The 72,089-nt window shown below is 41.1% G+C and overlaps 1 long non-coding RNA gene and 1 pseudogene across 1 annotated transcript; both read left to right on the plus strand.

The window, feature by feature from the left end:
• The first annotated feature begins 25,677 nt into the window (after positions 1-25,677).
• On the plus strand, positions 25,678-27,350 carry LOC103543270 (protocadherin-8-like; annotated as a pseudogene).
• A 342-nt stretch (positions 27,351-27,692) lies between these two features.
• On the plus strand, positions 27,693-56,071 carry LOC103543269 (uncharacterized). The gene is made up of 5 exons (XR_011528091.1): positions 27,693-27,823; positions 28,473-28,540; positions 28,638-28,769; positions 31,531-31,625; positions 54,697-56,071. It is a non-coding gene; the product is annotated as an uncharacterized lncRNA (long non-coding RNA).
• The last annotated feature ends 16,018 nt before the right edge of the window (positions 56,072-72,089 follow it).

A 72,089-nucleotide genomic window follows, 5' to 3' on the forward strand; every position in this document is an offset into this window, starting at 1 on the left:
ATTGATGCCAAAAGTGCTCCGTTTGTAAATAGAAAGTGAAGATTTATTGGAGTAAGGTAATGAAGTCATCAACCAGGGGCTAGAGCAAATATTCTTCTGGAAGCCTCAGTGACATTCTGCTCCATTTCATACTAGGTGAGACTGTAAATCTGCAAAGGTCAGAAAGTGGCTTCCCTTCAGGCTCCTACGAAATGTTTAAAGATGTCAGTTTCTGCCAATCTTAGTTACAATGTTGCACAGCAAACAGGGCTAAATTGTGATTTAATTCCTGGACGTGTATTCTTGATTTCTGTTGAGCAAAGGATTCAGTTCATGACCCCTGAGATTATCTATTCCTGTACTAACACCTGTTTTGTCCTTTGCTTGGCAAAATGATAGTCTCCTTTTGTCTAGGAGATAATTTTTATATGTATGAGAAGACAATTCTCTCTATTCCTTTGCCTCTGGGAACTTACATCGTTTTTCCTCCATTTTCTCTAATTCCATGTCATGCAGTGTAATACAAGCATGACAAATGTGATGTGGAGGCGCTGGGCTGATTAATATTATTTACTGTGATGCTTCTTCTGGTCAATTGCTGCAGAAATGAGAGGCATCAGACCTTACTTGGAAAGAGGCAATTGGAGCCTCTGGTTTCCATTATGTTCCACATTTCTGATTTCTGCTTTGCTAGTGTAAGAAGATTCTGTGATTGGGTTGACAATTCTGGTTAGTTCCACAAATATTTATCAAATGCATGTGCAGAGTTTTGTATTAAGTGTGTGTGTGGCAGGGGCTAGAGGGAGGGAAGGAGGATCACATTGTGGGAAAATAAGAATTGGCCTTTTTCTATAAAGGCCCTAAAATTTTGAAGGGGGAAGGTTGACATATGAACAGGAAGGAATGAAATGAGTTTTATAGTAGAAACATAAGCACAGTGCTCTGGCAACCAACAGAAGGTGAAAGCTTTAGAAAAGCCAATTTCTCTTGAGCTGTAAAAACCCTTACAAACTGGAACTCATTACTTCTAGCTTGATATATTCTCTGGAGCTGTGATATGAATAGATCCAACTCCATTTCACATGTATATTTCAAAATGGCCTCTGGTTTTGGATTTTTGTCACAATGTGTTTTATAGACCGTACTGGTACCAAAGGCAGGTAGTGTATAGTTAAATAGTTATAAAAATCAAAGCATTTAGTTTCAGAAACCCAATTTTTTCAACTATCCTTTGTCTGAATGGCTTTATCTTGCATGCTGTCTTGAACATCAATATTTTTGATTGTGGCTCAGGAAGTTTCGATCATCAATTCACTTCTCTTGTTGTTACACATTGTGTTTTTTTAATCATGGATGAGATTCAGGTAATATATGTACTCACTGTATATGTATGCAAAACTTTCTCTGTGTACATTTTTCTCAGAAGAGAGTCCATTCTTTTCATCAGATTCTAAAAAAGATCTATGAACCAGACAATGTAAAACTACTATATATTCTCCTTTCGTGATTATATCCACTCTCAGTATTTCAATACCAACTAAATGTTGACAACTCTAAAACCAGTATTTCTAACCTAAATCTCCCCTGAGTTTTATTTTTATATAAAAAAAATGTTTCTTGCCTATCTTTGCTTCCTTGGGCCAATAGCACAAGCCCACCAACAGCAATATTAAATTCATGATCTTTCATGCTAAATCATGCTTACACATTTTTCCGTCTTCACTGATGTCACCAATATTCACTCAGTCACCCAGGATAGAAAACTGAGAATCATTTGGCTAATTTTTACTTGTCCTCTAAGACAACTCAAAGAGCGCTTGCTTCTAGAAGCCTCTCTTGACCACTCAAGACAGGCTGATTGCTCTCTTTGGGCCCCCACAGCATCCTGTGCATATCTCCATCATTTTTCTGGTTCCCTCATTAGTCTGTAAGCTCCTTGAGGAAAGCGACCATTTCTTACCTGGTTTTGTAATTCAGCACCAAGCCCAGAGTCAAACACTTAGTAAATGCTTAGGAATCAATTAAGAGGAGAAATCAGGGATCTTCAAAGAATATACATACTTAGCTTCCCAAAATTCAGACATAGTGATTGTGGCTTGAAATATTCTGATTTCATGGTCCATGAAAGTGTAGGGGAAAGAAAGCTCTGTTCAATGTGATCTGCTAACATGAAATTATTTTTTAAAGTCAGACCTTAATGCTGATTCTATGTCACTCAGCAGGAAGGAGATGCTGTCTGTGTAGTAATGGCCTATATTCTATGCATTCTTTCTAAACTTGAAAGTCTTCCTACCAAGAGAAAAAAAGTTCTATTAACTTAAACATTCAGGTTTTAAAAATAATGTTTTAGAATCAAGTGATTAATAATTCATAGCATCCTGTGGCAAATTGTGCTAGCTACAAGTACAAAATTCCTGAGGCTTTATGAGTTCTGGTGGAAGCATAAAGAACAAGTAGACCAATACTCTGCCCATTGTGTTTAAGCCAGAAACACTTTTAAAATAAGGACTAATTGAAAAAGAGTTAGACAGTGCCCCTTAGTCCTTCACCTACCAAACATCATTTTAGTTATTGTAGCTAGGTTTTCTGTACTTTTAAAATGAATCAGAATTTTGTTTTACTTCCCCTCCTCATGGGTTAAGGGTGGCGGAATGCCTCCTTCGACTCCATGCCATGTAAGAGGGACTTAAGAGAAAGTGTGTTTGCCAGAAGGAGACTCTGACTTCTCATCCTGGATGACTATTGGCTGAGCTGTAGAAACCCATCCATCCCTGTGTCACCATGAGAAGAGAGCCGAGTGCAGAGAGAGGTCTAGGGAGAGGAAAGCCTGTGTCCTCTGGAGTCTGGAGCCACAGATTTGACCCTGACTCTACTTTGGAAAATCCTAAAGGTAAGAGGCTATGTGGAGATGCCTCTGAACACTAGATCAGTGGAAGAATGCTACAGGAGGAGTGTCGTATACATCTAGATTTTGGAAAAGACAGAGGTGCAAGCTTTCTCATGAGTTAATTGGACATTTGGTGAAGTAGCAAGTTCAGAGGAATCTTGAAAGGACTTTGCCTAAGAGGTCTGCTTGTTAGGGCAATGTGTCCTCAGTAAAGAGCCTGAGTGAGGTATGCCACTGGGGCGGCAGTGAGGTGAGTGGTCTAGGAATGGTGTTGGTACCATGTGTGTGTGTGTGTGTGTGTGTGTGTGTGTTTTGGGGTGGGTTCTTTTCCCCTGATCCCATTCTCAGCCCCCCCACCCTAATTTTTGAGGGCCAAAAAAAAATGTTAGCAATGGGGCAGGCAGGGGAATAAGGAAGACTTAGATAAGAACTGGAAAAGTAAAAAAATCTGCATTACTGAAATTATCGGGATATCTATTGCACTCAATGCTACTGATGCCCTCCTTGATCTCTTTTGTACCTAAGGTATCAATCTGCCAGGTGCTGTGAGTGATGGCTGCTAATAGCTCACAGCTGCTGTGTGCTGCTGAGACTTGCCTTTGGCCAAAAAGGAGCCACCTTGCCCTGGAAGCTATGAATCTCCCCTTAGCTAAACCTAAGACACCTAGTATTTTATAGGAATGGTCAAATTTCTCCTGCCGCAGGGATTGGATGTTAAAAATGTTAGAAGTATTTTGAGGGGATATCTATTCCTTGTGTTAGTAGACTAAAAAAATCTAGACAAAATGTATTCTATAAAAAGTCTATTTGAAGCATTGGAGAGCTACTAAAGCAACTATAACTCGAGGGGCCAAGATCTTGGAGAGAAAAGTGCAGAGAGGTAAATTTGATTTTCAGAGCAGCTTTTCCCTTCAAAGCATTGCCAATTCCAAAGAAGCAGCAAAGAGGCCGAGAAATTGAGCAGAAATTGATGGCTGAAAGATCAAGAAGCCAAATTGAGCTTCTGATGGTCTCACAGGCTAGGGGACAAAAACTGGAATTCAGAACCAGCTCAAGGAGGGAGACCTTTGCAAACTCTTCAGAGGTTTAACTAGACTCCTAGATGGCCCATGCCCTAGGAGTCAGGATGGGCCAGAAATAGACTAGCCCCACAAAGCAGAGCCTAGATTTAAATCAGCTTATTCTCTGATCATATTAAGACGCTTTTTCTCTATTCTGTCAGAAGCAAAAGTAAATGCTGTCTTGAAGAAGTTGGCATTATCCAGAGTCTCAAACTATTTCTTCAAATTTTCATTTATGATATCTAGAATTCAATAAAAAATTACTAGGCAATGCCAGGAGATAAGCATATGCTTCTGAAAACCAGGATAAAAAGCACGATCAAAACGACTTGGAGGAGGTCCAGATATGGAAGTTAGCTGACATAAATTTAATAAACATGATGAAAATAAAAGATGATTTGGAGAATTTAAGCAGATAATAACTTTTAAAAATAAATGGAAAGTCTAGAAGTGAAAAATAACAACTGAAATTAATGACTCAATAGATATGTTTAATAGCAGATTTAAAAACTGCTTAAGAGAGAATTAATGAAGTGAAAGATAAGCCAGAAGAAAATTTCAACATAAGAGAAATATGGGACCTAGTAAATAGATCAAATATATTTTGAACATATTTTCCATTCAGGGGTACATTTAGAACCCTTCAATGAAAGCAGAGAGAGATTGGAACAGAAGCCACATTTGAATGGATGATGGCCAAGAATTCTCCAAAAATAATGAAAGATACCAAGAGTCAGGGAGTACTACAAATCCCTAGTAGGATAAATATGAAAAATACCATACTTAGGCATGTCATAGTAAAACTGCTGCACATCAAAGAAAAAGAGAGAGTCTTAAAAGCAGACAGAAGCCAAAATAAAATTGTCATATAACTTTTCCAAAGAAACAATGGAAGCTATCAGACAATGAAATTATTTCTTCAGTTTTGAAAATTGCTTTCAATTACTTACTCAAAAGTTTGAAAAAATAAGTTATCCTAGAATTCTATCCCAGTAAAAATGTCTTTCAAAAAAATAAATCAAAATAAATAATTTTCAACAAAAAAACTGAGATGATTTTATCACTAGCTGACCTACATTATAGTAAATACTAGAGTGAGTTCTTCTGAAAGATGATTCCAGACAGAAGCAAAGAGATATAAGACAGAGTGAAAGCAATGTAAAGGGTAAAAAATGGGTAGCTCTAGATGAATAGTGGAAGTATAGAATAATAATAATAATATTGTTTTGTGAGGTTTAACTATCTATGGGATAGACATATGACGAATACAGAACAAAAGGTTGGAGAGAGAATAAATAAAGTTATATTGTTCTAAGATCCTTGCATTATGCTGTGGTAAAAGTCAAGCATGCATGCTTTATTCTAGGATAGCCCTTAAAAGGATAGTAAAAGTATAATAAACAAGATAATAAGAAGGAAAATGGAATAATAAAAATATTTCATTAAAACAAAATAAGGCAAGACATGAGAGCAAAAGGAACACGGAACATATGAGAAAAAGAAAAAATGTAAAGGCAGATGATAGATTTAAACCTTATATGTCTGTAAGTATGTTATATGAAAGACTAAATACTCCAATTAAAAGACAGATATTGTCAAACTGGATTTAAAAGAAAACATTTATGCCACTTACAGTAAACAACTTAAAAATGAAGATGCAAAAAAGTTGACAGTAAAAAATCACAAAGCTATTCCTCATTAACATTGAACAAAGAAAGCTGTTTTGCTAAACTAATAACAGGCCAAGTAGACAATAAGGCAAGAAGAATTACTGGAGGGATATTCCACGGTGATAGAATGGCTAATCTGCCAGAAGGTAACACTGACAAATTTCATGGGTATAACAACAAAGTTTCAATATTTCTAAAGTTAAAACTGATAGAAGCAAAACAAGAAAAAGGTAAATCCACAATAGTTTTAGGTAATTCTAATATACCTCTTTCAGTGACTCATAGAACAAGCGGAAGAAGATAATTAGTAGGATATAGAAGACTTGAACATGTTTAACACACTTGACTCAACAGACGCGCATAGAACACTGCATTGAACAACGGCAATACAACCTAAAATGTCTCAGCAAATTCCCAAATATTAAATTCACACAGAGTATGTTCTCTGACCACAACAGAATTAAGCTAAAACTCAACCATGAAAATATAAGTGGAAAATCCCCAAATATAAGGAAATTAAGCCGTATGCTTCTAAATAAACCATGGGTCAAAGAAAGAATCAAAATGGAAATTAGAAGTTATTTGGGCTTTAGAAGAAGAACTAATATCCTTGTGCTAAAATCGTAATTGCAGCAGTCAAGCATCTAGCCCAAGGAAACTGAATAGATTCTTTGCTTTTCATTCTCCTTCTGTCAAAATTTCAAGGAATTTTGTATCTGTGACATGGAAATACCGTAGTAAGTCTTTTTAAGTGTTAGTTTTGTAGTTTGGTGTATTAATCTTATAGGTCAAATGGTCAACTCAGCATGGCTTTCTGAAACAACAATGATAACAATATCAGAAACATTGACACTGTGCCCAGGTGTAAAAGTGATATTTTTGTCATCCAAAAGATCTGTCGAATGGCCTGAGTCCTTTCCTTTTCTCATTTATGTAAAATGCTACTCTTCCCTGGAAAAAATCTGGCAGATGTTTAGGAGCACAGCAAAACACTTCACACCATTATTTAACCAAGCATACTGTGCGAAGTAATTAAGATTCCTGCTATCTGTTTGCTCTAATATGAAGGAAAGGGATATGTAAACAAAATGAGACAAATTAGATGTTTTTGTGTTCAGAATAAGGGCAAAGATGGTCTTTTAGTGAAAACATTTTTGATGTGCAAACTTTCAAAAGGTTGTTTCTTCTTAGGGAATATTACATTATTAAATAATAATAATAATGTCCGTATATTATGAAATGGAAGACGATGCTCTAGGTTTCTCTTTCTATCCCTCTGATGAAGATCATAGGCTTCCAATGCCAAAGGCATTAAAGGATTGTCACATTAGAGATGTTTAGAAGCGCATGAGGCCAAAAGTTATGCTGGGGCATTAGGTTACTGTGCTTAGAGGCCTTAATCTTCCCTACCAGATTATCACAAATTAAGTGTCATAGATTAATCACCAGAGCTAAATTTAGGGAGTTAAGGAGCTTGTTGATTCCTCCCATCGCCCTCCCATAGCTTTAACCTCGAAGGCAAACCACCAGCCCATCAGCTGCAAAACACTGCTGGTTTCTATCGGAAATGCAAAATTCTGCCTTGATGTTAGGATGAAGGGGCTGCATTTGTAATATTGTGCTCGTAAAACAAACTTCATTCTTTCCCAAGTAATTGGCTTCCTGCTGACAGGAACTCTAAAGAGACATCTGACAAGAGTTTGAATTGGTGTGTTAGTACCTTTCTTATGTATCTCTCTCCATGAGCTGTTTATATTTCCTCCTGTTAGCGCACCCTTCACTTGGGAAAGATGAATTTGGATTTTCAACGTCTCCTTGTACAGTCTTATTAGTGATTTGTAGTTGTGTCGAGTTCTCAAACTGTAAAATTTGTGGTTAGGTTAGATCACATGAAATCATAAGGTTCTGGAAGTCTGGTAGCCCCAAATGGCCCCAGGTTTTTGACCTTTTCCTGTTCTGCGCTCCTTTGTTTGTTCTGAAAGACTCGCTTAGATTTTATAAGATGCAAAAGATAGTTCTATTTTCAGTGTCGTGCCCTTTAGCCTATAATGGAGCACAATTTGATTCTTCTTCCAGAGGACAGTTCGCACCTGCTTTAGATGATTGCTTTTGGGAGAAAAACATCCCAGATCCTAAAGTGCTGAAAGAGAAGTGGTTCTGGGACATATATTAATAGGTAACTAAATCAGAAAGAACATTTCTGAGAATGGCTGCCTGTTAAAACAATAACGGAGGTGCAGAAATTCTTTGGTGTCGGGATTGACTGGTGGAATCAGGGCTTAGGGATGCTTTTGCTGAAATACTGGGTGAGTGAGAATTCAGAAACAGGTTTTTGCATCTATACTTCTAATAACAATCCTTCCTTATTCCCACCCGCTGCTAAACCATAAGATGGAATTGCAGTAATGAAATGTGTTCCTATTAAACTCTACAGAGAGTAAAAACCAGGAAATTCCAAATATCTCCTGTCTTCTCTTTACCGTTTAGGAAAGTTTACATTTCAAATCTGTGACTGGACTACAGATCTTAAATATATAAAGTAAGGCAACAGTTTAAGAGACTGAAGTCCATAAAGGCAGGACTAAATCACATGAAAATCAGTTGGGATACTGCTAATTAAAGAGCACAGTGGTATAACAATGCAAAGACCTGGATTCCAAGCTTAGCTCTCCTATCCACATCCACTTGTGGTGTGACCTAATTCAAGCAAGTCACTTGATCTCGCTGGGCCTCAGTTTCTTCAAGTGTAACCTGAAGGGTTTGGACAAATGTTAAGGAGCCCATGAGTCCATGAATTATGCCTAGGGTACTTATCAGATTTGGATTAGTGTGCTGCAAGTAACTGACATATATGGGCAGGGTTGATATTCTAAATATTTACCAGCCCTTCAGCGTAAGTGCTCACTAACCAAAATGAAGGCTTGATGTAAACAACCAGTAGCACAGCACCTATGCATGCTAGCTAAATGTCAACGACACTTACACGAATGCAGCCCTGGCTATTTGTGTCAAATCACCAAAGCAGAAAAGACCTTAGGAATCACCCGTCTTTATTCCTGATTTTATAGGTTGTTGCATCCTCCGTTAGGAGCAGCTCATTGTGATATTGAAGAATTGCTGCAAGAAGATGACACAAACGCACAAGGGTTTAGGTACACAACTGGATAACTCAATAAATGTGGTTGAATGTTACAGTAATGGCGCTGCTGAATCATATTTCCCTCTATCTACACCCTCTATTATTTCTCTTCCACATTGACTCTGGCCTTGGCTGTGTGACTTGCTTTGGGAACAGGGCATTAACAAATGTGACCCAAGCAGAGGCATGACAAATACTTTCTCATCAGGGCCCCATCTCTTGCTGCTTTTGGAATACAGCCACTATGTGAAGAAGTCTCCTGACCTGCTGGCAACAGACGGCCCAGCTGACAGCCAGCAACATTCATCAGACGTGTGAATGATGCTTAGACTAACCAGCCCCATTGCAGCTGATGGATAACTATAGAAACATGAGTGACCCCAGGTCAGACTAGAAAAGGAACCTCCCAGCTGAGCTCAGCCCAAATTGCTGACCCACAGAATCAGAGCAAATAAAATGATAGATATTTAAGCCATTAAATATTGGATTGATATGTAGCAAAAGATACTTGATACAACAGGAAAAGGATCTTCAAGTTGGGGGAAGGGGAGGAAAGTTTCATGGGGTATTGGTAGGAGGGAAGAGAGTTGAGGTCTCTACCATTTTCTTCCTTGAAGCTGGGATCAAGGATTTGTGTCTAATCCCTATATACAGATCCTTGCTTCCTAGGTAGGACAAGAAGTTCCTTCTTACCTGTCTTTCTGATCAAGCACACTTGGTTTCAGGAAAAACATAGCTGATTTTTCCTAATTCCTCTTACTGAAGCATATGGGTAGATTTTCCCTCTTGTACTTCCCTTAGTCACAAATTTCCCTTTTGGAATGTAGCAAGGATCATTTGACCTGGCCTTTTTCTCATTGATTCAGTAGGTGGCTGCCAGCAAGAGGTTTTATACAATATTACGAGAATGAAAAAAGTTCTTGGTAAAGAGGTGAGAAGATAAAGTTTAAAAATGACTGAGAAGCAATGATAGCTTCCAAATGTTCATTTACAACCTGCAACCATCTTGCTTTCAGCACTACTTTGAGACAATAAAAAATCTACCTTTTTATTATCCTAAAGTTTCTGATATCCTCCCTCTGGCAGCCACAAGTCAAAGAGTTTATATAAAACAAAGCCCTTAGGACTTCTTCTTTTTGTCATAAATGACTCAAAAGCTGGAAAAACATTTGAGGCAACTATTTGCAGGTATTGAATGACAAATAGCACAATTCCCAAGAGAGGGGAACCTCTCTCCTCATGCTCATCCAGGTCTCTGTCCAAGGTTCCAACTGTGGCATGGGAAGCTGGAGTCCATGCAGAGCATGGTGGTCCAGTTGACTTGAAGAGGTAGAGATGAGAGTTTGGGCTACTCAAGTGGGTGGAAGCTGCATATCGGGGCACTGGGGAAGAGCGGGGCTGTGCTGGATGGAGAGACAGGGAGAGAGAAGTCTATCTAGGAGTTCCCATGAATCTGAGGACTGGGATGCATAGGGGCAGGGCCAAGGCTTACTATTTCAGGGCTGAGAGTAGAACAGAGATACCAGAGGTTGCACATTGCTGGAAGATGTTGGAGTTCTGACCCAGCCTGAGGAGAGCATTCTTGTTAACACCCCAGGCATTCATCTGAGACACCAGAAAGGTCATACTTTAGAAGCAAGGACCATGCCTTATAGTCAGGCCTACTCTAGACCCACTCTATTAGGGCTTACAAATCTAAGATTTGGCAAGATCCACTGGGGAGACAAGTTTGGAAGTTGAGCCCACTAAATTAGGGGGAATGAGAAACAAGTGGGGCTTTCCACGGCCTAAAACCCAGGCTTACAAGTTCAAATTTACTAGTCAGTAATTAATTTGCCTGTTAAAGACATCACAAGAAGAGAAAATTATAAACTAATATCCCTCATTAACACAGATGCAAAAAAATTTAGCAAATCAAATCCAGCAATAGCTAGAAAAAGGTATTACATCATGACCATGTGGGGTTGACCCTAGGAATATAAGACTGGTTCAAGATTCGAAAACTAATATATGTAATTCACCACCCCAACAAAATAAAGGAGAAAAGGCATATGATAACATGAATAGATATAGAAAAAACATTTGACAAAATTCAATGCCCACATATGATAAAATCTCTCAGCAAATTAGGAAAGGAAGGGAAGTTTCCAAAATCGATAAACAGCATATTAAACATATTTATAACAAATATCATAGGTACCCGTGAAACACTAAATGCTGTTCTCTAAGACTGACAATATGGCAAGGATGTCTGCTCTCATCTCTTCTATTCAATATTGTATGGGAGGACCTAGCCAGTGAAATAAAGCAAGATAAAGGAAAAAAAGGCATAAAGATTGAGAAGGAAGACGCAAGACTGTCTCTATTTACAAATTACATGATATAAAAACCTAAGGAGTCTATAAAAAACAAATAAACAAGAAACAACTAGAATTAATGAATGAATTTAGTAATGTTTCAGGATACATCCAAGTAAGAAAATCAACTGTATTTCTATATGTTAGCTACAAACAACTACAAGATAAATATTAAAAAATCATTTAGGAGGGGCCAGTCTGGTGGTGGAGTGGTTAAGTTTGCCTGCTGTGCTTTGGTAGCCCGGGGTCGTGGGGTTCAAATCCTGGGCACAGACTTACACATCACTCATCAAGCCATGCTGTGGCAGCATTCTATATGCAAAAAAATAGAGGAGGATTGGTACAGATGTTAGCTCAGGGCCAATCTTCCTCACACACACACACAGAAATCATTTAGGACAGTATCAAAAAATATAAAATATTTTAAAATAAAAGTTTAAAGAGACATAACAGACTTATATAATGAAAACAATAAAGATTCCTGAGAGAAATTTTTAACATTCAAAATAAAGAGATATACCATATTTATGGATTGGCAGACTCAAAATTGCTAAGATGTTCATTTCCCCCAAATTGAAACATAGATACAATGCAATCCCAACCAAAATCACAGAAGTAATTTTTGTAGAAATTGAGAAGCTGATTCTAACATTTATACAGAAATGAAAAAGAGCTAGAACAGCCAAAACAATTTTGAAAAAGAAAAACAAAGTTGGATGACTTATACTACCTTGTTTCATGACCTTTTATAAATGCTACAGTAATCAAAGTAATATGGAATTGTCAGGAGGGTAGACATATAATCAATGGAACAAAATAGAGAATTCAGAAGATCTACATGTCTATGATCAATTCATCTTGACAAAACCAACAAAATAATTCAATGGGGGAAAGGATAGTTTTTTCGACAAATGATACTGGACCAACTGGATACCATATGAGGAGAAGCAAACGTTGGCCTCCAGTCTATATCATAGAGAGAAATTAATTCAAAATAAATCACAGATCTAAATGTCAAAGCTAAAACTATAAAACTTCTAGAAGATAAGGTGGAAAAAAATCTGTGTAATCTTACAATAGGCAAAATTTTCCTAGATAGGGGACAAAAAGCACTAAGTATCAAGTTTAAAGATGATAATTTGAATTCCATCAAAATAAAAAACTTCTTTAAATTATACCATTAAGAAAATGAAAAAGTAATCTATAGGCTGGGAAAAATAATCATGAAACATATATCTGACAGAGAACTTGTAATCAGAATATACGAAATAACTCTTACAACTCAACAATAAGAATGCAAACAACCCATTAAAAATGGGAAAAAGACTTAACACTCCACAAAATAAAATATACAAAGAACGTATAAACTTTAATAATAAGGAAGGCAATCCCTTAAAACAGGAGAACGACTTGAACAAACACTGCACCAAAAAATATAGAAACGACCATAAGGATATGAAAAGATGCTCAATATCATTATTCATCAGGGAAATGCAAATTAAAACCACAGTGAGATCCTACTTCACATATACCTGAAAGTAAATATTTAAAAAGACGATGAGTGTGAAATGCAGGTGAGGATGTGGAGCAACTGGAAGTCTCATACACTGCTGGTGGAATGCCAAATGGCACAACCATTATGGAAAATGGTTTGTCAGTTTCTTATAAAATTAAACATTCATTTACTATACGCTTTAGCGATTGCATATGTAGGTACTTATCCCTCATTCCTTCAAAACAAAAAAACATGTCCACTAAAGGACTTGCATATTAATGTTCAAAGTGGCTTTACTCATAAGAGCAAGAAATTGAATGTTCAATTTTTGAATGTTCACCCAGGTGAATGATAAACAAGGGTAGTACATTCATACAATAGAATAATACTCAGCAATAAAACAAACAAAAGAGAAATACGTGGAACAACACGGATGTATCTCAAAAATATTACGCTAAGTGAAAGAAGACAGACGCAAAAGACTATGTATTGTAAGATTCTATTTACGTTAAATTTGAAAACAGGTAAAACTAATATATAGTGATACAATTCAGATGAGATGTTGCCTGAAGTGGAACTGACTGCAAAGTGGCACTGAGGGAACTTTCTAGGGCTGATGGAAATATTCTACAACTTCATTGAGGTGGTGATTTCATGGTGTATACACCTGTGAAAACTCATTGAGCGGTACACTTAAAATGAATGCATTTTATTGTATGTAAATAATGCTTTAACAGAAATTTTAAAAAACTAAAATCCTTTAATGATAAAAATAACACCACAACAACAATAGCAACAACAGCAAAAAGGCTTGAGGAACGTCTTGTTGAATGGTCCTTTTTATTGAAGACAAATAATTTATTACTCACCTCCATCCAGTTATGGAGGATATAAAATAGTGAATTGCAACATCATAAAATTTAAGGAGAGTTCAAGTTTCAATTCAAAGACAACTATAATTAAACCTTTTCGCATTAACAAACTCAAACTTTACAAAAGCAAGAGAGAAAGACATTAATTGTCTCATTTTTATATTAGAGAAAATGAGCCTCCGAGAGGTTAAATAGCTTGCCTAGAATCATAGTAACGTGGAAGCTGGGATTCAGATTCACATATTTTGGCACTAAGTCCAATGCTTTTTCCACTCTACTATGCTGTTTGTCTTCTCATGCATCCCTTTAAAATATTTTCAATAGCCAAAGCTAACAATGTCCTTCCCATCGCTAGGCCTTAAATTACATTTCCTTTGATGTTATTAGGTAGAAAAAGGCATTTTCAGTTGGCACTGAGTTTTTCCTGAAATCTTCTCAATCGCCAGCTTTCCAGAGATGTGGGGATCTTTATCTTCCCTACAGGAGGGATGGAATCTTTGAACAGTCAAATTATATTGAATTTTATAATAGCATTTTCTCTCCCCAACCTGCATTGCTGATGAGAGTAGAAATTGGTACTATATTTCTAGAGAGTAATTTGGCAATAGGTATCAAAACTCTTAAAATCTGCCATATCCTTGGACTGAGCAATTACTCTTCTGGGAATTTATCCCAAGGAAATTATCAGAGATGTGTGTGGATATATGTGCAAGGTTGTTCATCACAGCAGTATTAACAATAGCAGAATATTGCAAACAAGCCAAATGTCTGTGTCAGAGACTACTGTTTTTCTCCCATTGTCACGTCTCTTCTTCCTTAGCAATAAGAGCCTTGGTTTGTAGACGGGCACATAGCCACCCAGTAAAGCGTTACATACTTCTGCTCTCCCGTACGGCTACTTTGTGGCCATTGGAAGTGTATACGATTTCTAAGAAGTCTCCTTAAACGAGTACACTTTTCTTTGACCTTTTCCCTTCTGGCTTACTGGACTGTGGCTGTAACAGTTGGATTTGAAGCACACAGTTTGGAATATGGGGCAACACTCTAAGGATGAAGGAATAGCAAGACAGGAGTCTGGTCCTGGCACTGTGGGAATCACCATGTGAGCCATGAGACTTATTTGGCATGAAAGAAAATAAATTCCAATCTGGTTTAAAGCATGGATTTCAATTTTCCTATCGCAAATAGCCAAACGTAATCTTAACAAACACAATGTTTAAGAGCAAAGGGATGGTTAAATTATGGTATATGCATAGGGTATAACATCAAGCAACTGTTAAAATGACATCATACAAGACTCTTTATTAGCATGAAAAAGTTTTCTTAATAAAGGGATAAGAGGAAAAGAACAGGCCACATTCAAAAGCAGGATATAGATAATATTTGCAAATACAATTTTTGTTATATATATACATATATATGTGTGCATATATAGAGAGAGAATATAATATACATTATATATTATATATATAAATGTTGACAGCTATTATGTTTGAATAGTAGAATTGCAGATTTTTTTTTAAGGATTTTATTTTTTTCCTTTTTCTCCCCAAAGCCCCCAGGTACATAGTTGTATATTCTTTGTTGTAGGTCCTTCTAGTTGTGGCACGTGGGACGCTGCCTCAGCGTGGTTTGACGAGCAGTGCCATGTCCCCGCCCAGGATTCAAACCAATGAAACACTGGGCCGCCTGCAGCGGAGCGTGCGAACTTAACCACTTGGCCACTGGGCCAGACCCTGCAGATTTTTTTTTTAATGTGACGTTTTCTGTGTTTTCACATTAGGCATGAACTATATGGTTATAAGAGAGGAATACCTGTCAAAATAAAATAATCTTTTCCCCAAATAAAGCAAACTTAACTGTGATTCACTAATTTTTAAGAAAGAGTCTATAGCAACAGATAAATAAAAGAAGAAATTAAATATTCAGGAAGTCTTGTCCCTTTACAGTGTGCAGTTTAAAATATGTGCTGCTGTTGCATATCTTGTTATGTTGATCTATGAATGGTTATGATGACTCTTTAAAACTGTATGTGAGCCAATTATTTAGTAGATGGGTGAATGTATATACTTTATGGCTCCTAAGCAAATAGGATGTGAAGCAGAGGGACATTCTAGAGATGACATCTAGCGGTTGCTGTGGTAACCTTATGGGCTACGTTTTAGTAATCTTTTATTTCAATTTCTAGAGTTGGAATTGGCATACTCTTAGCTTTGACATGCTAGAAGGAGGCAGCAATTCATGGTTATTAACCCTTACAGGCTGCATTTGCTATTGCCATTCAGCTTTAAAGAGAGTAGTGGAGTTACAGTGGAGGTGTTGAAGAACGGCTCTAAAATTATGATTAAAGGAATCTAAAACCTGTTAGAATTTTCATGGCAACCTTACAGAGCTGTCACTCCAGCTAATAATAAAAGTTCACGTTTATTACCGAGCACTTACAATGCAACAAGCACAGTGCTTAATGCTTTATAAACCCTATCTCGTTTACATCTGTGCTCTGACTTAAACCTTAAAATAGCCCCGCAAAGTAGTATTATCATTGCTATTTTATAAAAGAGGACAAATCTGAGACTTAGGGAGTTAAGGTGAGTTGTCCAAAGGCATGTTGTTAGGACATGGTGGTGCCAGGATTCAAACCGAAGTCAGCTGCTCACTCTTGCCCACTGCCCTCTGCTGTGTCCAGGGGGTTGCCCATGATACCTGGCTGGGTCTATCATAAACGTCCCCTTTAAGAGAGACACCTGCAGCAACGCTAGCTTATCCAGTCTAGTCTCAATCAGCCATGCTTATTAAACAACAACCACTTTGAGCATAATACTATTGCAATTTATAAAATAGGAAGGGCCCTTCTTATGACATAAAAGTATACAACTAAGCTTACCAAAAAACTCTGCCAGATCATAAGCTTTTTTGAGAGTCTAGCTCCAACGGAAGGCAGAATGGCGACAGTGGGGTAAGTCTACTGAGTGCTGGGAAGTGTGCTCTGGGAGAGATGCATCACAGTTGAGGCAGTCAGAAGATGCTTCCCCAAAGAGCGCACCTTTGAACAAGCTCTCAAGCCTTGCTTCTCAAAGACCAGCCATGGGGGTACAGCAAAGGCATCCCCTGGGAGCTTGTTAGAAATGCAGAATCTCAGGCCCTCCCCTAGACTTACTACAGAGAACCTGCCTCTTAACAAGATCCTCAGGTGATGTGCAGGCACACTAACGTCTGAAAAGCACTGCTTGAAAGAAGGCATAGCATTTCAACAGCACACACAGAGGGAACAGCACTGTAGGCACAGGGAATAGCATGAGCAAAGGCACAGCAGTGGGGATGAATAAAGCAGCTCCAGGGAAATCTCATATCTGGTTGGGCCATAGCAAAAGCTGTGGAGTGGAAGACGGTGAGTAGTGGGGAGATAGATAGGGCTGAATTCATGGAGGGTCTAGGAGCTGTATCTTGTTCCTGAGGCAGCGGGAATAAAGTTTTTGATCAGGAAATGACGTAATGATCATTTTTATTTAATAGCTCCTTTAAATTGATAAAGTATTTAAGCTTTGTGATAAATTTAGAGCGTAACCTTTGCGTAATATGTCATTCCTTTACATATTTCCTTTCATCTTTACACTACCAAATAAATCTATTATTAATAGGTATTACGTTTATGGAGGTTGTTAAAAGAGAATGGAGTAAATCCTGAAGGTAAATAGGATCACTTGAGAATTCTACTCCCGTCACCCATTCACTGCTAAGGATTGGATTAAATTGACCTAGAAGATTTAAAAGCCTACACAACCTTGTCCTTCAGGAATAGATGGAGCAAGCAGATGAAGTATTGTCCCACTGTCTTTTGCATTGGTCAGGCCCTCCTTTGCTCTCACTCTGAGAAGGGACCTCAAATTCCTTCCCCTAGGCTCCTTTGATGAGGTTTTGTGAGAGACAGAAGCTATTTTGTAAAGCTGTCAGCTGTCATGAATAAGAGAAATAGATAAAGCAGCCAGGAACAAGAGAAACAGATAAGAGGTGACTTCTCAGGAATGAGGGGGAGCTTGTCTGCCTTGGACTAAAAGAAGAAGAGAGAGGATGTTGGAAGGGCGTGTGAATCAACTGAATGGAATCCTCATCTGCAGGCTGACAGCAGTGTTATGGAGACAAAATGAGTCAACAAAGACATCCAATGGCTGCTTGAGAGACAAAGACAAGGGAGAGAGGAGTACAGCTGGACACAGGATGTTTCGTATTGGGATGGCAGCGTTTATCAGGGAGGGTGAGCTAGAGGGAAAACGGGAAAGATATGTGGTCCAACTTTCTGCTCCTGTACCTTGAGCCTTGCTAACTAGGACATTCTTTGTTCCCACCGGTTGGTGACTTAATCAGTCCCCTTTAGGAAGCTCGAAGACTGATATAAGATATAATTGCTGGGTCCTGTAACAAGTCAGATCCTGGGAAGATATGCATTGCTCTCAGTTGGGGTTGAGTATAACTGCTTATGATCTGACAACCTATCTGATACACTTAACATTCCCCAACACATCTAATGACAAATAGCTGCAATTAGAAAACCCCACCTGGAAAAGGGGAAACCCACATGCAACGGCCATTGTCCATAGCACATAAGCATATGCTGTTGGCCAGAAGATGCAAGGACTCTCTGCCCTCTCTAGGAGGTGTGTAATCCTAGATCAGCCAAGCTGGCCTCCCCAGATTCTGGTCACAAGGATGATCTTTCATTGCCTTTGTCCTTTGTGCCCACATCTGAGCTGGTCATGGGGATGATATTCCAGGGGCTTTGATGAGGTAACAGGCCATTTTTTATTGGATATTCAGGAATTTCAGTCCCTTGTTTGCCAGGTGATAGTTCAGTGTTGATTTGCATTTGATCAACTCTGCAATCAAAGCTGGAGACAGTGCTCAAATTTACTGCCAGCCCAGGGATTTCCATCTCCTAGCAACAGCCCAAGATGCTCTGTTCACGTTCTTAGCCCTCAGCTTCAAGAACTTCCACCTGGGCCTCTCCAGGGCGATTGGGAACAATTTCTTGGGGTGGGCGTGACAGCTAATGTAAACCCCTTTGCTCCCAGGTTACACCCCAAGGGATGGCTTTTGCTGTGGAGTGGTTGTCATTTTCTTAACTTGAATATTCCAGCCTGAAGGGGAGTTTGAGAGGGACGGGGGGCTCAAGGTTCTGTGAGACGTCAATGTTCTTGATTATTTTTTACCCTTGTTTTTTTTTTTTGCACGACTTTAGTTTGGTGGAGACAACTTTGCTTTTTCTACCCTTAAAATTTGCCAAGATTGCCAACTTTCAGCCTTTTTGGATTATTGACCTCAGCCAGAAAGGGACTGTTTTAATGATATATTTTCTTCCCTTTCTGCTCTCAGACAATTTTCAATTGGAGACTATCCTTTTCTCATAAATGTAGTAAAGCCCTTCCACCTCCTGACCCCCTATTCTCCAGCTTTAATAGACACATAATCTGAGTCCCAAAATATGAGTAATGGTTTACCAGCAGCTGTGCAAACACATAACAAGAATGTAAGTCAACCTTTTCATTTTTTATAGATAGGTCCTCCATGGACCTCCTTGCCTGCATCCCCTCAGCTAATTACACATTTTAGAGTCTGTGACTTACAATTCCTTTCTCAATTTTGGAATTCATTAAGATTGTTTGGGGGACAAATAACAGAGATTCAACCGCTAGTTATCTTGAACATAAAAGTAGAACTTGCTGTTACACTTAAATGAAAAGTTCAGTGAGAGATCAGGCATGGTTAGATAGATCTAAGTGTTCAGTGCCATCTCAGCTTTTCTTTGAAAAATGTTAGTTCTATACTGAGACAAGCTCTCCCAACCTGGTGGTTCACGTCCCAGCTTGCATCTTCCTTAGCTCAGCAACTCCAGAGGGAGAAACATCCCTTTTTCAGTAGTTGCAGCAATAATCCTGCAGCTGATGGCCCTCATTGGCCTGGGTTGGGAAGCATGAACCTCCATGACCGACCACTGTAGGTGGGAGATGGAATATTTTAGTTTGGTTAAGCCTGGGTCATGTGGCCATCCGCATCAAGGGTGGGAGCGTCCATCACAGCCTGCTCACATGAACTGATTTGGTGAAGAGGTGGTTTCTCAACAAATGTCCTATGTGCCCTCATAGGTCAGTGTTGAAACTGACTTAAGAAACCAGTTTTGCTACATGTGGCTGCACCAACTCTTGCAGATTATTCAGTAAGTCTCACTTATTGCAGAAGTCTCACATAAATAGAAGTTCCATATACTAAACTTATGATCTTTCACCCAGTTTTCTAGTTTGGTATTCAGATGATGTAATGTGGTAAGAATTACACAGAAGTGGCATAGGGTGGTGGGGCCCTCACAACTATTCCACAAATACTAACGAGCCCCTTTCATGTGGTAGCAACGTACTGAACACTGGGATACAAACTTAATTAAGACATGGTTAATACCTGGAAGGATTCATAATGGGGGTAAGAAATATGCCTTTAAATAAAGTGATCACAATATTACATGCAAATGCCTTAATAAGGATACAGTTGTCTTTTGAGACCCCACAATGTGGGCTTTTTGCTCTCCCCACATTTTCTCACTTAAATCTCAAGGCAAGCCCTCAAGGTAGGCTTTCTTCCATAAAGACATTGAGGTTCACAGAGATAAAGTCTTCTGTATTTGGTCATTCAGCTGATAAACAGCAGGAGCCTTTGGGAATTCTAGTTGGTAATATTGCATTTCTCAGTATTTTGGAATACTGAGAAAGCATAACACATCTTTAAGCCATCCAATAGCTTTAGAATCATTTATTTGTTCCATCTTCTCCGTCCTCTACAGCTTATCTGTCATGAAGTCCTATCAATTCTTTCTTTGCCAAGCTCCTCAGGTTTTCCCCTATATTTCTTCCAACCCATTGTTCAGGCCTTTAACATCTTATGCCCAGATTGCAGGGGCATCTCAACTTGTCTTCTTCTTGCTTCCAGACTGTCTTTAATTCGTTCTGCTACCAGGTGGGTTTGGAGGTAGGCAGAAGTCTTATACCATACAATACTGCCTTGATCATTTATTTGACAAATATTTATGAAAAGCCAGTCATTGTGCTGGATCATGCTCTAAAACTTAAAATAAAGCACAATCTCCTTGAGGATTTCACTAATGTTCAGGGAAGGCAATTGCCTACATTATTTCTCATAACAGAGTACACATCAACAACCCCTTGTTCCACAAACTTCAGTGCTTTCTCACTGCTGCCTTAAAAATGTCTGAACTCTTTAGCTTAGCATCAAGGTCTTCTTTGTGCCACCGACGCAAACTTGTCCCCATAGTGTCCTCCTTAAACCATCCACTCCAACCAACTGATCTACATGGTCCCCGTGAAAGGCTCTGTGCCTGTCCTTCTCCATAGCTTGTTCACGTCACCCCCAGGTTCTCTCCACCCCTTGCAGTTCTGGGTGATTGTGATTTTACCTGTAAACTCTAAGATCACTTCTTGTCTGCACTTGATAGAACTTTCTCCATATCATTTGGCATTTGTGACCTTCCCTGATTTCTGATGATTTTACTTTTTTAAATGTGTTTTCTTCTCCGAGCTTTATGGTAGCACCAATCCTTGATCAAATATCGAATGATAAAGAGCCTGAAAGTGCTCTGGTCACTGGCAGACATGAGCTTTTTTGCAGAGTAGGAATAGAGAGGTTCAGCTAGGAGGAAGAGAGGTGAAGATAAAATAAGGTACAGATGAAAAGCTGCTTTTCATTCTCTATTCATTTACTCTCCTCTTGCTTTGCTACATTCTCTGGTGGGGGGCAGTTTTCCTCCCTACAGGGTGGTAGGAATACAAAGTCTGATCCCTGAGCCAAGATTGAAGCCAAGTACCAAAAGCAATTTCACTGTCTCACTTGGGGTTTGAGGCATCCCTGAACCAAAAAAGTAAAATATTTTTCACTATTCATTGATTTAATTTAATTTCCTTCATACAGTTAGACTAATAAAATCAGCAGTTTAAAGAATAGTTTTATGTAGTATTTTAAGATTACATGATTTTGATATTATCTTTATTAACATAATGATCCTATGGGAAAATTTTTTCTAAGTGAAGATTATATCATTTTTTAAAAAAATTTTTTTCTTTTTGAGGAAGATTAGCCCTGAGCTAACATCTGCTGCCAATCCTCCTCTTTTTGTTGAGGCAGACTGGCCCTGAGCTAACATCCGGGCCCATCTTCCTCTACTTAATATATGAGATGCCTGCCTCTGCATGGCTTGCCAAAGGGTGCCATGTCTGCCCCTGGGATCTGAACCGGCCAACCCTGGGCCCCTGAAGCAGAACATGTGAAATTCACCACCGCGCCACGGGGCCGACCCCAGATTATATCATTTAAATCCTTGTTTTATGTTAAGGAGAATTTGTGATTAGTGGTTCTCTGTGATGTTGTCTAGGTTAAAGCACTTATGTAGTTGATAAAATATCATTTGTTTCTATGCTATTCTTGTAAATGGTATTTTGGCTCACTTCAGGGCTGAATTATTTTCCCTGAAATCATTTTACGAAAAAAGACCAGCAATTTGCTGATAACTTTTCTTTTAAATGACTGCGCAGTCAAGACCTAACAACAAATTGATTATGCAATGGGGTGACAGGAATGTGAGATAATGATACTTCTTATGAGGTAACTTAAAACAATGTCTCTGTTTTGGGGACTCACACTACTAAAGATTGACTTTAGCTTTTTCAAGGTATGACTTTAAAAAAGAAAAAAAAAAAACAGCCGTTAGGTTGATTTGTTTTCTTTCAAACAGTCTTAATGGCTTCAATTTCTAGAACTTACTCCTTGAAGACAGCAACATTACACTTGGTGATATTTTGCTCATTCGTCTTCAGAATGTTTGTTCAGTTGAGAAATGAAAATGGGTCTCAGTATGGTACATAGAGTGATTTGTTCTAAACGGCACAAAAACTGTTTCTGGGCCAGGGAAGTGTTAGTTCAAGTTCCTATAAAGTTGATGCTTACTCTGCCACGTGGACACCATAATCCAGCCAAATCTGCACGCTGGAAACTTTCCTGTGGCTTCATTTTTACCCCAAACATATGTTATTAGCTATATGTCACAGGGAAGAGGAAATATGCAAAGGCACAGGCACTGTTCTGAATTAGGGGATCATTCCCCCCACCCCCATTTATGGTGAAATTTGCTTCAGTTTATGTAGAGTGTGCTTTACTGTGTAAAGGGACAGTCTGGTGTTATGGGTTCAACAAAACAGAAAATCCTTTGTTGCAATGACTGGAATGCAAATCTGTTTTGCAGATCTGGTTTCCTGGCATTTGGGGCAAACACTAGCATGTTTAATGCTTTTGTTTTAGGAACAAAAGTAAACACTGTAGGGAGTTCACCAAAATCCTCTCTCCTCACCCCTTCTGAAACCAAACTGAGCAAGAGGACCAAATTGCTGCTTTCTTCCCATTTTGGTCTTGCTAGGGTGGCAGCAGTCCCCCTGTTCCGGTTGTTTGCTTTGCTTTATGTTTGACTCCAACAGAGATCAAAACTACATCTTATGAACTTATAGTTTGGCAATATGCTGGCAAATGGGAAAACAAGCAATATAAAGCAAATTTCTGCCACAGTGCTTTTAATATTGAGGCAGATTTTTATCTAACAGAGTCAACAGAATGGAACATGAGCACACCAGCAGCTCAGGGCTGTAAACACAGCTTCCTGATGACATATCCCTAGGGGGACAGATCATACAGCTTCTATATTATTCAGCTTGTCACTCTACTGGCACAGAACTGATTTTTGCCTCGGAAAATGTCTCTTTTCCGAAACTCCAGCTGTCCTTCATTCATAAAGCAGTGTTTTAATAAGGTGGTTGTTTACTAGGAAACAATGCTAATGGTAATAATGAATCACTAACGATATAGCTTATTCCTTTTCGTAGATGGTCTACTTGCTGCCAAACAGCTGGAGGAAAAGTGGGGAAAAATGCAATCAAGCATTTAAACATCAAGGCTGGATGTTTCCAAACATAAGTGTCCAGATGTTTAGCATTGTGGAGGTAATGTGTTTGATTGCTTGCCTTTTTCATATTTTATCTGGATCTTTTGATATTCTGTAGAAAGAGTCACGGACTATTCTTCATTTTTAGTATGCTGAGCAGATTTTTGGATCGTGAATGGCAACAATAATGCTGAAGACTGGCAAAGCCAGGCCTGGCAGGGATTGTGTGAAATGAAGGAGGAGAAGAGGAAGAGATGAGACTCAGACTGTGGTTAAATGGGTCCCTCTCCTGGCTACCACGTATGGAAGCATCTGCCTTTTTAAAGGCATCTGCTGCATCAGTTTTCAGATTTCAGTTGAGGGGCATCTAGGAATCAAGAAGTTGAGCAGAAGGATCACATCCTCTTGTCTTCCCTGAGACCCAGAGGCACAACAACCAGGTGCTTCCTTGGGCTACCCAGTTCTAAGAAAGAAAGTAAACTTTCTGCCATTGAGGATACTGGCTCAACAGGAAATCTGGTCTCACTAAACTGAAGTAGAGTTGTTCATTTCCTCAGACTGATGCCTCATCAGGCAAAATTAAAAATCTAAAGTAAACGAAATGAAGCACTTTCTCCATTTTGGATCTTTGAGTACCTGACCAAAACCAACACACGCTTCCCACTGCACTTCTGTGATATTGGTTATTGGTACTCATGATTAGAGTCATTGCCAAATGCTCCACTAAATTAAAACCCTTGCAAATTAATGATCTCATCAAAGGTGACTCCGTTTCAGAATTGGATTCATATGTCCTGGAGCTAAAAGAAATGCCACTCCTAAAGAGTGAAAGAAAAAAATGGTCATTTACTGACATGTCTCTGCAGGAATCAGTAACATTACAGATCATGTAGGAGCCAAGAATAGCCTGAGTATATTAATAACTCAGCCTGTTCACTGATTTTATTTGAGATGAGTGGTTAAAGAACACTCTGCACTGATGATGAGTCTGTGACGAGGAACAGTGTCATCATTAACATGAGGGACTGTTTAGCATTTAGAACACTTCACACATAAAAGGAACTTAACACAGGACTATTTATTGTGCTTTAGACAGATGGCTTAATGCTTCTTTAGCCTTCAGCCTATCAGGCCACCCGTGGTTTTCTTCAGCCGAGGGCTTTTAAAAAATAATTGGTCTATAGCAATTTTCCAACAAGACTGGCTGCAATATATTTTCCTAAATCTTTTTCTTACCCTTAACTATCCCTTACACAGGTTTGTGGTTGACAAACCACCCTGACTGACACGGATTCCTCTCGCATAAATAATTACCGACAGAAAAGGAGATGAAGGGGCTGAAATTTCATCATTAATGGTTTCTTTGCCATGGAAAATCTATTCGGTAATGATTACTTGGGAAAACAGTTCGTCCCTGATTAAACACTGCCAGACTCTGGAGAAGCTGTTCCCCCAGAATCTTTCAATACAGAAAATGATAACCCAAAGTAGATAGATTACTGTGGGTGGTAAAAAAAAATGCATGTATGCGTTTGTTGCAAATTGCTATAGAAGAGCAATTGTCTCTCTGTCTGAGGAATATGTAAGCGTGCTTAGGAAGGAATAAAGAGGCTGCAGTTCCCCTGCTCGTCCTATCAAAGTCAGAATCGAGCACACTGGAAAAGCAAGCGGATGCATTTTTATAGTGCAAACTTCTATAAGAGTCTTAATGACTCCCTGCACTGCCTTGGCCACAGTTCAGCTCTCCAGGCCCTTCTGTGAGCTCTTTTAGAGGAACAACGTGACCGAGAGGCCTGGAGACTCTGCGGATTGGCCCGGATGGATACGTATTTGCATATTCTTCTCTGTATAATCTCCCCCGTAGGGTTCAGAAGAGGTACACTTAGGCCTGGGGCTGAGAAAAGCGATTACACAGCAGAGAAGGTTTAGTGATCAGATGTATTTAAGAGGGCAGGAGTCTCCTGGCTGTACGTCCAGGAGTGCTTGAGAGGGCTGGAAGTCTGAGTGCAGAGCCTCCTACTGGCTTTTTTCTCTTTGGGGAACAAAGATATCTCGCTGGAGGCTTAGATTTGCCGCTGACACTTTACTCAGGGCTGGACTAGAGTCCTTGCTGTTTCTGTGGCTACTGCTGGTGTCAGTCAGTGTCTTGCACCGAAACTGTCAATTTCCTCACCTATGAGGAAGAAGCCCCTTCAGTGTTCTGTCTGACCACATCCTGTTTAATTCTCAGCACGAGAGGCTAGGCCCATTCCACCTGATGAAGGAGTTCAACAGCTTACCCCTCCACGTGCATAAGGGCGATGGTCAGCTGATCATCAAGGACAAGGGCCTGGACCGCGAGCGGCTGTGTGGCCAGGCCCCACAGTACGTGCTGGCCTTCGAAGTGGCCACCTTCTTGCAAGAGCGTTCCGGCTCGTGCACGTGGAGGTGGAGGTGAAGGACATCAACAACCACGCGTCATGCTTTCCCCGGGCCCAGGTCCCGGCGGAGGTGTCCAAGGGCTCAGCGGTGGGCAAGCGGATGTCCCTGAAGGTGCCGGTGGACGAGGACGTGGGCGCCAAAGGGCTGCAGAGCGTGTGCCTCTCCGAGCCGCACAGCCCCTTCCGCGTGCAGCTGCAGACGCGCACGGACGGCGTCCAGTGCGCTGACCTGGTGCTGCTGCAGGAGCTGGACCGCGAGAGCCAGGCCGCCTACAGCCTGGAGCTGGTGGCCCGCCCGCCGCGCTCTGCCACGGCCGCCCTCAGCGTGCGCGTGCTGGACGCCAACGACCACAGCCCTGCCTTCCCGCAGGGCGCTGTGGCCAAGGTGGAGCTGGCGGAGGACGCGCCCGTCGGCTCGCTGCTGCTGGACCTGGACGCATCCGACCCCGACGAGGGCCCCAACGGCGACGTGGTGTTCGCCTTCGCAGCCCGCACCCCGCCCGAGGCGCGCCGCCTCTTCCGCCTCGACCGGCACTCGGGCCGCCTGACCCTGGCTGGACCCGTGGACTACGAGCGCCAGGACACCTGCGAGCTGGACGTGCGGGGGCAGGACCGCAGCCTCGGGCCTCGCGCCGCCACCTGCAAGGTCATCGTGCGGGTCCGCGACGTCAAACGCGCCGGACATCTCCATCACCCCGCTGGCCACCACGAGTCCGCCTGCTGCCTCACCTTTCTCCACCGCCTCTGCTCTCAGAGGGAGTGGGCGTTCTGGGGGCGAGGGACGAGACTTTGTCGAGCGGACGGAGACGCCAGACGTCAGCGCCACCTCAGTGATGCCAGAAAGGGGGGCGCGCGCGAGCCTGGTGGCGCTGGTCAGCACCTCGGACAGGGACTCGGGCGCCAATGGGTAGGTGCGCTGCGCCCTCTACTGGCACGATCACTTCCGGCTGCAGCCGGCTTAAGCCGGCAGCTACCTGGTTGTGACCGAGGCGTCCCTAGACCATGAGCGCGTCGCTGAGTACAAATTGACGCTGGTGGCCGAGGACCGCGGCGCGTCCCCGCTACGCACCGTGCGCCCCTACATAGTGCTCTTGAGCGACGAAAACGACAACGCGCGGCTCTTCACGCGACCGGTCGAGGAAGTGTCTGCGCGAGGGAACAACACCCCCCACCCCCCGGGCGCCTATTTGGCCACGGTGGCCGCCCGGGACCCTGACTTGGACCGCAACGACTAGGTCACCTACCGACTGCTGGCGGCCAGGTGGATCTCACTGGGGACGTCCTGTCCACTTACGTCTCGATGGATACCTCCACTGGGGAGCTGGGCACACGATAGGAGGAACTGGCAGAGCTGCAGCTGGGGCTGAAGGTTGCTCGACGGCTGGGTCCAGGCTGTGGAGGAGTAGAACGACCACGCACCTCAGCTGGCGACCACGCCACTCTTCAGTTGCTCAGCCCAGCTGCCTCTGCCCTCAGGTGCGCTCCCGGGCAACTTGCTGACTCGACTGCAGGCAAGGGACGTGGACGAAGGCCCCAACAACGAGCTGACTTCACACCCTCCTCCGCAGCGACGGTAGCCCCGGGGCTCTAGCGCTACACCCGGCCACAGGTGAGCTGTCCCTGCAGCGCTGCCTGTCCCCGCGGTCTGCCCGCCTGCTGACGGCAGTCGTCGTGGTGCTGGACGGAGGCCAGCCGGCCCTGTCTTGCACGGCCACATTGCTGCTAGTGCCCGCGGACTCGGCGCCACCTGGCGAAGAAGTGGTGCTGGTGTCACTGCCGCCTGGACCGCCAAACAAGGCGGGGCGGAGGAGACGGGGGTGGGGTTGGGGAAGAGGGGGAGAGGGAAGGGGAACCCGCGAGATGGTTCCCAGCGGCCCTCACCTCTCCGTGGTCCTGATGGATCAGTGGCTTCGGCCTTCTTCTGGTGGCCATCGTCACCGTGACTCGCTCCCGCCCAGGTGAGGCTAGGACGCAGAGGAGAAGCCTTATGAGCACAGCCAGAGCGAGTGCTGCTCGAGGAGTGGCCTGGCTGGCCCAAGTTGCAGAGCATCAGGAGCTGACTCTGGGGGCTTCGGATCTGAGGTTCTTCGTGGAGACCCCGCCCCTTTTCCCTTTCTGCAGAAGCTCAGGAGCGCTAGTCTGCGGAGATTTCCCAGTCTGGGGACAGTGGGATGTCTTGTGCTCTCGCCTCGGGAGGGGAGCGGGATCCTGTAGGCTCAGGTAGAGCACCTCCAGCTCTCTTAGTGTCCTCATTAACGTTTAGTATATCTTCATGCCTGGAGCGTTATGAAAATTCAGTGCCTGATCAGGTTTGGGATTTCAAATGGCTAATTTTTCGGGATTTATTTTTTATTTGAGAAGAAATATTCTTCACAGATGAGGGTGGAAGGAGGCCAGACGGTCACGTGTTCATATAGGCCTATGCCTGTTTCTGCCTCTGGTAACTTCCTTCTGGGTCCAGTTTGAATACCTTCATCCCAGTACGATTCAGGGCTTAAATGCTGGGTTCCGGAAGCATTCCAGATGCGGCATGCTGTGCCTGCGCTGTCAGCTTTGGTATCTAAGGGTCAAATATTAACTGCTGCTCTCACCCCTCTTTTGAAATAGGGTTCAGTCTCGGGTCCTTTTCATTCCCCATGCCTGTGTGGAGAGGATAAATCTGCTGCAAGTTTAAGGTAATTTCAGAGTATTCATCATTATCTTTAAGCAATGTGTTTGACGTTTTGTACATTTTTATGGATAACAGAGTAATTCTTTCCTTTTCACTTCCAGTACACATTCAAATCCAGATGAATTATTCTGCAAGATAGTGGAAAAGGAGAAGTAAATTGAAGGACAGCAGTTCTGATATCAGCAGAGAGAGCTTCAAGAAAGCATCTTGTTGAATGATTGCAAAGCAAGAGGGTGAGTTCAAACCTGTGACTTTGAAGCTCTTCCTCTCAAAGTCACCATAATACTTTATGCCTGAATGCACGAGAGAAAACTAAATGAGTTATCTCAGCTGTGCATTCATAGAGGAGAGTATGCTGCGTGCTGCTGAGTAAAGCTAGTGTTTTTGGACCACCGATTATTTAGTTGGTTCTATGTATTTTAGATACTTTACAGTTGTGGACTTATTTACTCCCCATAATAAATCCAGTGAGGTAGGAAACTAAGGCACAGAGTGTTCCAGTTGAGATCTTACCCAGGATTTCTTGCTCTAGATTTCCTGCTCTTAATCTCCCTGCTAAGCTCCCTCTGTTAATGCAAAAAGATTAAAACACTGAAAAATCAGAATATTGTGGTTATTAGCACTAAAATAATTTTGTGCCACAAGCAATAAAGGTAACTTCCCAAATGTGGAGATTATGGAAGGCAACAGACTATGAATAGGTAAATTTTGAATAGGCCAGGACTCCGTTTGCTGGGAACGTATGAATATGTGGTTTTGTTTGGCTCTCTTTGTTTGGAGAATCTGGCACCAACACTACCTCATACTATTCAGTCCATCTCCTGTAGTGTCTGGGGATTTTGTTTTAGGCCAAAATCTCTATAATGGTGTTTGGTTCTGGAGGGGTATCTCCTGTGGGGAAAGGCATAGTCAATTATGAGGTATTTTTGTGTTAGACTCCATGAAAGTGGGCACCGGATCTTGAGTCCCTCAAAGAAAACACCTTACTCTCAAAGATGAGCCCCAATGGTATGTCCTACTGATTCAAGTGCCTCTGCACCATAATGGATATTTTTGTCCCATCTATGTTTAGTTCCTTCAACTTTTTCTTTTTTAAATGAGATGACTCTAGAAACATCTGCATCCTGGTCCTCTTCTTCTGAATATTCTCTAGTTTGTAAATATCTTTCCTAAAATGAGGCACTTAGAGGCAAATACAGTACTACAGAACCAGTCTCTCTCATGACCTCCAAATTCATATATCCATTCGGCTATTCAGCATTTCCATTTGGGTGTTTACTGGACATGCCACCTGTTCAAAACTGAACTCTTGATTTCTATTCTCCAAACCTGTTCGTCCTCTAGTATTTGTATCTCAGTAAATGACACATCTGTTTCACTTATTGCTTGCTCTGGCCCAAATCTTTCACGTCATTCTTGATTTTATTTTCCCACATACAAATTCCAATCCATCATCAATTTGGATTTACTTCAAAATCCAAAGAGACAATCCATTGATTCTCAATTAATTCTCAGTTAATCAATTAACTGCCTTTGTGGCTGCTACCCTGCCCCAGGCACTGTCCTCTCTTGCTCAGCCCACTGCAGTGGCCTCAGAACTGGCCTCTTTGCTCCTGCTCTTGCTGTCTTGCCATCTACTCTCCATACAGGAACTGGAATGATCCTCTCGCTTCAGAAGTCAGGCCACATTACTCAACTCTCCAAAGATTTCTCACTTAAAATGAAATCCAAAATCCGTATCATGGTATCCCAGCCACTACTGCTGTGTAAGGAACTAGCCCAAAATGTGGCAGCTTAAAACAACCATTTTGTTATGCTTACAGATTCGATGGGTCAATTTGACAGGACAGAGCAGGGATGGCTTGTTTCTGCCTCAGTGTCTGAGGCCTTCGCTGAGAAGCTGTGATGGCTGCAGGCTGGAATCATCTGAAGGCTTATTCAGTCACATGTCTGGCATGTGGACTAGGATGACTCCAAGTCTAGCACTGCTGGCTTGGGGGTGGGAAGGGAGGCTACCTGTGTCCTTTACACGTGGCTCGATTTTCTCACAGCATGGCAGCCTCTGGAAAGTCACGGGCTCCAGGTTGCAAACATGAATGTTCTACCAAACAAGAGAGAAATCATATGCTCTTTTATGACCCAGTCATTTCTGGTCCAAACAGTCTTAAGCCCACCCAGATTCAAAGGGAGGGGACAAGGACCCTACCTCTACAGTGGAAAATTATTAAAGAATTTTGGGGCCATGTTTGTAAACCAGCCAGACAAGGCCCATAAAATCCTACATTATCTGGCCCCGGGCTGCTTCTCCCACCTGAGTTCTTACCACTCTTCCCCTTGATAACGTAGGTCCTTTTATTGGCTTTCTTGATTTTGAATACATCAAGCATAGTTCCATCTCAGATCTCAGGGTCTTGCAGCTCCCTCAGCCTGGTAAACTCTTTCTTGAGACATCTGTGTTGTTTCCTTCCTGCTTTCATTTAGGCCTTGGCTCAAATGTCCATCTGCTCAAAGAGGTCTTCCATACCTCAGATTGCCTCTCCCTCTGTCACTCTCCATCCTGCTTTATTTTCCTTCATAGCGTTTGTCATTGCCTGATAGGGTTTTATATCTGTGTATTATTTTTTCCCTGTTCTAGGGTGAATCACCAGCATCAAATGTATATTAGAAAGTTTACTGAAAGGATGAATGATGATGTGGTCTAACCAGCAGATACATTGCAACTCCATGACTATGTGTTATGATAATATTGCATTTTACATTAGGGTAAAATTGGGTTGGTGTTTTTAGAAGTTCCATTGTGCCGCTTTACTTTTTGGAAAATTTGGCTGTCATTTTAGCAGTTGATTTTACGGTAAATTTATCTTTATGGATCATTTAATGTTAAATTAGCTTTTTCAAAAAAATCAAATTCGTGGGACTCCTCCTGTTGATTCTGTAGTCAGAGAAGAACCAGCTTCTTCTTGCCTTAACTCAATTTCCTCTTCCTCTTAACAGGCAGGCTCTCTGAATACGTGATAGCTCAAGGTACTGCCGGGACAAACAATACTGATCAAGACAGTGCATTCAACCTGAGAGGATGGAGTTTCTTGGTAATGACATTGACAACATTTCCTCCTACCTATAGTCAACAGCTACATTATGTTTAATTATTAAACATTTACCCAGCACTTACTATGTGCCAGGAACTGTTCTAGGTGTTTTACGAATATTAACTCACTAAGTCCTCCTAATAATGCTAGTAGGTAGGTACTGTCATTTAACCCCATTTCACAAATGGGGAAACTGAGGCATAGAGTTCTCAGAGTAATTTGATCAAGACCATCAGCTGTAATGGTAGAGCTGGGTTTCCGCCTCCAGGAGTCTAGCTCTGGTGTCTATGCTTTTAGTGTTCTGCTGTGGTGTATTTTCAGTAGGTTTTAAACACTTATTTTATGGGTCTTCTAAAGATTTAGGACCGATTTACATTCCTGAGGGTGTTTCTGTCTTTGACTTTGAATGAAATGGTCTGATTTATGGTTTGGTTTATACTCCAACTTTCTGCTGCATTTTCTTGTAAAACTTTTAGTAGGATTATTGAAAGGATGACACGAGCGATGGCAAGATGATTGAATTAGATGTTGACAGCTGGAAATGAGAAGTTTAGTGAAGGCATTTTTATTATTTTTGCATCTCACTATTAATAGTTAACACACAGAGTGAATGCATTAATAAATACATCGATAATCTTCAGAAACTTCACTTTAGATTCTAATTTTAACCATTCCTCCCACCAAACCTGTATCGGAGAGTCCAGCAAATCGTTTAATTTACTTGCTTGAATTTTATTTCCACTTCATTTCCTCAGTGCACCAGCAGGTGGAGGTACAAGTCATTGGTAGAAAATCCAGAGGAAGAAGAAAGAAAGAAACGGCTAGAAAACCAGTCCCTGAACAACTGAATGTTCCTCGCATTTTTAAGTATATAGCTACGTAGAAGTCGAACAGTTTTTAATATTTTAAACTATTGCATTTTATTTCCACGTTGTTTCAGATTATTCAGAACAAAAACCATTTAAGGATCTTGAAAGATTAATCCAGGAATCTCAGAGCAGCCAGGATCTTTCATCACATCAGGAAAATAGCTACAGGATCGCACTTTCTTCAAGCACCCTTTGCCCTCACGTTTCCCAGCTGAGAAATATGAATTTCCAACCAGAACACTCAGAACTCAAAGGATGTTATTTTCAAGTCTATGCCTCCCAAACTGAAGGGCTGCCAAGGGTAGATGACAGAGTTCAAAGCTGCAGGCCACCAATGCTGCCTCCCCCCCTTCTCAGACAGAGTAATGAATTAAATCATCCTTCAGTGCATGGATCACCTTCACACACCTCAGAAAGAGCCACTTCATTTGGAAATGCTGCAACTCATATAGACAGTTATGTTTGGGGAATATACACATTTATGTTTCTGTCAAGTATTTATAAGCCAAGTTGCGTACACAAGCCTCGTAGTTTTGATAGACATCTCCCTAAATTATGTCACCAGTCAATGTCACAGCACATGATAATTTTATATAATCCAGGATATTTTGCCAAAGAGTCTTAGCTTTAGCCTTTATTGCCCCAAATATATTAAGCGAACATATATTTTATGTTCTAGTATCATTTATGAATGTAAGTAAAATAGTCAATCTGGCTGTTTGTTTATGTTTGAGTGTTTGCAGTTCTACTGGGAACATAATTTAAGTTTGAATAATTTTAGGCTGGATTAAGAATCTGGGCCCCATCTGTAACCACAGGCCCAGTGGGGAGAAAGAGGAAGCTGTGGACAAGCACCACTGGGGTGGGGGAACTCAAATCATTTCTCTAGCTTGACATCTGAGAGAGTTTCTGGGTGCTTAATGGTAAAGCAGCAGCAGATTCTGGCAATGGGTGAAAGTCAAATGGAGGTGGCTGGTGATGTGGTTTTGGGCACTCAGCCCATTCACAGCAGCAGCTCAGTCAGAGGCTGGGTTGCGGGAGTGGCATGAGCTAGAGAGAGTCATAAGGCTTCAGTTGTCCAGGTTAGATTCCCAGCAGGACTCCTCTCCTAGCTGTGAGCAGGAGGCTAGGTGGAAACTGAGGCAGAAGACTGGGCAGAAAAAGGGTTGGACCCAAAATGTGGTGACTTGCAGAGTACGTGAGCTGCTGGACTTCATCTGTGGCTAGTCAGATCTGGGGGCAGCAAGCCTGGGTGATGGGATAGAAGCATCTGCATTGTGTCTTGTTTTTTTCAAGATTGGTTCAAACTGTGGGTAGAATTGAGTCTGCAAATGCAGGACACTAGAGTCTCCCAAACTGAAAGAGTCTGGTGTCATTGTGATCTGACGGGCAAGAATGGTCCACCCAATACAATAACCACTAGCTGCATGTGGCTGCCAAAAGTTAAATGAATTAAAATTCAATATGATGAAAAATTCAGTTCCTTGATCACATTAGCCAAATTTTAGTTGCTCAGTTGCCACACATGGTTAGTACCTATGGTATTGGACAGAACAGCTATAAGACATTTCCATCCTCATAGTTCTAATGAGATAGCACCAATCTAGAAGGGGCAGTCTCGAGGACCACCCCCTTGGGTTGGGGGTGTTTAGTACAATCAGTGACCCACCATCCTTGCTCAGCATATATATGGGGGACTGTGTGTTCTTATCTGTTCTCCACGTTTCCCTGGTTCATGACAGTTAGTCTTTTATTGGTTTATACAAGTATTTCAAAATGGATTGACACATTATATTATTTATTATGAAATATTTGAAAAGTGTCTAAAGACAAGAATTCCCAATAGTACAAGTTTTTCTGCAGGCCTGGGGAATTTCTAAAGGCTCTTCTGCTCTTCTAGCTAGCATCTTAAATTTGTAGTCCTCATATTCAGTCCTATAACCTTAGAGATTTTGCAGCAACTGTCATGATAAAACCAACTTACTCTTACTCCTAAACTCTCCCGAGAAATAATTCAGCAGTAATCATTCTCTAGCCATGCTCAGGCAAGCAGGTGTACTTCTGACTCCTTTGGCCGCTGGCCTCCTATAGAAAAATCACTGCTGTAGAAATTGGTTTCCAGACCCCTGTAGTACCTTTAGAGTCAAGATGCTGTCCCAAGTGTCAACTCTTCAGAACAGGTGGTCTAGGCCTCAGAGAGGCTGCAGCAAATATGAACGTACCTAGCTATACATAAGACATACCTTAAAAGTAAGACGCACACCTATCTTTTGGGTCACATTGAATAGTATTTCAACTTCATTAGAGTAATTTGTTATGTCATTGAATTCTGTGGAAAACATTATTTAGAACCCAAGAAATTAAAACTTTCCCTCAAATTTATGAATGTAGGATTAGATGTATTTGTTTTTCTTAAAACCAGGTGCACGTGTATTTTTGATGTTAGCTTCTACTTTAATTATGATTTCTCAAGCAGTTTGTAACTCCTGAATCCTGCCTTTTTATGACTGAATTCTCAGTGAGAAATAATAATGGGCAATATTTATCAAACACTCAAGGTATAAAGGCTCTGTGCCAAATGTTTTAGATGAATTATTGTATTTATGCCTCGTAACCATCCTAGGAGGTAGTTATATTATCATCCCCATTCTATGGATGAGGAAATGGAGGTTTAGAGAGGATAATTTGTCTGAGTTCATACAATAAGTCAAGGAATTGTGATAAGATGTTAAAGTGCATGAACTTTAGGTTTACAGCTGGACAAAATTTTATACATACGCACCCAGGTAACCATCACCCAGATTAAGGTATAGAACATTTCCAGCTCCCTAGAAGGCTTCTGCATGCACCTTCCTAGGCAATAACTCTTCCCCAAGTAACCACTATTCAGACCTCTTTCACCATCTATTACTTTTTCCTATACCTGAACTTCATTTAAATAGGATCGCACAGTGTATCCTCTTGGGTGCCTGACTCAACATTGTGTCTATGAGCTTCATCCATGCTGTTACTAGCAGTTCGTCCTTTCTTGCTGCTGGGTAGTATTTCATTTATGAATTTGCCACAATTTGTTTATTCGTTTTACCCTTGATAGACATTGGGGTGATTGTAAGTTTTTGGCTCTTGTGAATAGTGAATTCGTTTACACATTTTTTGGTGGGCATAAACCCTCATTACTGTTAGCTGTATACCCAAAAGTAGAGTTGCTGGGTCAAATGGTGATGGATCTAGGATTTGATCCTTGAATTTTCTGACTCTACTGTTACCAATTGTGCAACACCCACTACATCAATAACAGCTAACATTGACTAAGGGCTCTGTATGGGCTAGACACTCTGCTAAGCTCTATTTTTCTAAGCAGGTTCTTGATATAATTGAGAACTTTCTATAAGCTTAACTAATAACAGCAGGGGGAGTTTTATATTTGTTCAACAAATAAGGCAGTCTTTTAAATTATCATTAAGTAGCTGATGTATTACAATGTGTGTGGAACACTTAGTAGCTTCTCTTTGAAAAGACCACAATAATATCCATCTTTGACAGACTTCTTTTACTCATTGAAGTGTATACAGTAAGAGTACAGTTAGCAATTGACTGTTCATTTACTCATATACGGTAATTAGCTAAGGAAGAAACAAATCAATTTAAAACCAATTTCCATAGTCTACACTTGCTCAGGAATTGATTGCAGACTCGAATTTGCCGAATAAAAAGTGAAGCTAGCTAATCTCAATTTGTATTTCATCGAGTAAATGTCAGCTATTGATTTCTGTGGCTTACTGCTGGTGAGGCCATATGTCTGTCATTCTTTACAGGTAGCACAATCACTGTGCAGTTTAATTAGGTGTGGGCTAGTCATTCACTTGCTTGTGGAAGATGAAACATTTAACTGTAGTGGGAGGAAAGACCTCAGCCAGCTGTCTGTTCTATCACCCACTTTCAGACTCTTACTCATCTTAATTTAATGTCCATTGATTCTTATTGTTGGGTGTTGTACAGAGGAGCCCTTTTGTAATGTGGTGTTGGAAGATTGGGCTAAAACTGACTTTATAGGCTAACTGAATTCTTGGAAGCTTTCTTGAATTCTTGACAACACAGCATTACATTTTAAGGGAATGACTTGACCTGTGCATTACAGAACAGTTTCCACAGTGTACCAGATTTTCTTAAAGAGTAATCCATGCTGCCTTGGTCATACAGGATTTGTTTACTATTTGACAAGTTATGATGCCTTCTGACCTGGCCTTACACAGAATGTGCAATCTTGCACTGTACTCAAATACTGCAATTCATGTAAAAAGTGGCCTCAAGTAACAGTGAAAATAATGTCTTCTTTCTCAGAAGAAGTACTGTAACCTCTTTGTTTTTGATTGCTTCACCAAAATGGGGATAATAGTACCTGCTTCATAGGGATTTTGTCAAGATAGCTAAATGAGAGTACATATAAAATGCATAGAGCAATGCTTTGCATTTTAGTGATCACTTAATAAATGCTTATTATTACCATCAGAGACATTTTTCATTCTCTCCTGGAGTTGTTTAAATTGATGTAGTTTCTTATTCCAAATATTCCTACATTTTTCTCTTTATTTCTGTTTGGTGCAATTAGTATTTTTTCCATCTCTTTTGGTTAGCTATTATTATTATTTTTAAACTAACTTTTCACATAGGTGGAGAATAATGGTTAAAGTCCCCTGGGCATTATAATATTTTTGACAGTGGTATGAGCCTCTGACTAAGAAAAAGAAAACAGAGGCAGTAGAAGAATCTGCTGATGGAGAGACCACAGAACTGGAACTGCAGGAGGGGAGCAAAGTGAAGTTGAAGAGAATGATGTCAGCATCATGGAGAAGTGAGCTCTCCTGGTGATCCCTCCTCTCCACAATACAATAAAAAAGACATTCATATTCGAACAGAGAACACCGCACAACACAGAAGTCATCTGAGAGACCCATGCAGCCATACATAAGAAGGTGGAGGTGCTGGAGCTCCCCTTGGAGGAAGTGGAATGGGGTAAGGAAAAGCATTGCTCCCTCCCCAAAGACTGAGACCCAGGGATTGCCCGTGGCCTTTGAGAGGGAAGGAAGGATGGAGGAGGTGCCCATTTGTGGGAATATCAAAGCTCCTCAAGGTCCCTCACAGCCTAGGGGAAAGCCCCCTACTGGGTGAACGCTATTGAGGGGGATGATTTCATCAAGCCAACACCCCAGGAAAGCAGATAGTAAGGACAGAGCGAGAAAACTCCAAGAGCATGCAGAAGAAAGTGCCCCTTCCTACACCCACCCAGCGCTGGTTCCAGCACCTGGGATCCCAGTGGAACGCAGAAGGCTCAGAATATGCAGCTCTTGAATGCCACCCAGTGGTGATAGGTGGTAACTCTGACCAATAATACCACGATGTGCAAAAACAGAGCCACACCTTCTAGCAGTATCAAAAATTATATTAAATCTCCAGACCAGAAGGAAAATGACAACTACCCAGAAATAAGTCCTGAAGACATGGAAATATGTAAACTAGATGACAGAGAATTCAAACTAGCTATCATCAAATAACTCAATGAGTTGAAATAGAATGTAGAGGAACTATTCAATGAGCTCAGGAGCTACTTCACAAAAGAGATTGAAACTATAAAGAAGAAGCAATCAGAAATTTTGGAGATGAAAGACACAATGGATGAGAGAAAACAAAATATGGATTCCCTGAATGCTCAAGTGAATATCATCAAGGAGGTAATCAGCATAATTGAAGTTAGACATATTGAAATGCTCCAGAGAGAGGAGGAGAGAGAACTAAGACTAAAAAGAAATGAAGAAAGTCTCTGAGAAATATCTGACTCAATCAGGAAATGCAACATAAAAATTATAGGTATTCAAGAGGGAGAAGAGAAGGAGAATGGAACAGAAAGCTTGTTCAAAGAAATAATAGCAGAGACCTTCCCAAACCTGGGAAAGGAGATGGAAATCCACATGAAAAAGACTATCAGATCTCCTAAATATGTCAATGTAAAAAGACCTACTGCAGGGCATATAGTAGTGAAACTGGCAAAAATGAATGACAAAGAAAAAATACCAAGGGCAGCAAGGTAGAAGAAAGTAACCTACAAAGGGACCCCTATCAAGCTTTCAGCAGATTTCTCTGCAGAAAACTTACAGGCTAGGAGAGACTGGAATGACATATTCAAATCATTGAAGGACAGAAACTTTCAGCCAAGAATACTCTATCTAGCAAAAATATCCTTCAGATATAATGGGGAAATAAAAGCTTACCTAGATAAACAAAATCTAAGGGAGTTCGTAGCCACAAGACCCACCCTACAGGAAATCCTCAAGAAGGCCTTCATACCTGAAAAAAAAAGAGAGAAAGGGGTTACAAAGCCTGGAGTAAGTAGATAAATAGGTAGACAAAATCAGAAAATTGTAGCTATGCATCAGAACAGGTTAGCAAATACTCAAGTGTAACATTAAGGATAAAGGGAAGGTAAACACCAAAAACAAAGATAATCTGGTCATTTTAACCACAAACTCATAATACTAGATCGAATAAGATGTGACAAAAACAGCATAGGTGGAGAAGAGGAGGGGCACTGAATCGGTTTAGTCTAAGGAAATAAGAGGCCATCAGAAAAGGGACTATCTTATCTACGAGATTTTGCATATAAACCTCATGATAACCACTAAACAAAAAAGCAGAACAGAGACACAATTAATAAATAAGGAGAAAATAAAGAATCCCAACATAAAAACTACATAACTCAATTTGTAGACTGAAACACTTGGGACGAGAAACAAAGGAAATGTAGGAGAACCGGAAAACGAGTGATAAAATGGCAGCATTAAGCCCTCATGTATCAATAATCACCCTAGATGTAAATGGACTGAATTCTCCAACAAAAAGACACAGTGGCAAGATGGGTTAAAGAATGAGACCCAACAACATGCTGCCTCCAGGAAATACATCTCAGCTCCAACCACAAACACAGGCTCAGAGTGAAGGGATGGAAGATGGTACTCCAAGCTAATGGCAAACAAAAGAAAGCAGGTGTTGCAATACTTATATTAGACAAAGTAGAGTTCAAGATAAAGCAGGTAATGAGAGACAAAAAGGGGAAGTATATAATGATCAAAGGGACACTCCATCAAGAAGACATAATGCTTATAAATGTCCATGCACCCAACATGAACACCAAAGCACATAAAGCAACTATTTAACAAACCTAAAAGAAGATATTAATTATAACACAATAATAGTAGGGAACCTCAACACTCCACTCTCATCAGTGAATAGGTCATCTAGACAGAAAGTCAAGAAGGAAATAGTGGAATTAAATGAAAAGCTAGACCAGTGCACTTAATAGGTACATATAGAACACTCCATCCAAAACCAGCAGAATACACATTCTTCTCAGGTGCACATGGAACATTCTCAAGGATAGACATATGTTGAGAGACAAGGCAAGCCTCAATAAATTTAAGTAGATTGAAATAATAACAAGCATCTTTTCTGATCACAATGCTATGAAGCTAAAATTACAAGAAAAAAGCTGAGAAAGGGACAAAGATGTGGAGACTAAACTACATACTATTGAACAACTAATGGATCATTGAAGAAACTAAAGGAGGAATCAGAAAATATCAGGAGACAAATAAAAATGAAAACATACCATACCAACTCCTATAAGATGCAGCAAAAGTGGTACAAAGAGGGTAATTCATTGTGATACAGGCTCACTTTAACAAATAAGAAAAAATCCCAAATAAGTAATCTCAAACTACACATAATTGAATTAGAAAAAGAACAAACGAAGCCCAAAATCAGCAGAAGGAGAGAAATAATAAAAATCAGTGCAGAAATAAATGCTACTGAAAAAAAAGCCAGTAGAAATGATCAATGAAACAAAGAGTTGGTTCTTTGAGAAGGATGACAAAATTGACAAACCCCAACCAGACTTACAAAGAAAAAAGAGAGAAAGCTCAGATAAATAAAATTAGAAATTAAAGAGGAGAAATTACAATGGATACCACAGAAATACAAACGATTATAAGAGAATACTACGAAAAACTATATGCCAACAAAATGGACCATCTAGAATAAATGGATAAGCTCTTAGACTCTTACAACCTCCCAAAGCTGAATCAAGAAGAAATAGACAATCTGAATAGACCAATCACAAGTAAAGAGATTGAAACAGTAATCGAAAACATCCCCAAAAATGAAAGCCCAGGATGAGACGGCTTCCCTGGAGAATTCTACCACACTTTCAAAGAAGATTTAATACTTATCCTTCTCAAGCCATTCCAAAAAATTAGGGAAGATGGAACACTTCCTAACACGTTCTATGAGGCCAACATCACTCTGATACCAAAGCTTGACAAGGACAGCACAAAAAAGGAAAACTATAGGCAAATATCACTGATGAACATAGATGCAAAAATCCTCATAAAATATTGGCAATCCTAATACAACAACATATCAAAAAGATCATATATCATGATCAAGTGGGATTTATACCAGGGACACAAGGATGGTTCAACATGCACAAATCAATCAATGTGATACACCACATTAACAAAATGAGAAATAAAAACCACATGACCATCTCAATAGATGCAGAGAAAGCATTTGACAAGATCCAACAGCCATTTATGATAAAAAAAAAGTCTTAACAAAATGGGGACAGAAGGAAATTACCTCAGCATAATAAAGGCCATGTATGACAAACCCACAGCCAACATCATACACAGTGGAGAAAAACTGAACACCATCCCTCTGAGAACTGGAACAAGACAAGGGTACCCACTATCACCACTCTTATTCAACATAGTACTGGAGGTTTTGGCCAGAGCAATTAGCCAAGAGAAACGAATAAAAGGAATCCAAATAGGAAATGAAGAAGTGAAACTCTTGCTGTTTGCAGATGACATGATCTTATATATAGAAAACCCTAAAGAATCCATTGAAAAACTATTAGAAATAATCAACAACTACAGTAAAGTTGCAGGGTACAAAATCAACTTACAAAAATCAGTTGCATTTCTATACTCCAATAACAAACTTACAGAAAGAGAACTCAAAAATACAATTCCATTTACAATGCTGACAAAAAGAATAAAATATCTAGGAATAGATTTATCCAAGGACGTGAAGGACTTATACAATGAAAACTATGAGACATTTTTGAAAGAAATAGATGATGACATAAAAAGATGGAAAGAGATTTTGTGCACATGGATTGGAAGAATAAACATAGTTAAAATGTCCATACTACCCAAAGCAATCTACAGATTCAATGCAATCCCAATCAGAATCCCAACGACATTCTTTACAGAAATAGAACAAAGAATCCTAAAATTCATATGGGGCAGCCAAAGACCCTCAATTACTAAAGCAATCTTGAGAAAAAAGAACAAAGTTGGAGGCATGCTTGACTTCAAAATGTACTATAAAGTCATAGTGATCAAAACAGCATGGTACCAGTACAAAAACAGGCACACAGACCAATGGAACAGAACTGAAAGCCCAGAAATAAAACTGCACATCTATAGACACCAGTCTTCGACAAAGGTGCTAACAACATACAATGGAGAAAAGACAGTCTCTTCAACAAATGGTGTTGGGAAATCTGGACAACCACTTGCAAAAGAATTAAAGTAGACCATTATCTCATGCCACACACAAAAATAAACTCAAAATGGATCAAAGATTTGAAGATAAGTCCTGAAACTGTAAAACTTCTGGAAGAAAATAGAGGTAGCACACTCTGTGACATCCAACTTAAAAGGATCTTTTCTAATACCATGTCTTCTCAGACAAGGGAAACAAAAGAAAAAAATAAAGAAGTGGGACTTCATCAGACTAAAGAGCGTCTGCAAAGCAAAAGAAACTAGGATCAAAACAGAAAGACAACCCACCAATTGGGAAAAAATATTTGCAAATCGTATATCCGACAAGGGGTTAATCTCCATAATATATAAAGAACTCACACAACTGAACAACAAAAAAACAAACAGCCTGATCAAAAAATGGGCGGAGGATATGAACAGACAGTTTTCTAAAGAAGATATACAGATGGTCAATAAGCACATGAAAAGATGTTCAACATCACTAATCACCAGGGAAATGCAAATCAAAATTACACTAAGAAACCACCTTACACCTGTTAAAATGGCTATAATCACTAAGACTAAAAATAAAAAATGGTGAAGAGGGTGTGGAAAAAAGGGAGCCATCACACACTGCTGGTGTGTGGAGTATGGAGATTCCTCAAAAAACTAAAAATAGAACTACCATATGACCCAGCTATCCCACTACTGGTTATCTACCCAAACACCTTGAAATCAACAATACAAAGTGAGCTGTGTACCCCTGTGTTCATTGCAGCACTATTCACAATAGCCAAGACATGGAAACAATCCAAGCACCCATCAACTGACTCTTGGATAAAGAAGATGTGGTATGTATATAAAATGGAATACCGCTCAGCCAGAAAAAGACAAAATCATCCCATTTGCAACAACATGGATGGACCTGGAGGTTGTTACGTTAAGTGAGGTAAGCCAGACTGAGAAAGAGAGACACCATATGACTTCACTCATATATAGAAGATAAACAAACACACGGACAAAGAGAACAATTCAGTGGTTACCAGGCGCAGGGGGGTGGGGAGTGGGCACAGGGGGTGAAGGGGAGCACTTATATGGGAATGAACAAGAAATAATGTATGATTGAAACTTCATAGTGATGTAAACTCTTATGAACTCAATAAAAAAAAAAAACCTTTAGTAGAGACATTTAGTAGAAACAGTGGTTGCTGTAAAGTTAGAAACTTGGTCATTTTGTCTTTTGGCTATCTTTCAAGCCAGCAGTGAACTTAACAGGCACGTGAGGATATTTAAATGGAAAGGTCAGAGTCCAGTCATAATAAATGTACTGGTTCTTTAGTTCAAGAATACTTTGGAAAACTCACAGAAACTTAGTATCTCACTTTTACGTGCTTTGGCGAATGTTAATGTGCCTTTTAATTGAGCCTGTAGGCCACCTGTTCTGCACCCCATGGACGCCTGTTAGCCCAGGCAGCTGTTGTAACACCCTGCAAGAGGCGTGAAGTGGGAAATAATGAAATGGTAAAGGATCAGGCTCTAGCTCAGGCCGCTGTAGCTGGGGAGGTGATCGACAGAGAGCCATTTCTAAATAATGGGAGCAAGTCTTCCAGAAAGGATGCAACCTGAAAGGCATTTTCCTTTTAACCTGGAGCCAGGAAAACCTATAGAACTTCTTCCACTTGAGGCCCAGAAGGCTTTCACAGACATTCATAGATATTTTGGTAGACATTTTTTATAAAAGGCCTATGTTCTAGCCTATGCTTACTTTTCAGTTTTATCTTCTGATACCTTACTGCTTGAATCCCCTGCCCCAGTCTCAACGGTCAGCCTCCCCTAAAAAGGCGATGAGACAGGCACATAGACAATAAGCCCAAGTCAGGATCCCAGGAGGCAAGCCCACGTCTCATGTAGCCCTGAGGCCAGAGTACACCTGAGGGCCTTCAGAGAGATGGATGGCTGCAATGTGCCGATTACCTACTCACCTGAGTCCTTGTCCCCAGCAACCTTCCTCCTTCTGCCTATGACTTGGTTACCCATGTACGTCTGTTTTCAGGGAGAGAATGGGCTGGGCTTATAGAAACATGCATTCTGTTCTTGTGCAAATTAGAATTTTCACTGTAAATTAATTAAATTGCCATTTTGCTTGTATACACCAGTACCATGAGGTTGGTTGAAGTGATTCTGCTATTCAGAAAAGGATCTAGTTTCATAGTGCCGAAAAATCAGGGATTTGAGTCTGCCTATCTAAGGGCTGGACCCTGTATTATGATAAATTGATAAAGATAGTGAATGCAAGTTCCTGAGGCCTCCCCAGGCAATGTGCCACCATGATGCCTGCATTGGACATACCACAGTGTTTCCTCATTAAATGTCTACATCACCCATGATGATGTAATAACTCATAGCAACCTAGCTCTTCACATGTACAGTGATACTCACTGCAATCCTGTGAAGTAGGTAACGTTATCTTTCTTCTACACCTAAGAAAATTGAGGTTAAATTACTTACACAAGTCGCGGAACTAGTGAGTGGTAGAGCTTCAATGCCAGACCACATCTTCTGGGTTCAATGCATGTTCCACCTTGCCTTACTGTCTTTCCTTTAGCTTGTTTGTTCTTCATTTTATTAGGTCTATGGGTCTAGAAATCAAAGTACTTAATAACCCATTTTGGTAGTTTTTTTCCCTCGAATCACCAGGAGCATCTGAACAGTCTAAATGCATGTTCAACCACTCAAAGATGGCATCTGTTCTGTTCTCTGGCTGAGCGTTGCTCATCCATCATGCATGCTCCTAATAGACATGGCAGGTCTCACACAAAGGAGAGCTTTTCTTCCTCTCTCAGTGGTGCTTCCTTTGAGGCATGCTACTGTTCAGGGCCCTGTTGAGATTTTGATTAAAAAAGACAGATATTGTGCAACTTCCATTAATGTCCTATTTCTCCTGTAGCAAAATGTAGGCTCTTGCAACTTTCTCAAGGGAATTTAATTTTCCATGTCTGTTGGCAAATTCAATTTTGAGTTTTACATAAAACACTGGAAAACAGTTAGTGGCCTGGTCAGGGGTTATGCTTGCAATTCAATGATTCTTTGAGGTGACTTTAACCCTTTTGCAGCCTATTTTCCTCTTCTGTAATCCACAAACTTCTAGCTTTTTATGTAGGAGAAAACTATTTTTTAAAATATAAAGTGCCCAAGGTATTTAACTTTCTTTTGCCCTCCTCTCTCTGGTTACGGTAATGCCATTTGACTTGTTTTTATAATGCCCCCTAAAGGTAACAAAACCTTCTGTAAACTAAGAAACTATGAAAATGCATTTTGAAAATGCTCAGTGCACAATAACTAATGTTAAGACAGCACATTATACACCTGAGCAGCTTCCTAACGCCTCCAATGATAACATGCCCTTATTTGTATATATATCTTAGTGCCCTAGTCTTCACCTAGCTCAATGTATACATAATTTATATTCATTAATTCTGGGATTTATTTCAGCTTTGTGGATTATCGGAATCTTTTCCTTCTCTATTTCTCTCTCTTTTTTTTTTTGCCACCTAAATGTTCTTCATTTTTTTCCTACTCATTAGCACTTTTCTGCATAGGAGAGTGAGGAAAGTCAAACATATAAAATATTTGACTTCTTTGCAATTTCACCAAACCAGTGTTTTAGAAAAGTGGTCAAATAAATTAAGCAACCAGTACAAAGTTTGGAGCTGCAGTTTCTACTAATATTTTTTCTGGAGACCAGGAGTAAACTGGGGTAGGGAATAGATAGGAGTTTTGCCTTTCTGCTCCTAATGTGGACTTCTTCCCTTATGGCTAATCTAATTTTTTTTCTGGGATCTCGCACTGTCATACTTATAATACCATGCAACCAATTGCCCACATTCCCTCAGAAAGACTAAGGTAAAACTAGGGAAATGACTGATCTAGATATCCAACTTTGTGTTTTTAAAAAGCTTCAAGATTAGTGACTAGAAAAGTCACATTTATCGACTTCATTTAGCCATAAGTATACAGAAAATTGAAAGAATCCAGTTTTATGCCATGAGTTTTTGTTGTTTTTGAAACAGCTATCTTAGCTAGAACCCATGCTTTCTAAAGCAGACAAGAGAAGGGATTTAATGAAAAAATGTTTCATAGACTGAGGGCTAGTAATTTTAGTTACTAGGATTACTTTATGAGAAAAAGGTCGTAAAAATATATGTTCTATCATCCCTAAAGCTTGTCCACATCTGATTGGAGCCCTGTTTATAGAGCTTTCCTTCTTCCTACATGCCTGCTGTGCACTGAGGGGAAGGAGACAGCTGAGCTTGGGGACAGTTGGGGGCCAGATGTCTGTCAGAAGGATTCTGTTCTGTAGCCATATGCTCTTTGCCTGGTGAGATCCCCTCAAACACATGAGTCCACAGCAGCCCGGAAAGATGAGGGACTTCACACTGGCACTGATAGTGGAGACAGTTGTCCTTGATGGTTGAGATAACTTCTCACCCTAAGTTTTGTAGGGGCTTGGCTTGGGGTGGTTTGGAAAAAGGAAAACATACACTATGATCTTATTTTACTCATACTTCCTTCTCCCTTTTCTTTTTACACTTAAGATCTAGTAAAGTTAGGGGGTATCAAAAGTTTTGTCTTTATGCAGCCAATCTAAAGCGAAAGCAGGGCAACTTTTTCCTTCCCCCTCTCTACAGGGCCTTAGCGAGCATCTTCTTTGACACCAGTAGACTTTCAGGAAGTGCTTGTTAAATAATCAGATGACTTATCAGAGGAAAGTGTTATGCAAATGAAAATTTCATTTAATCGATTTAGCACGCTTTTATATCTAAGTTTTATTTTAAAAGCTATATGAGCATGCTGAAGGCAAAAATCACACTTCTTTCTTGACTAATTCTGGGTGAAAAGAAGAGTCAGGTTTTATTACTTCTTCAGCAAAGGATAAAGGAAAATTTAAATGATGTCATAAATAGCTAAGTCACTCTTTGAATGTCAGTATGTTTTAAGTCTGTTGTTTGTGTTGCAAAAACCTAGGCATTAATTCATTTCTGTGGAGAAAAACTTGTGCTGAAGGCCTGTGGAGTTTGTGTTAGGAATATGCTTGAAGTTGGATGGGGTGAACTTGGCTTGGAAGCCTTGACATCTTCCACAGGGAGAAGTGACTTTGGGCTGTGAATGTTCTCTTGTGTGCCAGCCACAGGCCTGATGGTTTATGTCCTTTATCTCTAATCCTTGCAGACATCAGAAAGGAGACGTTATTATCCTCTTTTAAGATAAGGAAACATACTCAGTAAGTTAAGTGACTTACCTAGGATACAAGTTATAAAATTGTCAAACTTGGGTTTTAATCCATGTATGTTTGGTTTGAAAGCCCACACATTTTTCACCACGCCTTTCTGCGTTTTTGATAAAGCCAACAGTCACACTCTTTGGATCTGGTAGCGTTTCAGATATATATCAATAAACACAGTAGCGAATGTACTACGCACCATTAAACAAAGTGTTTCACACATATATCACCAAGCACAGTTACACATAAACTGTGAGCCACTAAGCACAGTTTTTCACACATAAATCATTAAACACAGTGCACCCCCAGTGACTAAGTCTCGTCTTGGATCATGGCCAGTTGGGTTTCAAATGGTCCAGTGTCAACAACAGCAACAACAACAACAGCTTATATGTCAAGCTACCTGGCAAGCTGGATGCGATTCATTCTAACATTTACTTTTCTTCTTTTAGGGGATTTTGATTATCTGATGGATATGCAGGCTGTGTATTCTTTCTAGATACCCTAAAATGTATCTGTGGATCAAGCCAAGCCATTATGGATCTGCATACCTGAAATTAATTGCTCTGCCTTCCCAAGGACCTGCTTTTATAGAACTAGGCTTTGGGTTTATTCCAGAGGCCAACATGGGGAGAACATTATAAGAGGCAGAGTTATGACACTCAATTACAGTCACGTACCGCATAACGATGTTTCAGTCGACGATGGACCGCATAGATGACAGTGGTCTCGTAAGATTAGAACCAGATAGCCTAGGTGTGTAGGAGGCTATACCATATAGGTTTGTGTAAGTACACCCTGTGATGTTTGCACAATGCTTAAATCGCCTAACAACATATTTCTCAGGATGTATCTCCACTGTTAAGCGACATATGACTGTATATTTATCATAAGGATGTTTGTGTGTTTCTGCTTTATATATTTTGATGCAAACTTGGAATTGTTTTACCTTCCTTATGGATTGACCCTTTTATCATTATAAAATCCCAGTTTATTCTAGCACTGTTTCCTTTTTTTAATTTAAAAAATTTTTAACTGTTGTAAAAAACACAGAACATAAAATTGACCATCTTAACCATTTTTAAGCGTGTGATTCAATAGTGTTAGCACATTCACGTTGTTGTGCTCTAGTAATCCTATTTCTTAGAATCGATTTTGCCTGCTGTCAGTACAGTGTGCAGTTTTCTTTTGTTTAGTGTTTATATGGGATATCTGTTTTCATTTTTTTGCTTTCAGTATTTTTGTGTCCATATATTAGAAGTATATCTGTTATAAGCAACATGGTTCTAGTTTGTCAAATCTAGTCTGGCACTTTTAATCTTAGAATATTTAGTTCATTTATGATAATGTAATTATTATTTCATGTACTTAGTCTAATATTTTACTATTTTTTTCTTTGTTTCTTTTTCTTCTTTCATGCCTTCTTTTGAACTAACCAAGTTTTTACTTACTACTATTCCATTTTCCTCCTTTATTTACTTGCCTTTGATTAGAAATTATTTCCTTATCCTTTTAGTGTTTGCCCTAGGGATTACAACATACATACTAGACTTATAAGAATCTACTGTGAATTAGTGCTTTTTACCATTTCCAGGAAAATGTAAGAACGTAGAACAGTTTGCATTGATCCTGTTCTTATCTTTTGTGCTGTTGTCACGTATTTTAATTCTACATGTACCTTATAAGATAACATTCTTATTGTTTTATATAGTCAATATTTATTTAGTTTGACATACATGTTTATATTATGTTATTCTCCTTACTTCTTTTATTTCCATTTGGGATCATTTCCTTCTGCCTGAAGAACTCACAGTAATGTTTCTTTTACTCTGGACCTTCAGGCAATGAATTTTCTGTGTTTAATTTATCTGAAAACATCTTTATTTCTTCTTCATTTAAAAAAACTTTATCAAAGTATAATATATGTACAGAAAAGTACACAGATAATAGGTATGCAGCTCAATGAATTTTTACAAGCTACATACACCTGGCTAACCAGTACCCAGCTGAAGAAACAGAACATGGCCAGCCTTTCAGGAGCCCCTCATGCTCCTCTCCAGTCACTATTCCCATCAAAGGGTGTCCCTTCTCCTGACTCCTAACATCACAGATTCCATGTGACTGTTTTTGCATTTTGGGTGTGTGGAATCACATGTTATATGCTCTTTTGTGATTGACTTCTTTTACCCAGTCATATTTGTGAGACTCATTCACATTGTCGCATAGTTATAGAGAGTGGATGTTAACCTGTGTAGTATTCTGTTGTGTGGATATACCAATGTTCATTTATCAATTTTATTATTAATAGGCATTTGGCTAGTTGCCAATTTTGGTGGATTATATATAGTGCAGCTATGAATATTTTAGCATAAAATCCATGTCTTTCTCACATGCAAAATATATTTACTCCACCCTAACAGCTTCAAAAGCCCTAACCCATTCGAGCATCAACTCCAAGTCCAAAGTCTCGTCTAAATATCCTCTAAATGAGACATGGATGAGACTGGAAGTGTGATACAGAAGCAAAACTCCTTCATAGCTGTGAACTTATGAAACCAAACAAGTTTTGTGCTTCCAAAGTACAATGGTGGGACAGGCATAGGATAGACATTCCCATTCCAAAAGGGAGAAAATGGAAGAAGAAAGAGATGACAGGTCCCCAGCAAGTCCTAAACCTAGGATGGCAAATTCCATTAGATCTTAAGGCTCAGGTACAATCCTCTTTGCTTGATGCTCTGCTCTCCGGGCCCACTGGGGCAGCAGGGTCCCTTCCACAGCCCTAGGCAGCAGCTCTGCCCCTAAGGCTTTGGCTGGTGGTCCCACCTCTGAGGCTCTGGGTGGCAGCCTGTTCTCTGAGGCACTCGGCAGCAGCAGCCTAGGCCTCTGAAGCCAAAGAGAAGACAGCCTTGTCCCCTGGGCCTGTGTCCTCTGCGCCTGTGGTGGCAGTGGCAGTCCTGTCCATCTCTAAACCACCTTCAGGATCATTCATCCCTTTTCTTGAAGAATAATGCATGTTCGCAGCCAAATAGCTCTACTCTCCCTTCTGTAGAATCCCAGAAGTCCAAAAGCCTTCCCTCGTTTTGTCCAGCATCTGTCTCCTTTGGTCCAAGCCGGCAGTGTTTCTCCTAGTATAATCCCAACTCTGTTCCTCCCTTCTACTGAGATGGTTGCTTAGATCCATGGATCATCTCTTTATAGGGTGATTGTCCAACCACACCCTTGGTGGTCTCTTCAGAGCATGCTTTCTCATTTTTTGCACTATGGATAGGCTGAGAATTTTCCAAATCTTTAATTTCTGGTTCCATTTTGCTTAACAATTCCTTTAATTTATCTCTCTCCTCTCACGTTTTACCATAAGCGATAAAGAGAAATCAGGTCACACCTTCCACGTTTTGCTTAGAAATCACCTCAGCTAAATATCTAATTACATGCTCGAAAGTTCCACCTTCCACAAAACACTAGAACACAATTCATCCAAGTTCTTTGCCACCCTATAACAGGGACTGCCTTTTCTTCATGGTTTAATATGATGTTCCTCATTTCTGTCTGAGGCCTCACCAAAATCACCTTTAACCTCCACATTCCTACCAGCAGTCTCTAGGCTTTTTCTAACATGTGCCTCGAAACTCTTCCAGCCTCTGCCTGTTACCCAGTTCCAAAGCCCCTTCCACATACTTAGGTATTTGTTGCAGTAGCACCCCACTTCACAGCACCAAAATCTGTATTAGTTTACTAGGGCTGCCCTAACAAAATATCAGACTGCATAGCTTAAATAACAGAAATTTATTTTCTCACAGTTCTGGAGGCTGGAAGTCCAAAGTCAAGGTGCCAGCAGGTTGCTTACTTCTGAGGTTTTTCTCTTTGATTTGCAGTTGGCCACCTTCTTGTGGTGTCCTCACATGGCCTTTTCTTTGTGCATGTGCACTCTTGATGTCTCTTCCTCTTCTTCTAAGTGGTATCACACTGAAAGTGAATTCATTCACCCATTGCGCAGCAAGCCAGTGTCGGACACTGGGTACAGTGGAAGAAAGTAGGAATTTTACTGTTGCACAGTGCTGATTAAGGAGAGAGGGCAGCTAACGCTGAAATCCCAAACTCCCCGAAAAGCTAAAAGGAAGGGTTTTTATTTGGGGTTTTAGGTAGGGGAGGGGGAGCATATGGCCTTGCTGGTTAGAGCTTTCCCACCAGCCTGTCTTTGGCCTTGAGACTACTTGCAGAGAGGAGGGAGACCGTGACCTTGCTGGTTAGCAGCTTTCCTACCAGCTGTATCTCTTTGTGAGGAGGAGATAATGAATCCAGGTGCTTGTCTTTGGTGGTGTCTGTCTCCATGGAGGATAGTGGATTCTGAAGCCAGGAAGCCAGGGAATAAGCAGGGAATGAGTGTTTTGGTTTTAACTTCATATATGCTGGGTTTAATGTAGGGAAACTGATATCAGGGTTGGTATCATAAGGACACTAGTTCTGTTGGATGAGGGCCCCGCCCTATGATCTTATTTAACTTTAATTGCCTCCTTAACAGCACTACTTCCAAATACAATTACATCGGGGGTTAGGGCTTCAACATATGAGTTTTTAGGGGAAGCATTCAGCCCATAACAGGGCTCAAGTCACATTTTTTTCCACCTGGGTATCCAATGGACCCAGCAGCATTTATTGCAAAGATAAATCTTTCTCTACTGAATTGCAGCTTTGCTATTATTATTAATCAGGTGACCATGTATGTGTGGGTCTGTTTCGGACATTTCTGTTGTGTTCCATAGGTCAGTTTGTCTATTCTTGCATCATTACCATCCTGATTCTGGAATAGGTGTTGATATATGGCAGAATAAGACACCAGCTTTGTCTTCTAGATTACTCTGTTTACTTTTACTCTTTTCATTTCCATAAGAAGAATCAGTGAATTTTGTAAATGTATTGGCTTGAATTTTGATTTTGATTGCACTGAATCTATAGGTCTTTAAAAAAGTGTTTATTCAGTGTAGAAGTCTTGCACATATTTCTTTAGTTTAATTCTAGGAATTTGACATTCTTTGATGCTATTGTAAAATATACCTCTTTATATTTTTCATTTTGGTAAGATATTTCTGGTAGATGTATAATTCCAGGTGGGCAGTTATTTTCTTTCAGCACTTAAAAATGTTATTCCATTATCTTCTGGATGCCATCATTTTATTTTTGAAAAGTCAACATTAGTCCTATTGTTCCTTTGAAGGTAAAGCGTCACATTTTATTTGACTGCTTTTCAGAGTTTACTCTTTGTCTTTGTCTTTCAGTGGTTTTACTATGTTAGTCTCCAACGATGTCCCTTTAATGAATCATCCCTCCTAGTACTTTTGCCCTTAAATTGTCCCTCCCCTTTAATCCGGGACAGCCCCATGACTCACTTTGACCAATAGAATACATCAGCTTTGACACTGTGTGACTTCTGAGGCTCAGGCATAAGTCTTGCTGGCTACCTGGCTTCGTGGAATGCTCATTCTTGGGATGCTCCCTCTGAGAATCTCACTGTTCAGCAGTGCATCTAGTCTGAGACCTCAGTGTTATAAGAGAATCAAGCCACATGGAGTGGCCTTGGAACATTTTGGAAGATAAGTTTCAGGAGACAGAGAAAGGGTGGGAGACAGAGAGAGAGAGACAGAGAGAGAAAGGAGGGAGGTAGAGAGAGAGAGAGAGAGGAAATATGAATATCTGAGATGCCAGATATAAGAGTGAATAAATCATTTGGAAATCTAGCCCAGTCAAGCTTTCAGATGACTACAGTCCTGCCACTACCTGACTGCAGCTGTGAGGCACCCCAAGCAAGAGCTGTGTAGTTGAAGTTGGTCAAGCCACAGAACTATGAGAACTAAGAATAAATTATTTTAAGACATTAAGTTATAGAGTGGTCAGTTTCACAGTAATAGATAAATGGAACAAATGCTAATACCTAGAAGCAGGATATGGTTGAAACAAAACCTTAAAACATGTGGCATCAGCTTTGGGACCAGGAGAAAGCTGGAAGATCCTCAGAGGAACTGTTGATGGAACAGGAAGGACAGTGAAGAGGCTGTTATTAGAGGCTGGAGGAAAGGCAACCCATGTTATGCAGTGGCAGAAAATTTAGGATAACTGATGCCCAATATAAGATGGCCAATAGAAAATGTACTTAATGAAATAGTGAAACTGTGTAAGGAGATTTCCAGAAAAAATATCGAAAGTGCCAATTGGTTATTTTCAGCCATATGTGATAGAGTATTACACAAGAGAGAGAAAGGGGGAGAGAGATGCTAAGGAGAAACTTTTCCAGTTTCAAGCAGAAATTAGAGAAAATATAAAGGAACCAGGGCTTACTAAGTGTAAAAGTAAAACTGTATCTTATTCCCAGCCTCTACATGTTACAAAGACTCTCAATATAAGACCTAATCACAGGATAAAGATTATCTAAGGGGTGCAACTGTAAGACACATTAAGATTTCAAAAAGATTTAAGGGTGTGCCTCATGGACTATTAGAATTAGACAAAATTTTTCTTAGAATCTCAAGGGTGTCGTTCCTCAGCACCCTGAGTTTTGACACAAGGCAGACTGAGGCCTGTATCAAAAAGATTACCGAGTGGAGCTTTTGCCTAGTGGAGTGAATCCCACTACTATTCATAGGAAGACCAAAGATCTTTAAGAGAATTATATTGACAGAAACATCATAAGCTTGGACTAAAAGGGATGGAGGTAGTTCAAAATGACAAGTGCCTCGGGGTCTCTAATCCTCCGGGTCCCTCAGCAGGAAGCAAGCTGAGTCACCTACTTAGCTGTAAATATGGACCATTTCTTGTGGAAAAGAAAGTTTGGAATCGATAACCAAGAGGGAGGAGACAAAATTTCAGAGGGTGGAACCAAGAGTCTTAGAAAACAACTCCCCAAACTGAGCTCTAATCAAGGAACTGGCAACATTTGCCTAAATGGATTTCAGAATTGCTTTGGACTAGTGACTGTTATGTGACTCTTGTCCTCTTATGTCCCCTGCTGTGACCCTCTGGCTCCCATTTTTGAATGACAGTGTCTATCACAGTTGTAATACTCTGGTACTACTGGTTTATGTTGAGTGTGTGTGGGGCAGATAATTTGTGTCTTTAGTTCACAGGTCTTCAGGCTGAGAGGAGCTGTACACAAGGGGTTGCATGTGAGGATTTGCACTTGCCAAGCCTTACCTACATTTGGGCCTGATTGAAATACTGCTGTATGCTTGGCTTCTCATCACCGGAAATTTAGAAATCAGCAAATATTTTAGAGGGAATGTGTTAAAATATTGGCTTACTTTCTTTCTTCTTCTTTTTTTTTTTTTTTTTAGGAAGATTAGCCCTGAGCTAACATCTGCCACCAATCCTCCTCTTTTTGCTGAGGAAGACTGGCCGTGAGCTAACATTCGTGCCCATCTTCCTCTACTTTATATGTGGGACGCCTGCCACAGCATGGCTTGTCAAGTGGTGCCGTATCCGCATCTGGGATCTGAACCGGTGAACCCTGGGCCGCTGAAGCAGACTTAACCACTGCGCCACTGGGCCGGCCCCTGGCTTACTTTCTTATACTTCTCTTTTGTCCAAGATTTTGTTGTGGTTGCCTCACTTGCTTTTGATGCCTACAAACAGATGTTTTTGTATTTTATCTATTTTATGATTGTCCTTAGTAGGAAGGTTGATTATCATAGTCCAAGAAGTCCAAGTCTTTCATGAGGATACTTTTTGAGAACATGGTTCACTTACACAGTGCTATCTTTTAAAAAATCCAAAGAAGAATTTCTCTCTAGCCTCAGTTCCAAGAAAAGTACTACTTTGAATCAGCTAATGCGTTTTTATCAAACAGACAAAATGAGCTATGTAACTGATTATGTTCTTTCTTTTAATTTCTGCTCTAACAAATATATGGGATTTTATTAGATGCATTTTTTCTTTGTGGGTGGGAATGGCTTCACATATGGCCTTTCTCATTTGCTCGCTCACTATATTTTATTTTTATAATCTTTTGAAAATCTATTTGGGAATAAGGTAGCGTGTAAATTAAGAAATAATGATAATTTTTTCGATTTGGAAGTTGGAGAAGTCCACAGAAGCTTAGCAGTTACAGGGGACTCTTTCATACAGGTTAACCAACGTGTCAAAATTGATGTTAACATAATCATGAAAAATCTTTTAAACAAAACGAGGGTAACATTGGTCAAATCCTTTGATGAACGACCTACACTACTTCCCATGTGCAAACTATTCATCCACAGGAGGTGAATAAACCTGGATTTCCAGGTAATAAATTACTTCTTCCAAGACAAAAGAGTCACTGTTGCCCTAGAAAATGGTATTTAAATACCAGGGACAAACACTTCAGTTCACTGATAGAAGGAAAGTTTATGCTGTCCCTAGCACTCTGTTCAGGTTTTTTGATAACCAGGCTGTGCTATTTCAAATACAATAAACTGTAGTGTAAACAGAATGAGAACAGGGTATTGTTTAATTCAGTTTATTTGTCTAAGGGATAGAATCCTATGCATAGTAGCTTACAAAGCATGTTAATTTCCAAATCTAGTTCATGGAATCTGTACGTGGTGAGTGTAAGATAGCCAAGTATGCCTGCAGTAATTCCCCTTGTGCCTCCCTTCCTTTTTCCTTCTTTTCTTCATTTCCTTTACTCATCGTGTATCATACTTATTCCAAATAAACAAGTCAGCAACCATAGGATTTCTACTGTTGTGTTACAGGCAGGGGCAGTAATGAAACATTTAACGACTGTATGGCATGGGTACCAATCAATCAGAACAGCTTCCTGATCAATCCGAACAGGCTGCTCAATCAACCAGAAAAGGGGCCAGCCATGAATGAGACATGGCTGCAACTGTGCAGGGCGGCTGACTCCCGACAGATTATTTGACAGAGAAAAAGTAAGAAAGTAAGAAGATAGAACTCGGTTCTCCTATTCCTATAGTCTGTCTCCTACTAGATCATATTATCATGGAACAGACTACGTTTTTCTTTGTCTTAAAAATTTTATTTTATGCTTTTCTGTGGCAAGATGTTTAAAACAGAAACTGCCACAAGTGAAAGGCTTTCTTAGTACAATTTATTTCCTTTCAAGTTACAAGAGAATTTAGAAAGAAAACATTTCATCTTATCACACTGCTCGTGTTTTTCTTAAAGGAACGCTCCAGGGTAATGAAACAGTTGGTGACTTTTGAGGAAGAGGAATCTGAGCAAGGAGATAATTTAGTGTTTTCCTTTATCATTTAAAATGAAACAAAGTATGTGGCTGGATTAATGAAAGAATGCGTCTTAGGCCAAAAAAAAAAAATACACCCCTCATGATGTAGAAAAATATTTTCCATTTAATGGGATAATTTGCTTGAGGAAAATTTGAAAATTTGAAAGGAAGAAAGATAAGTTAAATTATATTTTGTGTGGTGGTGAGGCTGGTTAGGTGGCGGGAGGGGAGTGGGAACTGGGTAAGTGGGCATAGAATCAGGATTTTATGGATGGGAGGAAAATTAGATGCCATCGGGTCCTATCCTCTCCTATTTTACATAAAGAAATGGAGATCCAGAGAGGTTAAGTGGCTTGCTTGGGATCACACATTTAGTTATTTACTGAGAAAAATAGAAAAGTAGAAAGAAAACCTACTTCTTGAACCAATTAACTATTTTTAGATTGCATGTACATGGTACCAAAGTAACTGATTAATTCTGAATTGAGAAAAAAAAATACTCAGGAAATTGTGTCCTTCCTTCCTGAGGCCTTCCTGCTGCGCCCCAACCCGCCCAGACTCATTCTGTGAAGGTCTATCCCCGTCAAAACTCACCAGCTGCTCATCCAGGCCCCCAAGGCTCTGTCAAGTAATAGCCAAATTATCTGCTAGATAGATGACAATGATTGGAAATTTGGAGGTGGTTTTCATTCCCCTTCCCTCTTTTCTTGAGTAATTAGTATATTTGATTTTTAAAAATATTTGTAATTGCGGTAAAGTACCCATTTACCATCTTAACCATTTGTAAGTGTACAGCTCAGTAGTGTTAAGTACATTGGCATTATTGTGTAACCATCAACAGCATCCATCTCCAGAACTCTTTGCCTCTTGTAAATCTGAAACTCTGTACCCATTAAACAACTAGTCTCCACTTTCCCTCCCGCCAGCCCCTGGCAACCACCCTTCTACTTTCTGTCTCTATGGATTTGACTACTCTAGGTAGCTCATGGAGTTGGAATCATACATTCTTTGTCTTTTTGTGACTGGTTTGTTTCACTTAGCATAATGTCCTCAAGGTTCATCCACACTGTAGCATGTGCCAGAATTTCCTTCCTTTTTAAAGCTAAGTAATATTCCGTTATATGTTTGGACCACCTTTATTTATCCACTCACCTGTCGATGGACACTTGGGTTGCTTCCACCTATTCCCTTTTTAAGTAGCCATTTTGGGTATGCACAGTTAGTTCCAAAATGCATGTTCAAGATAAGGCTGGGACCATTACTGTTCCAGATGTGACCTTAGCGTTACAAAGGAGTAAACTGCATGTTATTTTACAAACATAATGCAATATGATACCTTTCCTTCACAAACTTATAGCACTGTGGAGTGAGAAAAGGGACTCACAACTGATGTGGCACATGATGTTCAAGGCCATAGATAGTTCTTAACATGATAGAATTTATGAAACTTGGAAGTGGAAGGCATCTTAAAGGAGGTGGGGGTGGAATTTGAACGTTTAGGCTTTGGCACCAGGCACACCTAGGCTCGAGTTCCCAGAGCTTTACTGGCTGTGTGACCTTGATCAGATTATTTAAATTCTTGAATATGAAATATAGTATTGACTTAATGGGGTTATTGGGGATTGAAGGAGATGGCGTAATTAGAGTGGGTAGCACAGTGCCTTGTACAGAGTGAATGCTCAGTAAGCTCTAGCCAATGATCGAGTCTCCTCACTTTACAGATACGGAAGCTGAGCCTCAGAAGGGAAAGCGACTTGTGTTAAGATCACACAGACAAAGCCACACAGCTGGCATTCAATTTCTGTTTAAGAAAGAATGATGGGGCCGGCCTGGTGGCACAGTGGTTAAGTTTGCACGTTCCGTTTCGGCAGCCCGGGGTTCGCTGGTTCAGATCCTGGGTACGGACATGGCACCGCTTGGCACGCCATGCTGTGGCAGGCATTCCATGTATAAAGTAGAGGAGGATGGGCTAGGCTTCCTCAGCAAAAAGAGGAGGATTGGCAGCAGTTAGCCAGGGCTAATCTTCCTCAAAAAAGAAAAAAAAAGGAAAGAACGAATGAGAGTGATTTATTTTTAACAAATCAGCTTTCTTTCTTTGAAACTTTACTGGTCATTTATGAATGTTTACAGAAACTCATACCAAAAAGAAATATGGCAAATATTCTTGTTTTTCATTTCTTATTTGTTCTATCATTATTCATTCAATGAATTCCTTCATTCAATAGTCATAGAGTGCTTGTCATGTGACAACCACTGTGTAGGCACTGAGGACAGTTATGTGGAGGAGGTGGGCAAGTGTGGTTAGTGTTCTAGTGAGTGTAAGCCTTCAGAGAGCATGGGCCATCTGACCCAGGGCTGTGGGATCAGAAAGTGTGGAGAACTCGAGACAGTGTGTGGCAGGCCCAGGTTGCCCTTTGTTCATATGAAACTGAAAAAGCCTGGCCTCTGCCTTGCAACCTAGGGGGAGAATAGCCACATAAACAGTGACCAGGAATATAATTGGAAAGTGCAATGTATGTCCCAAGTGATAGGGGGCGCAGTAAAAAGAGTAAGTGATTCTGCCTGGAGGGCCTTTGGGAGGAGCAATGATGTGGGGTAGAAGGGCTTAATGGAGGAGCTGACAAATGAGGGAAACCTTGTAGGATGAGTGGGATTTCACCACCCAGAGAAGGAAGGGAAAGGTACTCTAGAAAGAAAACCCAGAAGCATGTGAGCACAGGGCTCCAGGTATCTGGGACGCAGGTTATCCACAAGAGACAGGGACGGAGTGTGGAGGGAGATGAGCCTGCCATGGGGATGTCCTAGACCTTACCTGCTGGTGAGTACAGTGGGGTCCTGTTAGCACTACCATCTTGATTCTGATGACTTTTCACTGCTATCTAATTCTTCAGGGTATCCCATGCCCAGAGTCTCTCCTAGGTATTTCTGGGCATTCCTCCTCCTCCCCCGGCAAGGCACTGTCTCGTTTGCACTCAGGATCAATTGCTTCCATTCTTTTCACCTAGGTTTCTTGAGCCTGCCACTGCTGACTGTGTCCTCCACCAGAACATTCTCTGCCTAGCCAGGGCACCTTGGCTGGTGGCCACCCTCAACTCTCAGGTGCCAGATCTGTCCTCTGATCTGGGAATGGGAATGGGGTAGTCAGGATAGACCAGGCTGTCTAGACTCTCTCTCTTCTATTCCATTTCATGTAAACCTGTGTTTGTGTGCGTGTGTGTGTTTGGGGCGGGGGGGAGAGAATGAGAGAGAGAGACAGAGAGAGAGAGAGAGAGAGTCTATGAGGCTATATTTCTCAGGACCAGAAGCTTACAGACTCCCCTGAACATGCTTCAGCTTATATCCTAACCTTATATCTCATTAGGACTCAAAGTCATCCCCTGGGCCCAAAGGGGAGACATTTGCCATCCTATTCTCTTCTCTGAGAACTGTATTTTTTCCACTCTTATATAGGCATCGTTATAAATGCACTGTTTTCATCCTCTTTTGTCAATTAAACAAATATACCTGAATACATATAAATTAATGAAAACAGATACTTCATCAGAGGGTGTCTGCCCTGTGCCTGTGCATCTGATTCTCAACTTTGGTCCAGCCAGTAGTTTTTGAAGGTCTTTCATTGTCTAGCTGAGGAGCTCCTGGCATTTGAGAGATGTTCAAGAAACAACTATTGAATTAAACCGACCCTCCTCTAGGGAAGGAGGCTGTTAAGAGTGGGTTTGTTGGCAGGTGAATGGTATGATCATATCTGAGCCTTAGAGGAAGCTGTGGGCTTTAGGAGAAGAGAGTTGTGGCAGGAAGACCAAGTAGGAAGCTGTGGCAGTCATCAGGATAAAGGATGATAGGGGCTTGAGCCAGGAAAGGGACCGTAGGCATGAAGTGAAGGGGACAGAACTGAAAAACAATGGGGACAGGAGAAACTGGAGACAGATGAAATGTGGTAGATGTGGGAGAGCACAGAACAGATGATGACTCTGAGGTTTGTCTTGGGAGAGTTGGGTAGATGGTGATGAGACGGGCGTTGACCATTTTACGCAGAGGTTAAGTGATTTGCCCAAGGTCGGTGAACACACTGATAGCAGCATTATGTGTCCTTATTGTGCTCAAATTTCCAAACCAGAGTAGTTTCTACTTCATTACCCCCATGGCCTTTTCCTATTACATAAAAACTTCTACACACAGAAACATACTCAAATAATTTTCTAAAACGTCATTAAAATTAAGAAGATACTTAAAAGGACATATGAGAAACCACATTCAACAAGTACAGAAATAAATTAGTGATGAGAAAATATTAAAATACCTGACCTGCTTGGGTATCTGTATAATATTTAAAATGATCTCATCCATTTAGTTCTAGTGTTTGGTGTCCTAATCTGAAATATGAAAAATGTTCTCCCGAAGAGGCAGATATGATGAAAGAGGATATCTTAATATACAGTGAAATATAAATTAAAAAGCTCTCTAAAGCTATTAGTAAAAGTACTGAAATACATTAGCAGGTGCATGGGTTCAACTTTGGATGAATGTTCTTTGAAATCGGATTCATCACCAAAATTAATCCGAGAGGCGTCAAATCTGTGCTGGGTTAAAGAGGTGACAAATGGGAAGATTTCATTGAAGTTCCAAACTGTAAAGGGATCAGAATTAATAATCCTCTGTCATGGATAACCTGAGCACACAGGAGTTTAAGAGACTCACGTTTTGCAAAAGGGCGGAAAAGAAACTTGAGATATTACTGTTGAAAGGAGCAGCCTGGTCATCAGTTGGATTGATTTGGTTTTATAAATAACTTCAAGGGGACCACAGACAACCAAGATGGGTTTTCGTGACTTTCATGTTAGTGGGGTTTATGTATTTCAATGGGCTGGTCAAATCATTCTCTTAGAGTGGATTAAGTACAGTATTTTTCTCCCGTATATTTAATTCAGAGCTTCTTGGAGCCTTAGAAGCAGTGATCTCATTCATCAGTGGCGTCTATTATGGGCTCTTTATTCATGTGGGCTCACATCATGAACATGAGCATAAAGAGAAGGGGGAGGTGGGGAAGACTGCGCTGCTCCAAATCTCTCTCTCTCTCCAAAGACCTAAAATGACAGATTTTGTCTTAGTCAGAGAGACATATCCCTTGGCCAATTCACAGGCAGGTTTCCATGTTCCAAGTGATGAGTTCAGGGTTGCCTGTCAAAGGGACGTGTGTGAATGAACCTCTGCATCATAATCTCAAGGGTTGGGCAGACAGTCCTTGGCACGTTTCTTGATTACACATGGGTAGCAGTGGGAAGGGATATGGCTGTTGAGTCTTCTGAGCTGGACTTACTACACTTTTCTGTGAAGAACAAAGTTGTGGCTGATATTTGAACCTGCTACCAACTTTGCCTCATGGCGTCATAGGATGAGTGACTGCCACAATACGTGGTGCCTAAGGTTTAGCAGCCCTGGGATCAATGTGTTCTCCCTCTGAACCTCTGAAGAGTGGAATCGCTGTAGGAGAGTTGGGTCAATGTCAAGTCTTCAACTAAGTATCCAGCTCGTCTCCTGTTAGTGCCTGTGTCTATAGGAATAGTTCTGGCTGTAGCACCGATGCACTTGGTGTGTGGAGTCTTAGTTTCATCCTCCACCCAAAGATCCTTCTTCTAAATATGGTTGAAAGAAAGAAAGAAAGAGAGAGAGAGGGAAGGAGAGAGGAAAAGAGGAAAGAAGAAATCAGGTCAGAACAAGTTTCCATTTCTTACCCATTTCTTTCCTTACTCTTCCCACATCTTATATCATTTATGCTTTTGAATATCTAATAGATATCTGATCTATTATATTTCCACAATAGAATTCTTCATTCCCTCTCCACTGACCCTGTTAGTTGTGCCCATCTCAATAATGAAACCACCATCTTCTTAGTTACAGAAGCCAAAAATCTAGATGCTATCCTTATTTTTAAAGATTTCAATCTTGCTCCCTACTTGGATCCAGGAATCTTTAGAGTCCTCTGTCTATGCTTATTTTCACCTTATTAACATCTGCCACCATGTGACCTGCCACTCCTCTCCAGGATTGACCTGGGTCTGGAACATTCCCCTATATGGATGCTGGGTGCTGAGTTGTCATTTGGCTCCAGATTCTTCTTCCTTATTAGGAGAAATCTTCTCACTATTGTGGGTCCATCGTGAACTTTCTTGTATTGCTTAAGCATGCATATCATATGGTACCTGACCAGTCCTCCTCCCCATGGGAAGGGAACTGGGTCTTTGCCTGCAGCAGGAAAGGGGTGCATACATCATCCTATGTAAACCATTGGGAGGGACCCTCTGGCCAAGGGAGACCAACACACACTACAGATGCTGAGTTTACTGCATCTCTTCTCCTTTCTGTGAGTACAGTGTTGTTCTAACCAGTGCCTTGTATATTGAGTCTTCCTTGGTGACTCAGAACCTGTAGAAGATGCAGTGGGCTGAGGTCTGTGGGCCCCTGCTTCTGGTGGTTGGCATCGTTATGATCTTTGTTGTCCTCCATGCAGTGGGAAACCTCACTGGGGATTGGTAGCTGGATCTTCCTGCTCCACACACCAGCTGTTAACTCTGCTGGCATAAGCTTCCTGGAGAACTTTGAGTAGTTGGCATCCTTTCATTATTCAACTATCACCTCCTCCAGGAGGCATTCCTTTACCACCCAATGTAAAGTTATCTAATTTAAAGTATTCACAGAGTCACTGTGAGTACATAGCATTGTTTGTTTGTGTTTCTGCCTTTTACTCACAAAAATGTAAGCTTCACAAGAACAAGGATCTTATTCCCAATCCCTGTTGTAACCCCAGTGCCCAGAATAGAGCCTGGCTCAGAGTAAACACTCTTTACAATATACATTGAATGAAGAAATCAACAACTTCTAATGATAGTAAACCTCCGGTTCTTATGTGATAAATATTTGAATATGATAGTGTTTGTCTATGGTGGTGTTTGAATAATTAGTTTTCAATTACTTTTCAGTTGTGGCATTCATGGAGATGGGCCACTTGGATCTCCCTCCAAGAAAGAACTTGCCTTTCTGCTGCAAGGGGTGCAGTTAGCTGACTGGCTTCCATTGTTAGCGTCATCAGGGTCCTCCTCAGCTTGGAAAAGAGAGGCCAACTCTTCCTGGGCAGCCGCCAGCCAAGGACTGAGTATGGTGGGAATACCAGGGCCTAACTGCTGAATGCCTGTCACCTCTACCAGGAAATGTCCCTCTACCAGGAAGTCCTTGTTTTGGAGTTCCTGTGGGCCAAGACTGTCAGGACTGCACCATGATCTGAGGCCCTCCCTGCCCAATCCAGCTGCTTCTCTTCTTTCCTTTCTCGGGGGTCAGATCAGCATCATTGACTGAAAGCTTGCCCTGCTCTGCCCGGCTTCCTCTCCCTTTTGTCTTTCACATAAGGGACTGTTTTTCAGTCAGAGACACAATCAACCAGGAAGAGGCTTAATTCAGGTATCATTTCATGATGAAAGGCACTTACCAGGTTGGTTTATTTGTAGCTACAGAACTTTTGTACAACTGTTAGTTCAAAATTATTTGGTTAATAAAAATAAGGATGGGGGAAAACACCAAACACTTATTAAGAACCTACTCTGTGCCAGACTGTTTTACAACCTATTGGGGGCCGGCTTTGTGGCCGAGTGGTTAAGTTTGCATGCTCTGCTGCAGTGGCCCAGGGTTCGGATCCTGGGCGTGGACATGGCACCGCTCGTCAGGCCACGTTGAGGTAGCATCCCACATCCCACAACTAGAAGGACCTGCAACTAAGATATACAACTATGGACGGGGGGGTTTGGGGAGATAAAGCAGAAAAAAAAAAAAAAGAAACTATTGATCACATCTCACTCAATTATCACAATGACTTTGAAGGTGGGTACCAACATCTTCACTTTTACAGAAGAGGAAATAGAATTTTCTATAGAGTTAGTAACAAACTGTCCTTAGGTTATATAATTGCTGATGCTAGAACTCAGACTTTGGGTTTTCTGATTCCAAAGCCCTTGTGTTTTCAAACTCACCATGCTGGCTCCATCTGGAAGGGCTCTTTCAGTTCAGGATCTCACAATGGCCACAAAAGGACCAGATGAGAATTGATAAACCTACATTCTAGAGCAAAATATTTACAGCTTATGATCAACATTTGGGCAAACACACATAATATAAGAAACTGGATTGTAATTCATACACTATGGCTTTGGGTGAGTACCAATCCCTTTTTACCGCCTAACAAGTGGAACTCAGCCAAAAGAGGCCAGGGGAATTGTAATCTTTTCCATCCTGCCCAGACCCTGTTTTATTTTTCATATTGGTTCAGTGGAAGGTACTGTGGATTGGCTTGCTCTACACTTGCTCCAATCTCCATCCAAAAGTGCCTTCTTGTCCTGAAGAGGATGGAAGATGAACAGTCACATTTTCCAGACTCCCTTGCAGCTAGGGCATTGCCCATGCTGCAAGTCCACTAATCAGATGCACATGCATGATGCCGCCATTGAGAACTGATCCATTTTGCTGTCACGGATCATGGAGAAGCCGTCATGGTTCAGGAGTGAGTTACTGTGGCAGCAGCTTCCTTGGCAGCACAGTTCTGGGCTGTGATTTTTGAGAATAATCCTTGAAAGCTCAGCCTAGAATCATCTGTTTATCTGTTTCTTCAGCCCTCCAATGATTCTGTGAATCATATGTCTATAAGATACGAAATTTACTTTTGTTTATACTTATTGGATTATGTCATTGCAGTTAAGAACTTTGATCAATGCAGTTCATGATCCTAGGCCTGTTTTTAGAGGAATGAGAGGTTCCTTATATATGAAGGGCTAACTTACAAATTGCAGAAAAATCTCGGTTTACCTCTTGGTAGTTGCACAAAATTTTCACTTCAAGTATGAGTTTCCATGAACTACATTGCTGTAACTCTTGCCACTTTGCTATTCAGCTTTATTATTGCACCGGTTTCTCAGTAATGCTTGGCCTTAGGATGTCACTTTCCTACAGGGTACACACTGCAGAGTTCTAGTTGTGGATGCTTATTGCCAAAAAATGGCTTCTATGCTCTGCTTTTTTTTTCTGGGATATTTTCCTAATTTGGGCCTCAGAACTGGTAGAGAATTTAAAGGTTGTATTTTCTGTGACTCAAAGAGTAGTTCCTAGAAACATACCCCTCCTCCTAGGCAGAAGTTATAGTGTGCTAATATTTCTTTTAATCCCATCCTTAACTCCTGCTCCCAGTCCCCCAAGCATGTCTCTCCCTTCGCCTCATAATATCACTCTGGTTACAATTTAATCATTTGTTAGTCACTTATTTGAGCTACCAAGTGTATATTCCCATAGGGCACAGTGTATATTAGTCTGAACTCAAACTGAAACATACTCTGCAAGATAATGTGCATGCACAGGAAGACCTTGTAAACTGCAAGATATTAAGCAAGTGCTGACTTTTCTTATTGGCTTAATTCTTGAGTCCTAAGACTTCACAGGGAGGGGCTGGCCCGGTGGCACAGTGGTTAAGTTCGCATGTTCTGCTTCTTGGTGGCCCAGGGTTCACTGGTTCGGATCCTGGGTGTGGACATGGCACCGCTTGGCACACCATGCTGTGGTAGGCGTCCCACGTATAAAGTAGAGGAAGATGGGCACGATGTTAGCTCAGGGCCAGGCTTCCTCAGCAAAAAGAGGAGGACTGGCAGTAGTTAGCTCAGGGCTAATCTTCCTTAAAAAAAAAAATAAAGACTTCACAGGGATTCCTCAGGGCCTTCATGGAGGGATCAGGGCTTCCCACCTCTCTTCCCCTCAGCAGCTCTACTTTTATTTATGTTCTGCTGCTAAAAAGCTTATACATCACTAATCTCATCAAACCTTTGGCCTAAGCATTAATCCCCTTTACAACATCTCTTATAGTCGATTTTCCAGCCTTTGCTTGAATATACCCAGTGATGGGATGGGAGCTCATTCTGTTTTAGGACTGTTTGTTTTGTTGTTCTTATTTCATAACTCTTTAGGTCAAGAGAGAAGAAATTCTAGGTGACCGATTCCACTGTAATGTTGTGGTTAATTAAGTCTCTCCTCTGTAAATATTTTTTATGCACAATAATCATTCTAGGCATTTTGTTGATACATTCCCTTTTTTATGCCCTTTCTGAGTAGAGACAAAGGAGGCCCCACTGCTTTCATTTATGCATTTTCGTAATGAGACATAAGATAACCATAAGGTGACACTGAGTTATCACAAACAATTCAACAGAAAATATCATGGTTCATGAGATGTGGAACTGAGACAGGGACAGAGAAAGGAGGGGCCAGATGTGAATGCTGAGGGCCTACTTTGTGCTCAGCCTGTCATATATTTTTTTCATATGCAATTCTTACAAAAATTGATCCTAGGTGCAATTATCTTGAGGTTCTGATACATTAGGAAAATGGTATAAAATTGCCAAGCTAGTAAGTAGTGGAATTGGGATTTTAATCTAGGTCTGTCTGATTCTGAAATTTGAGATCTTTCTTCTGCTCCAGAAGCACCATTATTATTGTCTTGTTACAATAACACACATAGCCCTGCAGTTAATAATGTCTACTTAATAGACATTCTGGCCTCATTGGCTTATCTGCAAAATGGGGATAATAATCATAGCTCTCTCACAGGGATGTTATAAAGATTAAAAAACAATTGCAAGTTATGTACTTGTTGTCTGCCTGGCACATAATTAGCATGGGATCTATGGTAAGTTTTGATTGTTATTGTTATTCAATGCCTTGACCTTCTCTGAGTACATTAGGGAGCACGAGGGCATTCACACATGCATAACTGATTGAAGAACTAAAGAAAAAATGTGTGCGTGAGGATGTCTGAAATCCCTAGGATGCCTGGGAGCTTTGCTGATGAATTGGATCATGAGGCCAGGGCACAGAGTCGGGGCATGGGGTAGGGGACAGTGCAGGTGGTAGAGGGAAACACTCTAGTTGCTACCAGACTAAGAAGGACCCAAGAGGAGGCACACAGCCTGCAGTCCGGCACTCAGGGCGTGTGGATGTGAGAGGAAGATGGCTCACTGGATAGGCACATGGGGCCAGTTCAAAGCCATCATGGTGGCACCAGTTTTATCCTCTCTCTATTCATGACCCCCTGATTCGGGAAATAAATCCATTAAACCAAATAAGATTAAGCTGCACAGCCCTGCTCTGGACACCATTGTCAGTTGTCAGGCAGTGTCTCCCTGCTGGCATTAATGGACTGTGGTGCAGGATCCTAAGCCCTGGCTGTCCCACCGCCCAGGCTAGTGCGAGGCCAAGGGCCGCTGAACACCGCTCACTTCTCTAATGTATCACAGTTATGGAGACAACTGTGCTAAGTAACTTTCCACAGATCTGCTCTGAAAACTTGCAGTGTGTTCAATAGCCCTCAAAATTTTTCATTTGGAACCTGTGGTGAGGTGGCATGTTGGTGGTTATCCTGAGCTGTGGTAGAATAAATAGAGTCACCTCTAGAGATTTTCTGTTCCCTTTGAAGTGTATAGCATGTAAAAGAGTCTGGGCTCTTTCAGCTTCATTTGTATCTCAATTGAGCACATTGAAAGAGAAGGGAGAGAAGTCGCACAGACAGCACAGGTGCCAGCAGCTGCAGAGCTGGAGCTCACAGTTCCTGAGAAGCAGGCGCCTGCCTTCTCAGGAAAAATACCTTGCATTTACAAAGCAATGGCCTGCCCAGGTGTTCAGAGAGGACCGTGTACACGAATTACTTAGCACTGCTGGTGGTGCTGGGCAAGGTGCCCAGTGTCAAACACAGCAGGTGATGGAGCAGGGAACGCTACTCATCTCTAGGGACAGCCTCGGTGGACTCCAGTGTCCTCGTTTGTCTCTGGTGAGTGAAGCTTTGGAGCCCAGATCGCTGGAAGGAAGCACTAATTATTTACCCAGAATATGATCCAGAAACTAACCTAGATCTGCAAAATGCCTCATGTTATTATCAAGAGGACCACTTCTCAAGTCTCAGCTTCGCACTTCAGAGATAGGTGAAAATGAGATCAGGGGAGCTGGCGGCTCCCGGCACTGATTCCCTGGCTGGGATTCATCCCTCTTCCAAGGCAATACCTGTCAGCACTTCTCTTGCAGGTGACAGGGAAGGGGTATTAATGATGGCCTCATTTTCTCCCTCAGACCCACACACCAGTTAATAAGGTGCAGCTAGGCAAATCCGAGTAGAGAAGACTGTGAGTGACGGTGGGTGGAGCGTGAGTGGGCAGGTGAGGATTATTTGACAGGAGTCCAGGAACAGGCTGAGTTTCTGTAGGCTCCTCTGAGGAAAGCAAAGTTCTCTCCTGTTTACTCAGGTGCAGAAGTGGTTCCGTAGTCTCTGGGGCTGCTTTGTCCTCTGGGTGGCCCCTGGTGGGTTTATCACCCAGGGTAGTAACAGCTTCATCCAGTGGGGTGGTGCTCCCCAAGAGGTCGTACACACTGAGTTGCCCTTTCTCGGGTGCAGAGGAAGGAGGACCGCTGACATACAAGAACTTATTCCAGCCTGCTTTGAGACAGGCATTAGACCCTCAGTAGTTAGAAAACCACTCAAGTCAACCATCTCTGACTGCCACCTTCCTTTCCAGCTGAATTTCCAGTTGCTGCCTCCATTCAGGGGCGTGTACTCCTTCCTCCCCAAAGATGCCCTGTTCTTGAAACACTCCACATTCTTTCACGTCTCCTGCCTTTGCTTGTGTGGTTCTATCTGTCAATAGGCAGAGGCTCTCCTCCCTTCACTACCTGACCATCCCGAAGGGCCCAGCTCAGTTGTCATCTCTGTGAGTCCTTCCCCAACCCCATAGGCAGACTCAGTTGTGGAAATGTTGCCATGGCACTTTGAGCTTACCTGGATTGTGTTGCCTTTCATGTTGTGCTCAAATTACTTATTCACCTGTCTATCTGCTCTATATTACCTTGTTAACTCTTTTAGAGAAGGACCCATATCTTATTTAATTTTGCATCCTCAGGGCCCGCAGACGGTTAGACGTTCATTGAAACTTTTCTGAAAGAAGAAATGAACAGAGTTGCTTGTACACTGGGTGTGGGTCCTGGCTGTAGTCCCATCATGCTGTGTATCTTTAATTAAGATATAACATGTCTCTACTTCAGCTTCTCATCTGTTAAAAAGAAACGGGTGTGAGAATAGTACAGACCTACCTTAGGGGACCTTGTGTGAATTAGCAAACTGGAGACTTATGCAAATGTCCATTTTAATGGCTGCCAAACCTTGAGATGTGGCTGAGCTTATGACTGGGAGCCAGCCAGGCTGCGTTAGCCTACTTAGGCATAGATAATCAAACGCAGAGTCTATCTGACAGCTGCTGATCACAGACACCATTAAAAAAGAAATGGTCGTAATGCAGGTGACAAGGAGAGAGGCAGGCCTTCCTAGCGGCAAGTTAGTACCACGAGGAAAACTACAAAGCCGCAGGGGTCTTGCCTGGAAGGTATGGGCAACTGCTGCCCTTGGTTGTGGGCCGGACTGTTGGGAAAGAGAGGGCCTACGTAGACAATCATTTACATTTTATTAAAAATAATTGGAGAAGTTTACAGATATTTCTTGCAAACATGTGACTGTCAGGCATGAGTGGAAAAGAAACATTTTCCCAAATTGTGAGAAATTCTAATGTCGTGGCAAAAAATCAGGAGTCTGATGATTAAATGTGGAGAGCTGTCATCTCGGCATTATATTAAAATAACTTGCCTCAAGCAAGTGCACAGTATTTCTTCCTTTAAATCTGTCATTTCTCGGGAGGCCATTGCTCCGGTTGGCTGCACCGGTGGCTTTGTAGCCATGGCAGTTTAACAGCAACTGGGACACTCAGAGGCTTTCTGGGGGCACGGTGGAGGGTGATGTGCGGGGCGGGGGCTCATTAACCACTGTGTGGCTGCTGCAAGCCATTCGCAGATCTCATTCTTTGTGACTTAGTGGGGCTCTGCAGCATCTGAAACTTGAAGCAGAACCCTGGCAGATAACGTTATTTTCAGCGGTGCTCCTCCGACAGCAATGGCAGGCTGCAGGCAGAATGAATTGCATTTGTTTATGAAATCTGTTGCTTAATAGGATGATCAGCGTCTCATTTCAGCCTCTAGTCACTATACTTTTAATGATGTCCACACTACGCCACTTTTACATGCAAACCGTGTGGGGGCAGAACAATGGAAAAAAGCTTAAATCAGTGGAAGAGAGAAGGGCAATGCTGGGTTAGGGACAATGTCCGTCTCCTGCTCTGTCGAATGGAGCAGACGTATCTCCGCGTGTGTCTGTCTCCTCTTGCTTTTGCTAAGAGGCCATTTAACCCTCTTACCTAGTCAATGTTTCCTCTGGGTCCCAGGGTAGCCCTCCTGGTTCTCTACTTCTCTGACTCCTGCGTATAATGTAACAATGGACTCACTGACGCTTGGAAACGTTCTTGATGGTAACACTTCAGTCGGTACCTCATTTTTGGCTTTTGAAAACACATTCACATCTAAATCTTATGTGTCTCTAAAAAAGAGAGGCAAAGTGGACTCGATGGCAGTGGTGTTTTATATTGCCCGCCCTCCATGGTTTACAAGGCCTGTCTGCATATATATTGCTCATGTTGGTTTTGATTTTTAAGATAGTTATCCCATAACACAGGTGAGAAGAGTAAGGTAGAGGAGACAGTCTGGCCATACTGAGAGCGTGGGATTGGGGTTCAAGTCTGCTCTCTTGCTCGTTTCTATGTGACCTTGGGCCAGCTACCTAACCTGTCAGAGCCTGGATTTTTTTCTGTAAGATTAGGACAGTGATCACTTCCTTAGAGGTTATTGCGAGGATGAAATGCAATCATATATAAGTAGAGCATTTCATACAGAGGGTGTTTAGCAATTGGCACCTAGGTGGCATTACAGAAATGAAGATTATGAGGCTTGACTGAAGGCCCCACGGTTAGAGCTGGAATAGCACATACCTGGTTCCTGGAGAGCTGGGTCTCCTGAGCTCTCCCACTGCCTTCCCTGCCCTTGCTATCTTTCCAAAAGCCTAAGGAGCGCACAGATTTTCCACCTTTCAGCAATTCCAGAGACAGCCTGCAAGGATATAAAAAGCAAGTGAAGAGCCTGCAGAAACGCAGGTGCAGTTTGGGGTCCCTTTGCCAAAAGAGCAGCATTTCTTCAAAGCCCTTAGATGTCACCTCTTCTTGCTTGGCCTGGCTGGAAACGCCCCCACTATTGCCTTTTCAGCCCAGGGGGGACGTTGCCTGAGCCGTCGGAATCTGAAAGAGGGATTCACCTTGACCTCCCTCTCTCCTAGAAGAAGACACAACACAAATGAGGCCGTCGAAAGCATGGCAGTTCCTCCCCCTCAGCATGTCTCAAAGCCCTCGCTCTGACCCACATCGATCAGCCATAAAACATAAAATCAACAGAGTTCTGCTTTTCTATTTCATGCAGAAAAATCAACATTGACTGGCAACATCAGCCAAGTTCACGGAAATATACAGTAAAAATGGGAGCGCCTACAGACTCCTCTCT

The sequence above is a fragment of the Equus przewalskii genome, chromosome 16, assembly GCF_037783145.1.
Source record: "Equus przewalskii isolate Varuska chromosome 16, EquPr2, whole genome shotgun sequence".
NCBI classification, from domain to species: domain Eukaryota; kingdom Metazoa; phylum Chordata; class Mammalia; order Perissodactyla; family Equidae; genus Equus; species Equus przewalskii.